At 40.6% G+C, this 72,089-nt stretch overlaps 1 long non-coding RNA gene across 2 annotated transcripts; it reads right to left on the reverse strand.

The window, feature by feature from the left end:
• Positions 1 to 1,107: 1,107 nt before the first annotated feature.
• LOC311433001 lies at positions 1,108 to 58,691 on the reverse strand. 2 transcript variants are annotated; one of them, XR_014690482.1, is made up of 3 exons: positions 58,544 to 58,691; positions 2,560 to 2,685; positions 1,108 to 1,642 (listed from the first exon to the last, which is right to left on the reverse strand). It is a non-coding gene; the product is annotated as an uncharacterized lncRNA (long non-coding RNA). The 2 variants fall into 2 exon arrangements; XR_014690483.1 differs by lacking the exon at positions 58,544 to 58,691 and adding an exon at positions 28,556 to 28,671.
• Positions 58,692 to 72,089: the final 13,398 nt, after the last annotated feature.

Below are 72,089 nucleotides of genomic sequence, written 5' to 3' on the forward strand. Positions count from 1 at the left end.
TTTGCAATTTTCTTCTAAGATTTACTTATGCTCCCTTGTGCTGAGCACAGTTAATAATTTTGAATAAAAAGTCCTCTACTTCTAACAACATGGCTCAAAGGAGTCTCAACAGACAACATACAAAACAACAGCACCACATCTCCTGAACTTCAAACAAACCTGAAGGAAAGCCCTAACCTCATATACCATAATGCATGAGACACCAGCCTGTCTCATGATTGCCACTTCTGAATATTCAACGCTTTGGGTCAGTGCAAAAACCAGTAGGGTTACAGCCATGGAGTACTAATTTGCTTAGTTCAGGTCTGCTTCTAGTGTTTGACCTAGGCTGTTTTGAAGATCAGTAACCCTAGATGAAATTGCTTTTTATTTTGAAGGGTTTGGAGAGGTTGCTCATGAAAAGACAGTTAAAGCAGTTACTATGACATGCTGGTAAGTAGGAGGCATCCTAGAAGCTTGGCCTCTTCCAGATTTTAAATCTAAGCATACATTATCAGGAACATGGTAAGGGTGTCTGCAAGCCAGCAGGCATCTGAGAAAACAGGAGTAGGAGATAAGTCCAGTAATGATGTGGCTTACAGCTTTGGTTTACGTCCATCTTATGGATGCTCAGCTGAACTAATAAGCCTGCCCATTGAATTCTCTATTTTGAAAGCTGCTGCCTAGTACTGTCCTCCAGATCCATTTTCTGGGAGGTGATAGAAGAGGGTTTAAGCCTCATCAGCCAAAGGATGGAGCTGACACCAAGTCTCCCACATTCTGGGCATGTGCTATAATCACTGAGCTACTATGTAGGAAAGCACAAACACTCCTTCAGGAATACTTTTTCATTAAATGAAGATCAATTCTGTCAGTATGTTTTAGATTTGCACTGAGCATATCTCCCAGATAAAGCACTTAGGAAGATGAATTCATAATTTGAGAAACACAGCTTTTCACCCTTGCCAGCTGATCTACAGTTAGGGCAAAGAAATAGATCAAATGACTCCCTCCAAGTTCTCAATTCTGTGACTGAGTAAAGTTAATTACACAACTGACCAACTGCATTCACATTGCCTTTATCAGATATACTTTGTTGGTTTTGCTTCAGAGTCCATTTAGGTTCAAAGTTTGAAACACCCCTTCATTGTTCTATGTGACACAAACAAACACACCCATCAGTACAATCCTAGTATTTGATAAACTTCAGAATATATTGGTATTTCCAGGGTAGGCAGTCCCTGTGAACACAATCTACAGGCAAAAGACTCGTTTCTGCTGTGTTACCTCATCAGAGTTAAACATGTTTTAATAGAAATTTTCAAACAGTCGGAATCATGTTGATAGCTGACTGCTAGTCAACCCCACGAAAAGAATGCTTCTGTAGAGTTGACCTCAAAGCTCCAGGGAGCCTGGGGATCACAATGCTTAGGTCTCACCAGGGACAAATTTTCTATTAAATAGTTTTGGTTTTGTTTGCTTGGTTTTGCATGGAAGACACCCACTTAATGCTAAAAAGACCCAACCTTTTCCCTGAAGACAAAACCCAAGTGTGGTGAATGAGTACAATACAGGCCAGGTCCATAATCTGTCACTCCATTCTCATCGTCAACTTAAAGGCAAGCCAATGCAGGAATAGGATTTCTCTACTCCACACCAGACCCTTTAAAAAAAAAAAAAAAAAGGTCAAATTCTTCATATACAAACAAATGATCTCTGGGAAAATAAATAAGTAAATATTTGCGTATTTTTTGTACCTTTCCCAGGGATTTACTCCTGCAGCCCAAGCTGCACATGTAGCTCTGAAAGTCCTGTGGTCAATACCATCACACATCCAAAAATACACGTTCAATCCCTGAGTCTCTGTATGTATGAAAACGTATGCACAGTTGCACAAATACCTGGACAAAATGTGTATCACATTTGTTTTTTTGCAAAACCTATTAAAAAAATTAAAGATTAAAAGACCACAATTCAGCAAGGCAGCAAAAGGCATGGAGAGTGCTGGGGGAGAGAGAGAATCCCTTGGTACTGCTAGACAACCACTATTAAGACAAAGGATTAGCAACAATGTCAAGTATTTCGTTGCTTATTCCCTTTACACAGACACTTGTTACTTAGAGGAAATTAAAAGAAAATCCTACACACCATAGAGTCTGTACAATATACCTGCGAACATCTAACATCAGACATACTGCTCCTATCCATAGTGGTAAAATGACTCTTTCAAAAGTCAAGAGCAGGTTGGTGATAGAGAGCTGATGTTTCCTGGTACTATGAAAAGATTTTGAGATATTAAATACATTTGTAGGTTTTGAAATTGGGTGGGAACTACAAATGGGAGCTTTCACATGACAACATATCTGGGCAGAGATAACACTGACACCCATTGTTCAGGGAACAGAGAAGAGCTGAAATAAACAATTTCCTTTAGAAATGCCTTTAAAATCTTTCCAAAAGCAAAGCATTCCTCTAAAGCCTCTGTTGCTTTATTTGTTTATGTCTGCCTTCTGTTTATTGCATCATTTCGCAGGATCTAGCCTTTGTCACCTTATCCTAGTTCATACTACAGAGGATTACCTGGTTTCTGTTTCTATCTTCTGTAGTTTCACAATGCAGTCAAGGCAGAGAAGTTGTTTCATCAGCATCAACATGATTTGTTACATCAAGTGTCCATAAAGATCAATATTCAGACTCCCAAAACTCCTGAAGCCAGGAAGATCAAAAGAGAGAATAGGAAAGGAAGAGTAAGTAGAAAGTAATTTTGCTCAAAATTAGGAAAATTTTCAAAAACACACAGACTTGGTCTACCTTTTACCTTGCAACTATTATATTAACTGATGGTTATTTTCTAAGCAAGACTGTTGTGAGATTTCTGCAATGTCTTGCAGTGGATGAGGTGGAAATGGCAATAAAAAAATATTCATTTGCATGTAAAAAATATTAGTAAAATGTAGCCTAAAAATAATGATTTTTTTTTCTATCAAAAGGCAGTAACATGCCCTCCCTATTAAATAAGACATCAAGTTTAATTCTTTTCAATCAGTTTAAAGAGAAACACCAAAGTCATTTTATTTCTGTAGTTGTAAAACTGATACAGAGACAAAATTTGAGCCCAGAAAATAAAATCCTATGGACAATATAATTTCCTAGAGGAAAGATTTTAATATAGTACATTTCCACTTATTTACATTTCCTCATGCTCTGCCGTAACATCTCTGTGCTCAATAGATATTTAAGCCTTAACTATACGCCCGTCAACAGTACAAAGGATCAGCTAGAATAATTTGAGGACAAAAATGTCAATGTAGTGTGTTTTCATCTCTCCCCAGGGCTGCTAAATGTTCACATACTTCTTCAGCAACTGTCTCAACTCCATAGCAACAACATTAAAAACTGGCTTCTAAATCCCAAAGTTCCCTCCCCCCCAGCAGGTTAATATTTGCTGATTAATGAAAAAAAATTGAGATGCCGTAAATATTTCCTAAAAATAAAATTTCTAAGCAGTCACCATAAGGTCTCTCAAAAGGATTTTTTTCCTGGCATTATTGCTTTATTAAGTTCTAGGGAAGGGGACTGGAAAATCTGGAAGTCAGTTAGACAGAGATACCTTTTCCTTGTCCTCCTTTAGAGTGTGGCAGCACGGTAGACTATTAAAAAAGCATTCCCTTTCATTTTGTGTTCTTCTTTCTAATACCAAGTCAAGAACAATGACAGTAGGTAAGGCTATTAAACTAAGGTCTGTGTTGGCAGAACAAGTCAAAAGAAACTGCATTTACATGTACAATATATGGAAATCAACTAGACATCCCAGCTACTCCTCAACCAAACAGCCCATAACCCAGGATGCATCTCCAACTTGAAAGCCTTCTCACCCTGCCCAACTGGAGAAGTTAGTTGTGCAGCTCAGCTCCTGGAGATCCAGGCTGCAATTCTCAAAATTAAGAGTTTACACTAATCTTCTTAAGGAAGACTTCAAGGAGATAAAACTGAATAGTAAAAGCAAATGTATTAATACCAGTAAACTTTAAATTATACACAACAGGTTAAAGTAATACTGCAGCTGTAAAATCAGGAGGCACCAAATAGGAAATGCCCAGAGTCTTTCCCTCTTTGTGCACACACCTTACAACCCATTCTGTAATTCCACAGAATCACAGAATCACTCATTCTTTCCCATTAGAATCCCCGCAATGCATCAGTCACAGGGTTACATGCAAAAGACAGGTTCAGTCCCAAAGCATCAATCTGCCATTTCCTCATGTTCAGGTACTTCATTTTATAGCCTCAATAATACTTCTTTATCATGCTGCTTGCTTACAAACACATTTAAATAGCCAGTCTGGTGGTATATTGGTAAGCGCAGTTTAGCACACCTACTTAAAGAAAGCAGACTTACGTATAGTGCTCCTTGGAGCAACCATATGTGACCCACTGTGTTTGATTTCAAATGCATAAAATATTGACTTGCATTGCTCTTCCAGCACCTGCTGCTGACTGAGCTGCATACCACAGGGACATAGGACTTATCCTCTCAACAGTAAGTAATGTATGATGACAAGTCAGTAGTCGCCAGCCAAAAAGGAGCGTGAGATGAGCAAGGGGACGAGGAAGGACAACCACTTCAGCCAGAAAAACAGGCAGAGCAAGAAAAAAAAAGAAAAAGAAAAAGAAAGAAGAAAAAATCAAACTCCTTTTTGGAACTCCACCCCCAAAAGGAGTGTGGAAGTACTGTAATTCCCTTTTCTTGAGTTAAACTTGAGTAATTCATAGACTGGGAGATGAGACCAGAGGAGGAAACAGTGATCTCCCAGTCTCAGTAGCACAGACCTTGCCTGAAGAAATTCCTGCCTGAATTCCTGGTGGACTGTTTTGCGATAAGGAGATCAGGACGTTAAGCCATTCCCTTTTTTTTTTTTTTTTTTTCCCTACCTGACATTGGTTCTACTCCTCTAATTCATACAGCAGCTGTTGATCCATTAAAGGAACAGGTGATTAAAAATTAAAAGAATACAAAGGTTGAGTGCTGAATATATGCAAACAAACAAAATGGTGTATACAAATAGTGACTATTTTCAGATTTCTTCCCCCTTTTTTGGATAGATTCGTCATCTCAATTCCTGGTCCAAAAAATACAAAATTATTCTTTTTAGAATTATATATATATTTAGTATGAATTATAAGTAATATATTCTTCACAAGGTTTTGAAAGTAACATTTGCTTTTCATTCCCATGGCTCACACTTGGTTATACTGGCAGAAAGTCAAGACTCACAAAGCAGCCTCCTGTCTAATCAAAATTAATATACAGTAATAATTGGAAGGGCACCGGAACAAAACACTGAACTGTGCCAATAAGAAGCAAATATCACACTGAGTGCAATGTGTATGTTTCAGAAAGGGCTGGGGGGGGGCGGGGGGCTTGGGGAGGGGGAAGCAGCTTTATTCACAGTATCTCAGAAGCAGGCTTCTTTTCTGAACAGGAGCAAGAAAAATGGCTGTAATGTCCTTCCTTCCCAGACTACTGACTCACTCGAGAGGGTGTCAGCAAGGCAGACAGTAAATACATATGGGGGCCTAGGGCAGCAAGAAAATACAAAAACTCTGTGCATGTGTGCACATGCAGTAGGGGTGCTCTAGGAAATTAAAATAATTTCCCCTACTGCTTTCAAGGTTGCATTGCACTGTGTGTCTGTGTGCATGGAGAATGCCAGACCGACAGCTCTGGATACTGAGCAGCTCTGTCTTTCCAAGGTGGGACGGCAGGGTCCACCTGCAGAGGTGCTCCATGGGCTCAGTGTTGGTCCATCTCAGGGTGGGCTGCCTGGCTGCAGGAAAGATGAACACTGCCAAGGTGCATTAGCCTTGATTTTGAGGGACTTCCACCTACAATTAAGTAAAGGATTAGCAACCTCTACTCAAAAAGGAGGAAATTCTTGCTGAAAAGATGGGAAGGTGCCTCCAAGCAGGCTGCATCCCAAATGACTGATAGCATTTTACATTAACCAAGCTTTATAAGAAAGCTTATGAGAATATCCTTATCCTACTCCCTTGTCAAGGTTGTCTCTCCTGTTCAGATGCTAAAAAAGTAAAAATTTTGTGAAGTGAGACAGCTAATGCAGGAAGGAGTAACTGCTGCACAGATGGGACCAAGGCATCCCTCCATAAGAAGTACAAACAAACAAAGCTCAAGAGGGAGACTATTAATAAACACAGCACTCTCTACAAAGGTGCCAAAACTGGCTTTGCCAAACAAGCTAACTATCCTAGTTTGAAGTTCTGGATGGAGACTTAGCATATATTTCAAAAATTGATTTGTCAAAAAGCCTGGTTGGTTCAATGGCCTATGTGAAATAAGACAGCATGAGAGATCTGGCAAAATGACCAGAGCTTTGCACAGAGCTCAGAATTGCCATGCACAGCTGAGGGTGTGGGAGCAGGACATATGAAAGAATGAAATTTGATGACAAAGTAGTAAAAATAGCAAAGTGCGTTAAGGACAGTTGTCCATATTACATGTCTTTTAGAGCATTTCTTAAAGGTCTTAAGGGCCATGATAGTTTTTACTGGGTAGCTGGAAGACAATACTGGGTACTTTCACTCCAAAACTCTTGCATAGTATTAAAATGTCTTATTTATTAACAAACAAACAAACAAAAATACATTTCAAAAGGACACACCAAAAAAACAACCAAACAAACGAACAAAAAAAAACTTTTACAAGGACTCTGCACATCTATTATGAAAAGATTAGCTCATCCCTTCCAAAACCACATCTACACTGGGACTAAAGAGCAACAAACCTAACACAGGACATTAATATAGCAGTTCCAGAAAGAGCTGTATTAGCACTTACTACCAGTGTAACACTGAGACCTTCAGTGTAGCATTAAAGAGAACAGAACTTATTAATCATGTAACATATGTACATATATGAACTCTTTCCTCCTGTCATCATTGATTTTGAGCCCCTGGCCAGTTTTTAATAAAGTTGTAATTCTCTCAAACATACTGAGTTTCTACACACTTTCTGACTGCAGATAATGCAGATAAATGAGACACCATTAATGCCCTGACCAAGGGAAAGGCTGACCAGTGAGCTCAACTTATTTCCCACTAGAGAATTCACACAAGAAAAATTATAAGCAGCCCAGCTGTGGAAAAGCTACAGGTTGATATTCTGCTAGACTGCAGAGACCCCAGCCACAGCTCAAAAATGAATGCCATAAAAAATTTAACTTCGTTAATTCAGTTTCTCAAAGATCAGTTTACTTCCAGGTAGGACAGCCCTACCAGAAGTAAGATCCTCATAACTGTGAAGTTTGTCAGCACACCCACCACATTGCCACCTGCCAATAAAAAGCCCTCTACTCTCAGAAATGCATCTGAATTTTCAACCAGCATCTACAGAATGATTGCCTGTGGAAAAGCCACCCCCTTTTGAAATCAGTAGCCACATGATATTCCAAAACAGACAAAACCCACCATAACACACAAAACACCCTTTTACCTCTGTGAAAACAGAAATGAGTCTATAGCATCCAGTGAAGTCAAAGGAAGCAAGCTGGTCTCTCAATATTACCCACAAAACTAACAACTTACTTCAGGTATAAGGAACCTTCTTCAATTAAACTACTGCATTTGTTTCCACAGAGATTTCACTGTACGGATGGTATGAAAACTGAAAGCAACCGTTTTTGACCTTATGTGAAACAAAAGGCTAGAATTCAAAATGTGAAGTTCATTTAATAACTATATTGATATAAATCATTTTCTAACCCTAGGTCTGTTCAATGTAATTACTCTGAGTACAAAAATGTTTCCTATTGATTCCTTTTTTCCTCCAAAAGCAAATTTTAAGGTCCCTTAAAATAATGTGTTATCATGAAAACTGGCTGCAATTTAAGCTATGAAAGTGCTACTTTAATATTATTATACTAATTATTTTGTAACCTTTAGTTAATTGCTTTCAGTCCTCCATTAATTTGATCTCTGATTTTCTAACAGATGTTCCACTGCAACAAAAATTATTATAAGCTTTTATATGTTCAAATGTTAAATGCTAACTGAGTTGGGCTGCATCTATTTGCAAACTGGACATCAATAAAAATTGCATTTTTCATTCTTAATTCCACTTCCCTTACACACACACACACACACGAACATTCATGTTGACTTGGCAAGATTAAAACTCTTCAAGATACTACAGTTAGTGCAAATAACAAGTTCACAGCAGGTATTTAGAGTACATGATGACACAATGACTATCAGAAAAAGCACTCCAAGTAATTGAAAGATACAAAAAGTGTCTCCTCCTTGGTTTTTCACTGTTTTTTTCATGGGTTAATTGGGACCAAAGATCCAACATGGCAGAGACACTAGGGACTACAGGCAAGACTCCACCTCACAGTCATCTTGGATGACCATTCAATTACATTATTATGCATCAAGGCAGGCCAAACCAAAATCAACCTTTATACAATAGCTCTATTTCCTCTTTACATTTTCTTAATCAAATAGTAAATAAACAAGGGGTGGCAGAAAATGTAGGGCAAGGAGTAATTACAACAGCAACAAATAGGTTTAGGCATCTGCAAATGCAAGACAAGACATACATACTCAATTCTCAATTACCATTCTAATTAAAACAGTAAGTGAGTATAACTGGACATGATGCACTAATTAAAGCACTTGCATGCTATGTTGACCTCAAACACATACACTGGCATTGTTCACAAATAATTGGGGCTTAATAATATATCGAAAGATTATTAAGGCTTTTAGATTAGCCTCATTACACTTAATGAGAGCAGCATGTAAGGGACAGCAGGATTGCAATGAAAATACATATGCTTTATCTGCACATCACACAGCCAGTGCTACAGAGCTGCCTTTCCCTTTTTTGGCATAATCCGCTGCTAAAGCCAAGTTATCTCCCTCCTTAGAGCATCTATCCATTCCCAAGGTTGTATGTTCGTACAACAGGACAAAGCCAACATCCACAAGAGAATTACGCTTCAGAGGTCAGCAAACACAGCTCAGGCCTATCTGATCCCGGTGTGATGCTCATAGCTGTACCACCTGCAACATGACAAACATTCATAATGAAGACTCAGGCACAGGTCCTGATGGTGAGTAGATGTATAAGCAGGAATGATAGACTGCATTCAAGAGCATTATCTGCTAGCTAACGTCCCTATGCAGTCATCAGAAACAAGAAGCTTCAGCCAATTTTCAAATTATTTACTACTCCTATATTTGAAACCACTTCCATAATAATTTGAGACTTGTACCTAGAGATATCAAACAGTCTGCCTGCCAATATTGTCCAAATGAACCTTTTCCACAGGAAAGTGTAAATTCTGGAAATAAACTCCCACCCCCAAACAACCAAAATCTCTTTTCATACAAGGGACATTTCAAAGTAAAGAACTTAACAAAGTTTCTAGCTTTGTAAGTCAGGGAAGCACTGTTATCACTTAAGCATTTTCAGTTCATATTGAAAATTTATAATTTATGCTTGTTAAAACAAGTATAAAAAAAAAAATGAATTTCAGGCTGATTAAAGACTTACTAGGGGAACATAAATGATATTTTTCTCCATGTAATAATTTAACAGCTACTTCTGCTTTGAATTTCTCATAGAAAAATATTCAATTTTTTTTTCAGCCTCTTTAAATTGATACTCAAAAGTTTCCCCAATTCAACGTCAGTCAATTTGAATAGCAGAAACCAGTATTAAAAAAATGTCTACCAGACACAGAAAACTTCAGGAAACATTCTAGAATGATGTGGTGCTGGATGATTTTTGGAACACAAGCAATCTCTCCCTGCCCCTAGAAATCTGAAACCCAAAGTAGGCATAGTAAATTCAAATATACATTCAAAATAAACAGAATAAGAAGGTAGGAAACAAGTCTCTTATAAGTGCAGGGTGTTGTTTTATCATTTGAATCCTGTTTAATTTTAGGATTAGAGGAATTAGAAGGAAAGTTAGGAGGAAAAGATTCCATACTAAGAGGAAACACAGCTTAAATATGCTTGATTTAAAGAACAAAAATACCAAAGAAGCAGTGAACATTTAAACTATGTTAGGTTGGGCATCTAAAACAAAGTCACCCAAATTTTCTTTCTGCTGCAAAATTTAAGGTGGGATACTCAGGCTCTGTGAAAGAATTACAATACATACCAAAACAAAGATAGAGAAAAGGGGGGAGCAAGAATCAGCTGTATTTTAAAGATATGGTACACAACCTCCAGAAATATATTGGGAAGACCAACAATTTGAGACCAAGCAATGCTACAAAACCCACTATAGTTCTCTCCTTTGGACAAACGGTGATAACAGAAAACAGTATGGATCTATGGCAGTTAGTTACAGAAAGACTAGGGAGCAGGGCAGAGTTGCAGGACAGAAAGAACACAGACAAACCAAAACCATGCATTTCGCAGTCTCATTGTTAGCTAACTTTAAATGATACTGCAAGATTCAAAATATCACAGAAGCTAGGAAGGGTCATACCTTGAATTACTATGAAATCAATAATACCCTGAACAGGTATCTTTAAAACTGTCATTATTCAATCATGGCCCATGCAGGTGTGACTCTCAAAGCACACTGAAACATGCCACGTGTTGTATGTTGGGAAGGCTCCTCACTCGGCTATGTAGTATCATGAAAGTCTCTCCCATTAGCATTAGAAGGCAAACTGCTAGAAATCAGAAAGGTCTCTGTCAGCTAACAGGATATATACTGATTTGTACTTCACAAGCTAAATCTGCTCTAGTGTCATAGAAGTGTACTTTTCCCCTCTCATGGGGAAGGAAATAAATGAAATAAATAATAAAACTAGCCAAAGAAAGTCTGATTGTTTTTATATGCTATGCACAAGAATCTTATAAAGCCAAAGGAAAAAAAAAAAAAACTGAACTCCCTGCTCCCTTCCCTTGCTCCCTCCGCCCCATCTGCATTTATCTGACAATTAGTTCTTGTGGGGTTGATCATTTCCCTTGTGGTTTCGAATGGCAACTCAAATTCCCTAAGCAATAAAGTTCACACTTTATTCAGTTTTTACTTTGGTAACAAAAGAATAGTCATCTCAGTTTTATATTTGCATTTAGTAGTCTTCATCTTTCTTGATCTTACTAAATGCATTATTAATAAGTCAGATATACTCTGACAACTTTTTTATTGTTATTGTCTCTTCATTCATGAAGGAACTTTATTCAGGGAATTAAAACCAACATCCATTAAGACAAACAAAAGCAAACCACACTAGTTACAACTGGGGCACATGACAATCAATACTGAATGGTGAGGGTCTCTGATCAGGAGTGGAGTTATATCTTCAGCAAGAAACACAGATTTGCTACTACTGAACTTGAAGTCTATCAGGTCATTAAGAAGAAGTTTGGCAGCTACGTGTAACAAACTCTGGCAATTCACACAGCAAGGAAGTGCACCACTTTCACTCCTGCTTATTCCTTCTGAACTCATCTATTAAGTTCCACTGATTACAGCTGATATCCCCAAAGAATGGCTGGAAATTCCTCCTTTTCCCTGAGACACCTAGTCAGCCCCTCTCAGGATCTTCAGAAGGCACTGAGTTTTCTCTGCTTCAAAGTAGATGGGATAACGAGAAGTCAAAGCTATATGAAAAAGAGAAAGTCCTCCTGTTCTGCTGTAGTACTAAAACGTAAGTAGCACAACAACCTGAGGTTAAGCACTGCAATCCCAGCATTGCTGACCTCTTCTCTCTGGAGTTGTTCTCTCAAGTTCCCTTATTTGGTATCTAAAAATTCTTGACTCAATCTATAAACACTCTGCTTGAGTACCTGTTTTGCTCTCACTGGAGGTCCCAAATTATACTTACAAACCACTCTCAAAAACTAATCTGAAACTAATGGCATTATTTGACAGAACAATTCATAGTCACTGCTGTTTACCCTTACACAATTAGCACAAAGTCGATTCTTAAACAGCCCATCAATCAAAGTATTCAGAGAAGTGTGCAGATCATCCCCCTCAATTATGATTATCTAGTGAAGTATTCTAGGGCTAACATCAAGAGAGAAAGAACAGAGAAAACAAAAAATCAGCTGAAATCAGTTATGGATGAACAAAATTTCAAAATAAAATCATGCCTGAAATTCAGGAGCTGTCATTAGAAACTGCTTAAAGAATTAGCCTGAAATAGTAAGCATCATTACAGAATATTGTAGCAGGTAGTAAATAGATCTTTCAACATCTGGTGGTAGCTGGTGAATTAAATTATTGGTCAACATCTTTTCTAGTATTAATTGATATAGTCTGATAGTAAAGTAAGCAGTTATCAATTTTCTGATCAACTCTCCTACAAAACAGCCTAATATAATCAACTCAGAAATGACATGAAATGACCCTTTGATAGTTCTGGTCCACTCCTTCAGACAAGAACTCAAAGCCTAACTCAGAGACAGCCTTTTTGATATCTGAGATTATTAAAATTCTTCTGTCACCTTTGATGATCACTTTTGTACTTTCTCATTTCAATGTATGGTCCCACCATTTGACAAAATCAGGATTGTTTTAAGATTTAGATCTTCCAGTTCAACGATGCAGACCAAACAACTTCCAACAACATTTGGAGAGTATCCAAACATTTGGTTACCAAACTGATTTATTTATTGTGGCTAACCCATTGCAAGTAGCTAACAAGCAGAAGGATCCTTTTTCCTTACTTCGGTTAAATAATTGATGAATTTTTAGTTAGGATATAGTAAATATTAAGTTAGCACAAATAGATTATTTGTGTCCTATCCCTAAAGCTTAATGGCTGCATTCTTTGCTGACAGTATTCCTGTAATCAATACATCTATGCAAATTTATGTTGACTGAAACAGGCCCAGTATTAGTGCAAAATAAACAGATGTAATAATTCTTTAGAATTTATACAGTTGGGGTACACGTGAAGTTCTCTCTAATCAGTGCAAAATAAAATTATTTTTCCCAATGTACTGCCATAATTGCTTATAAAACAAAAATATCTTTCTGTTAAAAACTATTTGTTAAGACTTACTCGTTTTAAGGAGTTTTATAGCCTGAAGACATAAGGAATAGAAAAGAGATAAATCAGTACAGTATTACTGAATTCTTCTCTTTGAACGTTCCTGCTTTGTATACATTTCTTAATTTATTTTGATCTCAGAGAAGATGGATGGGAATGTCACAAGCTATCTATAACAAGTATTTTAAGCCTTCTAACAGCTGCCTTCAAACCGGATTTCAAAGGATATTCACTAAACTCTGCTCAGTTCCAAAAGGATGATACCACAGGCTACTGAATTACCTACTGATCTCTCTTAGGTCAATGAGCTGCTGGTGCCAAGAATATCTCAAGACCGACCTGGTCCAACAAAGGGTCTTCAGTACGCACACACAAGACAACAAGCCTCTACTGAGGGAAAGCTCCACTTAGTGTCACAGTTTTTCTCAAACTAGAAGGAAGTTGCTGGTTTGTGCGTCTTAGAGCTATGTATCATCAACTCCAAAAAACAGTCCAGTCAATCCATAGAAAACTTAACTGATATTTTTTTAACTAGCTTTTTTTTTTTTTAATTAAAATAAGACAATTTTTTAATTAAAATAAGTCAAAGAATTTTCCCTTGGCAAAAACGTAGGATTATCCCCAATCCTAACAGTACCTCTGCACCAAAGACAGACAGAAAAGAATACAGGTACTGAAGCTTAAAGCTGCAACTTTCAAAACTTTTATAGTCTTATCTCAATTTAGACCATCTGTAAACTGATATAGTCCATATCTCCACCATACCTCCCCCCAGAATTAGTCTGTTTATATTTCTTTAAAACTTCCATTGTCTGAAACATTCTGAACATTTTCTTCACCAGCTACAATTTATACAACAAAATTGCTAACTGCTAAAGATGTACATAGGTATTCATCACATTTGCAGAATGCTAGTCACAGCATCAGTAAAGATTTTGCTTATTCACATCATGCATCTGAAATGCAGCAACATTAACATTTCACGTCTAATTGTCCTAGGATGCTTTGCTTTTATAGGTTGTATGAAATTATTTTAACAGTATGTTATGTAGCATTTGAGCTATAGAATTCAAGATCATTAGTGTCACGATTTTGCACAGTGACAGAAACAATTATGATTTTTGTGTTATCTTTTTGTGATGTAGGACCAGGTGACCAGGTAGAAATATTTTCTTTATGCACACAGAGGAAGCTTGTCTTACCTTTCAAAAAAACGCAAGTTAGTTTTAAGACAAATATTAAGGTAAATATCAATAACACAGTAGCCAAAAAAACCTTGTGCGTGCTTGTCTCATTGGGACATAATACAGCAGTTACGCATCTCCATCCTCCTCTAAAGTGAAGGAAAATTATTTTTTTGCCAATAAAACAGGAATTTACTACTATTGCTTCTGCAGAAGGGAATATTTCAACATATGCAGATCTCTACAAAAGAACAATGATAAATCTCTGTTACCTGTAAGCAGTAATTACTGCAACTTAACTTTTAAGATTCTCTTATAATAAAAACTGAGCAAAGAAGCATTATCATGCTCTACAGGGTTGTCCTGTTCTTTTCTTCACAAAAGCAATTTAGCCAAGTGCTTGGAAGCCAGCCACTGCTACGAAGACAACAAACAGTAAAATTAAGTTATCTGCAGCTCCCTGAGGTTATACCAGAATTGCATTTATGTTTGGCTCACACATCATAGGATAGCCATTACCTACAGGAGTGGTATATTTATTTCTAATAAAAGAGAGAGAAGGAAGGAACCATTCCTGTGTTGGAGAGCCCCAGTTGAGCTGGTAAGAGTGGCTGCAATTCAAACCAAATCATAGGATCCTCTTTTCATCATCTTGCTTCTCAAAATAGAGCACCAGCTGCAGGGCTGAGATGAGGTATAGAGAACAACATCCACTTTATATAGCACAATAAACAGTGGGAGTGAGGGGGGCAGGGGAGGGAGAGGGAAAGGAGGGAGGCTTCTGCTTACTGGGCAAGAGGGGCACACTGATCTCTCCCAACATCATTTTCAGCAAGATCCACAGCAGCTGAACTCTGAAACTTGAGTTATTTTTCTTATTTCTCCCATTTTCACTCCTATAAAAGGCTAGGGGGAGGGAGAGGGGGGAGGGAGGGAAAGGGGGAGAAATGACTTTTTTCTTCATTCTCCAGGTACCCCCATGATCTGAAACGTAACTCAGAGGTCTTGTCCCTGTTTCCACATCTCTTTAATACCTTCTCTCTCTGCAGCAGGTTGGAAGGGCCTGTGGCTGCCTGAAGCACTTTGCCTTGGATTCCTTTAATTTCCTCAGCTCATAAATGCTACTAGGTTACTTTTAGTCACCCATCCACAATCCCCTGTAGCATAAACCCAGAGGGAAAGCACCAAGAAGGATGCCACTGTTTGATGTTCCAGGCCAGGCAATGTGAGAGGACAGACTGCATTACCTGAGTCCATAAGAGCAGGCAAACAATATCCCAAGCTGGACTACCTCAGACAGTGTTAGCAGGAAAGGATTGTCTTGAAGTTATTCTAAGTAAGAAAAATATATGGAGAAACCGCAAAGAAGCAGAAGCTGTCAAAGAAGTAGAGCCAGTCTTTTTTGGTTTAAGAACATACAAGACGTTTTTCCTTTTGATTTCCCATTACCTGTCATGCGGCATCTTCAATTCACTTCCATTTTAGATTTACCAATCAGTCTTTCATTCTCCACTCTCACCCCCATCTCCCTCACCCTTTAAGTTCAACGGCATATATTATTTCTCCTCAGAAGTTTCTCCTCTACTAATTATATCATTTATTGTTATCTCCTTCAGAAGAAATGTTAACAGCAGCAGCACTGCTGTTAGCATGCTGGTTATACATCACAAGTTTTTCCCATTTAACAATGTGCTACAAGCTCAACAGTGCATGGACTGTCTGCCACTTTGTCTTATTAGTTGGCCAAATACTTTAGATATTCCTTGGGCACTACTCCCAAACACCATAAAAATAAATGCCATCAACAGGGCGCACTCAGACATTGTATTCATTCGGCCTCCAAAGTGCTGGCACTACTGTGTCTCTGAGAAAACATCCCTATTTGCTTGCATCATACTCAACTAATGGAGATTCATTTGATGAAGAATGACGTTGAATGATAGAACCAAAACTACTAGAGAATTCAGTTGTTACTAAACATCTCTAAGCAAATTGTTTAACTTCCCAGAAGCATTTTCCTTCAGAATTCTTACCACAGAAGTCCTGAAATGAAAACTGCCTTGAAAAAAGAGTTGCCACAAAATGTTTAAACAACCTCAGAATATGATGACTCACTTCATTAAGCAAAAGATTTCAACTCAATCCAAGCTGGGTTTGTGTGGGGAAGAAACGAAGAAGGATGGGTAGTGCAGGACCACAAGACACAAAGAGAGCATTCTTTCATCAAAAAAAAAAAAAAAGAAAACTCAACACCTTATCTTAGGAAAATATTTCTTCCAATTCAACTTAAAGAAAACATATCAATTCAAATAGCAAACTGAAGTGGCTATTATTTGCACAGTAGATGTTACCAGTATTTGACTGACTCACTGTCACTTCTGTGTGACTACCTGGCCTTATGTCCACTCATTTTCTTCACTGACACCTTCTCTGGAAAAATCCCTGGATAACAGCCCCAGAGAGGACTGGTTTTGCTCCTGAAACAATCTAGGTCTCCATAAATAAATAAATCTTTTACATCAGTTAGATGCTGTCCTGGATATCCTGCTTATCTATTATCCTCTAAACACCAAAGGCTTTGCAAAGGAGATGACAGAAGTTCACAGCTAGGGCTTATCTCTACAGTCAGTTTCAGATGCCAGTACAAGGTCTTAACTTTAATCTTCAAAGCAATTAACAGATGAGCCTCTGCTATACTGAAGACCAAATTGCTATCTATAAATTTCCTAAACAGGTCTGCTTCTCTGGGAAGATGCTGATCACAGAGCCCAGACCAAGCTACATGAGAGCTGGGGAACAGCATTTCCTGTCACAGGAAACCAGCTACGAAACAAGTCTCCATATGAGAATTCAGTGCTTTACTCTCCTTTTTGAACTGATTTAAGCCTTTTCCTAAAGAGGAAAAAAAAAAAAAAAAAACGTAGAAAGAAAGAATGCCTCCACCTTAGGAGTAGCACAGACACCAGCAGCAGCACTTCAGTCACATCAAAATATTTTCCCTACCCTGTCCCCAAATTAATCAGAAAAAAAATTACATTCAAATTTTTCATTCAAAAGGGAGAATAGACATTAAAGTATTTGGAAAAGTTTTAGCTATTGCTATAATTCCATAAAGGTACAAGCTGAAATCTTAGCTAGCCAGGACTCTACACCGTGTACTAACATGAGGAATTGTCTTTGTATCAGCCTTGCAATCTGCAGTTTGGAAAGTACTGTGCTGAGAAATAAGCACATTGTAACTGGATTTCCTCTAAACAGAGCCAGACTACCTCAACAGGAATAATTCATCCTACACTGGCACTCTACCTCCAGTTTAAAAACATCATCTTGCTTATGCAAACCCATGTATATAACACAGATCATTAAACAAGAAAAATATGCCCTTGAATGGGAGGCTCTGTTCTTTGTAATGCCTAGTCCAAGGGAGAAGTTCACATGCCTCATGGCGCACATGGAAGAGTTAGACACTTGCAGTCGATGAAAAATACAGCTGAAATTGTGGGCACTAGAAGATAGCAGATAATGTGTGTATGCAAATGGGTGAATGTCTGAAATTGAACTCCTGAACTCCCAAGCAGGAGCCTGCTGCTTGCAAGCTGCAATCAGTAACGGGCTGCTTGGAATTTCATAACACCTGGACGTAGTGGAAGCAGCACATCCTGAATCCTCCAACTGTGAGAGACATGACACAGACCCACCAGTTTATAGGCTCATTATTCACTCTGCTTCAGCACGTAGACTATTTGGACTGGAGAACCTGGAGGCTTGGTTACCAGAAAGAAGAGCTGATGCTAAGAGATGTGGGTATCTGAGAGAAGGAGGCCCAAGTAGAAGGAAAAGATCTTGGCTGGAGGAGACATCTGGGAAGCAGGGGAATATCTGGGAGATGAGGTAAAGACATGGAGACAAATGCCAGGGGATGCCCAGTGCCCTTGGTCAGTGGTGCCTGAGACCAGAAGCTACAAGCAGTGCCACAATAGAAAACAGCAGGATTTTCTGCCCAGCCTCCCCACACCAGCAGGAACCTTCCTGCAGGGAAGGAAAGATAAGACCACAGGAACATTGTGGGGAAGCTGCAACAGCAATAGAGAATGAGAAGACAGGAGGAGGGGGAGGGAGGGGGGCGAGAACACAAACAACAAGAAAAACACCAAGTCTTGCTGAAGTTTTTACAAAGGTAATATTCTCTAATTTCCCAAGGATTCTGGCTGAACCTTAGAGCAAGCTATGAGATGGAGAAGGAAGCAAGGAGGGGGAAGTGCTGCTGTTAATTTGACATTCATTTTAAGGAGCTAAATGGGAACCAGAAGTAGTGCAGATGGCATTTCAATTCCCTCTTCTTTTGAAGAAAATTTATTTTTAATACAGCAACTTTTTGTTTCCATTAAGGCATTTTTAGCTGTGAAATAAGGACAGTTAAGAGCAGTAGTTAAAACCCCAGCTTTTAGGTGACATTTCTGAAAACAGTTTATTTAATAGAGTGATGGCCATATGAAACACACAGTTTTTTCAAGCCACAATAAGGTGCTGGGCAGTGAGGATGCAGGGGGCAGTTGGCAGGCACCCTAGGGAGGAACACAAAGTGACACAAAAGAGATGACACTATTACTTTGCGTGAGGGTGTGAGTGGGGGAAATTTGTCTATGTTAAATTACATCTTTTACTTCATTCTGGATGAACATTAGCTCTAAGTTTCCCCTGCATTCCAAGCACCTGCCCATTTTTCAGACACCTGATTAAAAGTCTGACAGCCATCAAGGCTGCAAATCTGGGAATTTAGACTGCATTTCAAGCATTGACTCATCTCATGCAGTAAATAGCACAGGAAACTGAAAGAGGCATTGGGGGGGGGGGGGGGCATGGTGGCAGTTTTGGTTTTTCTCCATTTGAGTAGAAAAGGAGGCCAAGATTACTAGCAAGATTTTCTTCTGACTGGACAGGTCACAGTCAATATCCTGATCAAGGGATGGCAAGTAAGACTAGTGGGAGAAATTAGGCAAGAAACATTACCCCACATGGAAAAGGATAAAGTTCCAATAAAATAGGATGAGCCTCAAGACATGCTCAAGACAGGTTCAGTGTGTATCCATGATTGATTGGTCTAGCCCAGAAGGAGAGCAGTATCAAAACCTTCAGCTTCCTCAGAGCTGGGAAGATGTAGAAACCCTACCAACAGCCCAGCAGGTCCTGAAGAACACCACAGGCACAAGAAGCTGGTGCTGGGCTTCTTGCATCATTTTGCAACACTTCATTTCTGTCCACTTCCACATTCAGTATATCAATATTTTGACTAGCACCAGGTCTGTTCATTCATGACTGCTGCAACCTACAGCAGGAACAAACCAAAAACAGGATGAACTGGGGAACCCATAACTTAGAGAACCAACTCCGTGCCACCTTCTAATACAATGATTATTTCTATCTGCAAGCACAGAGACATAAATTTCAAGTTGCCTTCTCCCTTTCTCCAAATGAAAGAAGCCCCCAAGGATCAATGAAGCCCTTCAATAAACAAGTAAATAAACAAAGATTGAAACAAACATCATTTGACAGGTTGTTTTGCTGCCTGCCTCACAACCTTAAACAGCTGGTGGTAACACAGTTACCTATCACACTATGGCTATTAAAATGCTTGGTGAAACAACCAGCTTCTACCCTCCCATACCTGCACTGGGGTGGCAGGGGAGCAGACAAAAATGCAGCACCATCATCAACATGATTGATGTCAGTGGATGACAAGGATTAGAAAAATAATTTGGACAGCACTGTATCACTATGGGTTATTCCAGATTTGTTTGAGCTTTCTGATATTCATTAACTCCACTCAGCACATTAATTTTAATGCAAGTAGTATTTCATAAATGAGGTCTGCAATACCATAAGTTGCCATTCAGGATTATCAGTATCCGAGATCAAGAATTTACGTTGCCAATCCATACATGAAATTATTACAGTTGCTCTAAGTACATTGGTTTTTAATAGCTTTGTCTAAAGGCTGGGGTGGGGGCACAGGGAAGGGGATATTTTTAAACTTCGTAATTATACCTTTTCACAGAATCACAGAATCACAGAATTTTCTAGGTTGGAAGAGACCTCAAGATCATCGAGTCCAACCTCTGACCTAACGCTAACAGTCCCCACTAAACCATTTCCCTAAGATCTACATCTAAACGTCTTTTAAAGACCTCCAGGGATGGTGACTCCACCACTTCCCTGGGCAGCCTGTTCCAGTGCCTCACAACCCTTTCAGTGAAGAAGTTCTTCCTAACATCTAACCTAAAACTCCCCTGGCTCAACTTAAGCCCATTCCCCCTCGTCCTGTCACCAGGCACGTGGGAGAACAGGCCAACCCCCACCTCGCTACAGCCTCCCTTGAGGTACCTATAGAGAGCGATAAGGTCGCCCCTGAGCCTCCTCTTCTCCAGGCTGAACAAGCCCAGCTCCCTCAGCCGCTCCTCGCAGGACTTGTTCTCCAGACCCCTCACCAGCTTCGTTGCCCTTCTCTGGACCCGCTCAAGCACCTCCATGTCCTTCTTGTAGCGAGGGGCCCAAAACTGAACACAGTACTCGAGGTGCGGCCTCACCAGAGCTGAGTACAGGGGGACGATCACCTCCCTAGCCCTGCTGGTCACACTGTTCCTGATACAAGCCAGGATGCCGTTGGCTTTCTTGGCCACCTGAGCACACTGCTGGCTCATATTCAGCCGACTATCCACCATCACTCCCAGGTCCTTCTCTGCCTGGCAGCTCTCCAACCATTCCTCTCCCAGCCTGTAGCTCTGCTTGGGGTTATTTTTATTTGGTGGTGTGTCACTGCAGCTGACTTGTGACAGTCAACGCTGTGTACACATACTGAGCATTCACAATATTTCACTCTGCCAAGCTCACAGAGCTGCTGGCATTATAAGTGCTTGTAGTTAGAAGCCAGCCATGAGCTACAAGCTAGGTAAAATGGGTATGACACATCTCTGCAAACAATGCAGAAGGGAGACAGATAAAAAGCACAGGACCTGTAGGAGATACAGATTCTACTTTTCCTTGATTGTCTGCAGGATCTAATAAATCTTTTTCTTCCCTCTGTACTCCACATGTAGTACCTATATTTTGTCAGGCAGTCATACCCCAGTATCTCTCCACTATTTTTAAACATGGTTGTGAAAAATATCAGTCAGTGTCTAATCTAAAGAAGAAAAAAGAAGTGAATGAACAACCCACCATACAGTTGGAGAACTTCATTGCTGCTTGGCAGCCATGTATACAGATGGAATAAGAGCTTCTTTAAATCCTTGTTTACATGATCTAGCCAGAAGTCTGATATTCTGAACCTTTGAACACACATTATGGATAGCTTTCCTGTTATAGAAAAAGCTGTTTTAACTATAGGAGTGTGAAAGCTGACAAAAACCTCTTAATTAAAAACAAAAAAAAAACAAAAAAACAAAAAAAACAGTTTTCATTCCTGTGAATGCATGGAATTGTAATTATGAACAGAAAACTGCGCTGAACTTTCTGAAGTAATATATCAGAACCTCCAATTATTTCTTTAACATTTTATAGGGATCTTCATTATTTCATGACATATAAGCAGTACTGTATAATTATGTATTACTATTATTGATGCCAGTATATGGATATTCCATTATTTTCAAAGTCCTCTAGGGTAATTTCTGATTAGTACTGTTTGGAGTATGTCAATTTTTTATTCCTATTAAATGGTTTGACAGAAAAGCATGTAAAAGAATGTTCCTTTGTCTGTAGCAGCAGACTTGACTGTATACTTAAATTGAAACATACTTTTTATTTTTGTCTTTATAAATTCAACAATTTATCTTTGGGAAGTTTCACATTTCATTTTGATTTTTTTCCCTCAACTTATTATTAAAACACATAAAATTGTGTCATGAAAATTAAGTTCCACCAAAATAAAATTCTGATGTCCACGCAGGCAGGGCGAGCAGGCAGGGCAGAGAGCTCTTCCCTGCCCATACGAACACCTCCTTAACGACAGCTGTTAGCTAGGCGATAATGGTCTCCACCAGGCACAGTGCGCTCTTCAGGAAGTCAGGACACACCCAGACCGACTACCCATTAAAAAATGCAGCAGTTCAGGTCACCGGATGCGGGGAATGTCTGAGCCTGTTGCTGCCATCCGCGGGAGGCAAAGAAACTATGTGCGTGAGGTGTGAGCAGGTGAACGACCTGGTCCACATGGTGGCCGAGCTCAAGGAGGAGGTGGAGAGGTTGAGGGATATCAGGGAGTGTGAGCGGGAGACAGACTGTAGGAGTAACTCCCTGCAGGGCCTCAAGGAGAGGTACCGAGGTGAGACACCCCAAATGGGGGCGGATCCCCTGCCCTGTCACTGTTGGGCAGAGGGAGCGGACCTAGGAGTTGAGGAGGAATGGAAACAGGTTCCTGCTTGACACTGCAGGTGATGCCCTCCCCTTCCGGCCCCACCTTCCCAGGTGCCCTTATGCAACAGGTTTGAGGCCCTGGAGCTTGAGACACCAGTGGGCGAGGAAGAGGTAGCAAGTGTTCCCAGGAGGATGCCTAGGGCGAGGAGGTCGACTCCACGCCTCAGGACTGCCTCCACCAAGAAAGACAGAAGGGTTATTGTTGTGGGAGACTCTCTTCTCAGGGGAACAGAGGGCCCTATTTGTCAGCCTGACCCTACCCGTAGGGAAGTCTGCTGTCTCCCTGGGGCCAGGGTCAGGGACGTTGCCAGGAAGCTTCCCAACCTGGTACGCCCCTCTGACTATTATCCTCTTTTGATAGTCCAGGCAGGCAGTGATGACATTGAAGAGAGAAGCCTGAAGGCTATCAAACAAGACTTTAGGGGGCTGGGACGGTTAGTGGATGGAGCGGGAGTGCAGGTGGTGTTTTCGTCCATCCCTACAGTGGCAGGGAGGGGTACAGAGAGGACACGGAAAGCCCACCTGATAAACACGTGGCTCCGGGGCTGGTGCCAACACAGAAATCTTGGGTTTTTCGATCGTGGGGCACTTTACTCAGCACCCGGCCTGATGGCTGCAGATGGGTCCCTATCTTTTAGGGGAAAACAGATCCTGGGCCAGGAGCTGGCAGGGCTCATTGAGAGGGCTTTAAACTAGGTAAGAAAGGGGATGGGGCTGAAGCAAGGATTGTTGGAGGTGTGCCAGGGGGAACAATGGCAAGGCCGGGGGATAAGGCAATGGCCCAGCTGAAGTGCATCTACACCAATGCATGCAGCATGGGTAACAAACATGAGGAGCTGGAAGCCATCGTGCAGCAGGCAGGCTACGACTTAGTTGCCATCACGGAGACGTGGTGGGACCAGTCTCATGACTGGAGTGCTGCAATGCCTGGCTATAAGCTCTTCAGAAGGGACAGGCAGCACAGAAGGGGTGGTGGTGTGGCTCTCTATATTAGAGAATCTTTTGATGTTGTAGAACTCGAGGCTGGGAATGACAAGGTCGAGTCCCTTTGGGTTACGATCGGCAGGAAGGCCAACAAGGCTAGCGTCCTGGTTAGGGTCTGTTATAGACCGCCGAATCAGGATGAGGAGACAGATGAGGAGTTCTACAGGCAGCTGACAGAAGTTGCGAAATCGTCAGCTCTTGTACTCGTGGGGGACTTCAACTTCCCTGACATATCCTGGAAGCACAACACAGCCCAGAGAAAGCAGTCTAGGAGGTTTCTGGAGAGCGTGGAAGATAGCTTCCTGACACAGCTGGTTAGTGAGCCTACCAGGGGTGGCGCCCCGCTAGACCTTTTCTTTACAAACAGAGAAGGACTGGTGGAGGATGTGATTGTCAGGAGCTGTCTTGGGCAGAGTGACCACGAAATGGTGGAGTTCTCTATTCTTGGCGAGGCCAGGAAGGGGACCAGTAAAACCGCTGTATTGGACTTCCGGAGGGCTGGCTTTGTGCTGCTGAGGACACTGGTTGTTAGAGTCCCTTGGGAGGCGGTTCTGAAGGGCAGAGGGGTCCAGGAAGGCTGGGCGCTCGTCAAGAGGGAAATCTTAATGGCGCAGGAACAGTCTGTCCCCACGTGCCCAAAGACGAGCTGGCGGGGAAGAAGACCAGCCTGGCTCAACAGAGAATTGTGGCTTGAGCTTAGGAGAAAAAAGAGGGTTTATAATCTTTGGAAAAGTGGGCAGGCCACTAGGGAAGACTATAAGGGTGTTGCGAGGCTGTGCAGGGACAAAATTAGAAAGGCCAAAGCTCATCTGGAGCTCAATCTGGCTACTGCTGTTAAAGATAACAAAAAACGTTTTTATAAATATATCAACGCAAAAAGGAGGACTAAGGAGAATCTCCAGCCTTTACTGGAAGCTGGGGGAAACTTAGTTACAAGAGATGAGGAAAAGGCGGAGGTGCTTAATGCCTTCTTTGCCTCAGTCTTTAGCGGCAATACCGGTTGTTCTCTGGATACCCAGTACCCTGAGCTGGTGGAAGGGGATGGGGAGCAGGATGTGGCCCTCACTATCCATGAAGAACTGTTTGGTGACCTGGTACGGCACTTGGATGTGCACAAGTCGATGGGGCCAGATGGGATCCACCCAAGGGTACTGAGAGAACTGGCAGAGGAGCTGGCTAAGCCGCTTACCATCATTTATCAACAGTCCTGGCTATCGGGGGAGGTCCCAGTTGACTGGCGGCTAGCAAACGCGATGCCCATCTACAAGAAGGGCCGGAGGGCAGACCCGGGAAACTACAGGCCTGTCAGTTTGACCTCAGTGCCAGGGAAGCTCAAGGAGCAGATCCTCTTGAGAGTCATCACGCAGCACTTGCAGGGCAAGCAGGCGATCAGGCCCAGTCAGCATGGGTTTATGAAAGGCAGGTCCTGCTTGTCTAACCTGATCTCCTTCTGTGACAAAGTGACATGCTGGGTGGATGAGGGAAAGGCTGTGGATGTGGTCTACCTTGACTTCAGCAAGGCTTTTGACACCGTCTCCCACAGCATTCTCCTCAAGAAACTGGCTGCTCTTGGCTTGGACTGGCGCACGCTTCGTTGGGTTAGAAACTGGCTGGATAGCCGGGCCCAAAGAGTCGTGGTAAATGGAGTCAAATCCAGTTGGAGGCCAGTCACTAGTGGCGTTCCACAGGGCCCGGTGCTGGGGCCGGTCCTCTTTAATATCTTCATTGATGATCTGGACGAGGGCATTGAGTGCACCCTCAGTAAGTTTGCAGATGACACCAAATTAAGTGCGTGTGTCGATCTGCTCGAGGGAAGGAAGGCTCTGCAGGAGGATCTGGATAGGCTGCACTGATGGGCTGAGGCCAACTGTATGAAGTTCAACAAGGCCAAGTGCCCGGTCCTCCACCTGGGGTTCAATAACTCCAAGCAGAGAGAGCTACAGGCTGGGAGATGAGTGGTTAGAGAGCTGCCAGGCAGAGAAGGACCTGAGAGTGATGGTTGATAGTCAGCTGAATATGAGCCAGCAGTGTGCTCAGGTGGCCAAGAAAGCCAACAGCATCCTGGCTTGCATAAGTGTGGCCAGCAGGGCTAGGGAGGTGATCGTCCCCCTGTATTCGGCTCTGGTGAGGCCGCACCTCAAGTACTGTGTTCAGTTTTGGGCCCCTCGCTACAACAAGGACATGGAGATGCTTGAGCGGGTCCAGAGAAGGGCGAAAAAGCTGGTGAGGGGTCTGGAGAACAAGTCCTATGAGGAGCGGCTGAGGGAGCTGGGATCGTTCAGCCTGGAGAAAAGGAGGCTCAGGGGCGACCTTATCGCTCTCTACAGGTACTTCAAAGGAGGCTGTAGCGAGGTGGGGGTTGGTCTGTTCTCCCACGTGCCTGGTGACAAGATGAGGGGAAATGGGCTTAAGTTGCACCAGGGAAGTTTTAGGTTGGATGTTAGGAAGAACTTCTTTACCGAAAGGGTTGTTAAACATTGGAACAGGCTGCCCAGGGAATGGGCACCAGGGAAGTGGTGGAGTCACCATCCCTGGAAGTCTTCAAAAGACGTTTAGATGTAGAGCTTAGGGATATGGTTTAGTGGGGACTGTTAGTGTTAGGTCAGCGGTTGGACTCGATGATCTTGAGGTCTCTTCCAACCTAGAAATTCTGTGATTCTGTGATTCTGTGTATGCTTCAGGCAAGGTTAATACATAAATAAACCTGACAGCTGTATTCAGCAGCCAGCAGGCAAGCAAGGCCAAGACACAGGCACACCACACATGATTGAGACCACTCAGCAGATGCTTATCATATCTAGGCAGGAGCAGCTCTGCGGTAACTCACGGCCAAGCAGGAGGATGTCAGCTCCACATATGCTGGCACATTTCAAGAATCCCCTCTAGAAGTCTATGCTGCCAAACTTCTCTGATATATGTAGAAAGGGAAGGCGAACTCCCAGCTACCTTCCACTGAAAGTGTTCGTAACTAGGCATCAGCTAATTCACCTAATAAGCTTGGTGAAAAATGTATTTACAGGAACAGTGCAGTACATAGGCATGGGTAAATGACCATCTGTCTGTCCTCAAGTATAACCTCCTTTTCATTAAAGGTTTAAGGAACAAAGAGAGGGAAAAAACACAGAGTGCATCTGGATCTTTTAGCCCAAGTCTCCACTTGCTTTGTACAGCACTGCCTCAGCACAAACCAAAATCCCCCTTCTCCCTGGCCTGTTCTGCACAAATGAGGCACAAAAACCAGAGGTGGTTAATGAATATGCTGCAAATTTTCATGCAGAATCAGCACAATGTTGCTTGGCACAGGTGCACTTTAACAATGATAAATCTGGAAAGTTCACATTGATTAATTACTCTGATTTTCAAGTTCGCATGTCTTAGAAAAAGAAAAGGCAGATCAGGCTGTTGGAAGTATTGCTGCCTTTTTTTTTTTTTTTTTTTTTTTTAAGGAAACAAACAATAAAACCCTATTTCTCAGCATCTATTTTTAGCTGTAACATTTGGGGGCTTAAAAGCAGAATTGAATTATCCTAAAATACAGTTCTGAAGAAGGCAGAGGAGTGGATGACAGATATTGTGGAGGAAAGAAACACCTTCTCAGAAGCAAAAGGTCTTCTGGTATTTCCTTACAGGGCTCAGAATCAAATGGGCTCCACATCAGGTCTGATCCACCACTGGGTGCCCCACTGCAAAATGCTTTGCACCCTATTTGTTTTGATAGTTAAAACACAGCCATTTGGCATAGGAAGAATTACACCACGCAGCATGAGAAACTATTCTGCCCTACAAAGGCAACTATAGATCTATCAAAGTTACCTAAAATAAATATAAGAGGTCCTGCTTTCAACAGAGAACAACTTGACAAATTTCTAGGATTTTTAGTGTTATAAGAGGAAAAGTTATTTTTGCGTAGATATTTTCACCCATAGTCTAAGTGATATCAAGCAAGTTCAAAGTTGTAGCACACCCTTTCAGTTTCTACAACATAAGACTTTCTGGACTCAAGCAAATGATTCAAAACATTGCTGTCAGAACTGAATCCTGCAAATCAACATTAAGCAAATCCACATCCCACATCCTACATATCACAGGAGTCTACAATCTGACCTTTTGATTCAACTGTTACTAACTAAAATGTCATCTACATCCAGATCTGAAGTAATGCTGTCATCTTCTATATAATGAAGAAACACTTCCCTATTGCATAGAGTAAAATAGAGCAAAACATGACAAGAATGGCTCAATTACCACTCTCAAGTTCAAAACAAGCAATCCACCAGAGTAAGACACTGAATAAAAGCTAAAAAAAATGAAAACATTTTTAATTGCTTAAAGTTACAAACTTCAATCAAGTACCCTTAAGTAAGCATGATTTTTGCATCCTTTGAATCACCTAAACCAGACAACAGCCATCAATTCAGCTGTGCAAAACTGATGAATCTGTCAGTACCATTTTTATTAGCAAAGTTACCCAGCTAGCAATACTAGAGTATCCTTCTTGTAGCACACCAGGTCCACCCAGATATTTTAGAGGAAAATGTAGTTAGCTTTCCACACTACCAATACCAGAAGAGAAAAGGAGATAGATGACTACCTGATTTTACCAAATTACAGGAAAGAAATGCATAATATCTATGGAACTACATACATGCTAGTGCCCAAACATTGTCTCCTTTAATTAGCTTCTTTGAAGCAGACTGCTTCCAATAAGCTCAAGAAATTTGAGCTTGAATCACTGGAGACAATCTGGGTTCAGTTGTTAACCTCTTAGCCTTTAAACAAGGAAGCTTCTTTAAAATGTACAATGTTAACAAGTAATCTTGTCAACAGAGTAGCATCAAGACGTGATTTCTTTTTAATACCAAAAAGAACTAAAAAAAAAAAAAAAAAAACAAAAAAAAAAAAAACAACTATGTATTTTGTCACTGATTAACAAAGTCAGTTAGATTCTACCTCGATAAGACTAGAGCAAAGCTCTGAAGTGCCAATGTGCTGGAACAGTTCCTAAATTTGGATAGCATTGGCAATAATATTAAACAAGTGTAGATTATACACAGGCCTCAGTGATGTTGCTGGCCAGCACTTGGGGAGGGAGGTAAGACAGACAACCCATCCCCATGCCAGCTGATGTGATTAGGGCTGGTCAGCCTGCCCGTTCCTGCCGAGGCTGCATCTGTTCCTGAGAGCAGTTGCATTAACAGTCATATTCCTGCTTACCAGCTCCAAGCTCCTTTCTCATTGCGGTAAGCAAAGCCATGATAATTCTTAAACATCTACAGTTGCCTCAAATGAGGCTATAAAATGGGGGAAAAGTACCTGTCCCAGGGGTCAGGTGTAGTGGGTTTATGTGGCAAGGTTTTGGTAGTAGGGGACCGTAGAGGTGGCTTCTGCAAGAAGAATCCTCAAGCTGCCCCATATTAGATAAGGGCCCCGCTGCTGACCAGAGCCAAGCCAATAAGCGATGTTGTTTGCACCTCTGTGAGAGGATATTTAAGAAAGGGAAAAAAAAATAAAAAATGCTGATACACAGCAGTGGGGAGAGAGAGAGGAGTGAGGAACAGCCTTGCAGGCGCCAAGGTCAGTGAAGAAAGAGGGGGAGAGGTGCTCCAGGTGCCGGAGCAGAAGTCCCCTGTGGCCTGTGGTGAGGACCATGGTGAAGCAGGTTGTACCCCTGCAGCCCATGGTGTACCATGGTGGAGCAGGGATCCACGCTGCAGCCCGTGGAGGAGACCACGGTGGAGCAGGCGGACCTGCACTGAAGGAGGCTGCAGTTTGTGGAGGACCCCATCCAGAGCAGATTCTGGGCCAGACTTGTAGCCCGTGGAGAGGAGCCCATGCAGGAGCAGGTGACCTGGCAGGAGCTGCTGCTCATGGGGCACTCATGCTGGAGCAGTTTGCTCCTGAGGTGTGGACCCCATGGTATGTACCCATATCTGGAGCAGTTCTTGAAGAGCTGCTGCCCAGGCAGGATCAGTTCAGGAAGGATGGCATCCCATGGGAGGGACCCCATATTGGAGCAGGGGCAGAGTGACCATGAAGGAGTGGCAGAGACAAAGCGTCACAGACTGACAGCAGCCCCCGTTCCCCTGCGCCACTCATGGGGAGAAGGTGGAAGAGGACGGATGAGGGGAAGTGGTTTTGGTTTCTTTCCTTTGTTCCTCATTTCTCTAGCTTGTTAGTAATAGGCAATAAGTCTTACTATCTCCCTGCTCTGAGTCTGTTTTGCCAGTCATGATAATTGTTAATCTCCCTGTCCGTATTTCAACCCTTGAGCCCTTTGTATTGTGTTTTCTTCCCCTTTGAGAAGGGGAAGTGAGAGCATGGCCGTGGTGGAACTCAGCTGCCCACCCAAGAAAAACTACCCCATCAGGGGACTTCCGGAATCTGAAATAACCATATATCAATATAATAAATTCTACCAACTGTTGCCAGAAGAACGGCTGAAAACACGACAGACCATCTGTATGGTCAGATCATGCTCTCCCTTTATTACCCGAATAGCCTGACTTTTATAGCAAACTTAACAGGGGCGGATAGTGTCTCACACAAGATTATCGGTCAAAAGCACTCAGACAAACAACTGCAAGAAAACAACCCCCTTGTGATTAGCAGTCGCGTAGATTCCATCCTTGAAGACAGCTGCTGACAACAATATTTTTTAAATTCCTTATTCGGGCGATGTGAGAACACTGTCATGGGAACTTCTCATAGTCGTCCTGCCAGCTTGGTTTACTCAGCTGCAGCAAGTCATGGCCTCCTTGCTGTTTCAAAAATCCATCAACATATAACAGTTTCACAATTTGAATCAACTCCTCCATTAGAACAACACAAGAAAAAAGCAATCAGGAAACCCAAAAGGTTTTCAGATGTGACTCGGATGCAGTTAGATGGGTTTAAATTTCCCTTTGGGGAACTAGAATATTTTGCCTCTGCATAAGCTCAAAAGAAAGGTACCAGAAGCATCAAAGCAAAATTTTAATCTTAATGCAGAAAATGTTATGAAAAAAAAAAAAAAAAAAACCAGCATCAAGAAAATACCAACTATCTGACAATGCCAACATTGATTTTGTTCTATACTTGGCCATTTTCATTCAATACAATTAAACTGACTTATACTTTTCTATTCTGTGCTCAAAAATTTTCGCCTTTTTAGTCTCCCAGGATCCACTGAGTAAAATGAACTATTAAAATCAATGTTATGGTCACCTATTAGTCAGCTAATAACAGGCACATAGCAATTATACCAGGTAAGGAATGTAGCTCATAAAGGAGAAAGTAAAACCCTTCCTCTGATTAGATAGTAGAAGGTTTCAAAAATATTATTTTACAGATGCTGCAAAATAGAGCTTAACTATAAAAAACCACTAAATACCTTAATAAAAAACACTAAGTACCTTAATATTACTCATAGAGGAGAATCCATTAGCTGCATTATTTACGTACACAGCTGGAGATGGAAGAAATGTGGAAGGCGAATTCCTCTACTACTTTTTCTATTGGACAATTATTCACAGCTCTAATGTTTTTCTAACCGTATGGCAAAAGTATTCACCTCATTAATCCAGAAGGAAACTAACCCTTGCTGTTCTCAGTCAGCAAGTTCAGTTAGTTTATTGCAGTGTCAGAAAAGCATGAGCTGATGAACAGAGTATGCAAGACTACCATAGCAGAGCCCAAGAGAGGTGAAGGCTAGAAAAGGTGGAAAAGTAGAAGGAAAGGAGGAACTGCTGCCTTCATATCAATAGCCCCAACCCACTGCAGCATCTCTGCCATCCTGTGTAACCATATTTCAGGCAATTTCAGGCTCCACAAGGACAGAGTACCAAAGATGGCTTTATCTCCAAAAGGTCTAGGGGAACACAAAAATATTTGAGCCGTTCAACGACTAACAAAGACACTGCATAGGGACCAGAAAACAATATTTAAGAAAAGAACCATTGCTGAAGATTGAAATAGCCCTGTAATTCCTGACAGTAGTTGTCCTCAGGAACTGAGGCAATTGCACACAATAATTCAGGTGAAGATAATTAAGGAATTTTTGTCAGTTTGTTAGATGAGCTGTTTGTCAAAAGGTAATCCATACACAGCCTATAATGTAAGGAGACATTGAAACTTTACTAAGAAGCATGTCTTCCTCATACTTTGTGGGATTATGCAAGACCATTCTTTAGAAATGAGGAAATAGCTCACCTTGACATACAAGTGAGAAGGCACCACACAATAGTAAAAGCAAGAGAGAAAATGAAGACAAGTCAATTACAAGCAATTTAAATGGATTAGGAGAACCAGACCAGTACAATGTAATCACCAAATAAGACTTCCCTCAGTCAAGAGCTGTGACAGAAGACACTCAATCAGCACAATCTTAAAAGCAAGGAGAGGGGGTTGCAGCAAAACAGTTCTTCAAAGTAGCAGTGATCTACTCTGCTCTAGAAAGGAGGCAGATATTCATATATTCAAACAATAAAGGAGAAAGTAGTTCTCATGTTTTCTATGCTAGAATTATTTTCAATCTGTTTAATACATAATCTTGAACATATTTCCAAACATTCTGGTGGGGGGAAAGGGAGAGAAGGTTCCTGATAACCAACATCTTGCTAACAGTAAAGTAATACTAAAGTAATACTAACAGGTACTAATGATTAAAAAATGCTTTGTGAAGTAGGAAGAGGATTTATACATTGTTAAGGAAAATAGAGTTTTGGGGTTTATTAAATGCACAGTCTGACTTGTGTGGTTTTAAGAATGCCTGCTTCCTTCAGACAGCAGTTTAATACAAATACTAGCTCTGCATTCCAACCAGATTTTCCAAGCAGAAAGCACCCACATCTCAGTAGATGTGGGAAGGCAGAGTCTTTGCTAATCTATACAAATAACAAACAAGATTAAGAAAAAAAAAAAAAAAGAATTTTAATTCATTTTTAAAGATAAGTTTTAGCTACACAATAGGGAAATAAAAATCATTTAGATCTCCTTAAGGTTTGACATTAACTGTGTTTGGCACATCTTGGTCTTTCCTATATACGTTATCTGTCTTCCCCATAATCTGGAAAAATCATGCAAATAGGTGAATACTATTATGAGATCATTAACTTCCTCTTCTGACTTTTACTTCTAGATACAAGACTTCCATTCGGTGTTAATACAAGCTTTCACTTCAGTATTGTACAAGTGTCCACAACCACTGCCATGGCTGAAACACTACCATCTCAGAGTGAATGCCAAAGACCTCTAGGCAAAGCATATTCTCAAGAGCTTGAAAGATAGGAAAGATGTTTAGGTCTTTTATACACACATCTCTGTGACAGTTAAAGATGGCAGCAAGTTAGCTATCTCCATAGGGAAAGGTTGCCACCCCACCTGTACAGTCAGCAGGAGGGAATCTATTCTCACTTCTCCCACTTGAGCACAAAATCTGACAGCTTGCTTTACACCTGTGATGGGTTGGAGCTAGGCTGCCAGACTCTGTGCAGAACAGCCTGAGGCTCTCTCTCCAACTCTCCTGGGTAGTATGGACACCTGGGAGGTAACCTCAACTGCATATAGCTCTGCCAGCACAGTAGTAGTAGAGTTCACATGCTTATTGCACCCTGAAATTGTGATTGATAGTACTGCAAACAATTTTTATTACTTTTATTTATTCAGCCTGATCCTTACTAAGCATGAAGCAAAAAAGTTATATAAAACATTCTACTTGAGACAGTCAAGAACAATTTATGGTAGGAAAACAGTTTTTAGTAGCTAGATCACAGACTCTGTTTCATAACGTTTTCACAGTTTAGCCTGTCTTAAAAAAAAAAAAAAAAAAAAAAAGAATTACACGTGTTTTCAAAAATATCCTTCTAGATTTAAGAGAGGTTGTCATGTTAGGTTTGCAGGCAGCTTGAGAAGAATAGTGAACCAGGGGCTAGTGTGACCCAGGGGACTAGTATACACTGAACCTCTATGCCAACTTCTTAAACTCTGGTTTATCATGGAAAGTTACGTGGCTGGCTGTGTTGACTAATACAGCAATTATATTCTAAAATATTCCACCAAGGAGATGAGCACAATCCAAGTCTGAACATGATGAAAGTGCTTTGTATCAAGTATCAGAAGAACACTACTAGAATTATGAACTTCTTCCTCCTCTAATGGGACAAGTGGCAAATGCTCAGCATGTCCCTGCTTACATACGAAATGTAGTTCTGTGTTTTCGGGCTATCATTTTCCTCCACAAACTGACAGTGTGCAGTAGCTATGATGAAGCATGAAGCATCAAAACCTTATTTTTGTTATCTATTTGGCACAAAAACTACTGCATGGACATTACAGTGCTTCTGGCCACACTTACATCCAGAAATGCCCTTTCTGTAGGTTACTACTCTATAAGTGCTCACACTGCAACATCCAAAGTTAAACATGAAATACTTTATCAGAAGTTACTACTGTGGGATTTTGAGTCATTCCTCCCACTATTTCATTATTACAGAAACCATAGGCAGAATTTTGGTGGAAAAATCGGTGGAATGTTAGCTGACATGGTGCATGTATGCCTTTTGAAGTTGCCTCCATCTCCTGTTCCTTTGGGAATCACCAGGTGGCATTGTGACACAGGTTTACAAGATGTATTCACCTACACCTGAACACTGCTCTGGCAGTAAAGCTGCACTGCTGTCCTGGTATGTGAGGTTATTTCTTTGGAGGATGTTGTGGCAGGGAGAAGAAAACCTCCTTCCCACTTTAATTTCTCTAACAGGGATCAACTTTGCAGGTAAAATTGTTCTTCGAAATGGCTTAATTTCCTGCAGTGTCTCTATACACTTTGACATTACTTCAATAAAGGCTGAAAATCCCATTCAGACTTTTCTTCTTCATTCATTTAGACTCAAATACTGAATAAAACTAGTGAAAAACAGCATCTAAGATGGGTCTGACTACTAAGCATCAGTGAACTGTCAGACTGCCTTATGTAAGATTCAGGTATGGAAGAACTACTCATTGAGCCAAATTGAATTAAAAACATTGTAGAGTGATGTTCCATGTTTTTCCAAGAGCAATGCATTGCCTACACCAAAGCTGTGGGCTTTGTTGGCCAATCTATTAAGACCCAGGAACAAGTTTTAGATGACTTCTGACCCTAAAGTTTCTAGCAGACAGCAAGTGACAGAATGGAAGGTGACTAGTTCTAGCAGAGGTATATAGATGTGAGTTTCTGTATGGAGTTAGAGGGAAGCATTGTGAAATACTGCTAACCCAAATATATATGAACTTTCTTGACAGCATCCACTAAACACCTGAGCCAACTAGAAAGCCTTAGTGAACTGCAGTAGACTGGATCATGAATAGCACATTCAACATTGAAATAACCATCTCCTTCCAAATGAAAATAGAATACTCTTCCTTCAAGAACAAATATCAAACATAATAAGACTGCTTGCGTAGCAGTCGGACTTGTCTTCCAAGTCATCCCATTTGACTTCTGCCATATGAAATAGCTTCCAGTTCTTTTAGTGGTAACAGTCAATAATCTAAAGCTAAATCGAATTACAAGCAATCTCACTGGTGTGTTGACTGACAACATATGACTGACTTATTCCTCTGATGTGCCATACTGGAAGCCAAAAATCAAACTGTGCTTTATTCTTACTGGGGATTTTTTTTTTTTTTTTTACATCTATTTTAGAGAAGCTTCCTCAAATTATTTCTTTGATTAGAATTATATTCATTACCTAAGACTAATCATTTATATGTCATTCACAAGAACCAGAATAGTGTCACATAGAATTAGACAAAATGAAAACAGATTATTTGAAATCCAAACACATCAAGAAAGTCACTAAATGGAAAACATCTAACATGACTTCAATTTTTACTAAAGGCATAAAAATGGATGTGCACAGCATCAAGTATTGTATCATCAGTTAATTTATCACAAAGCACTTCAAATAATTCTATAAACAACAGATGAGATTTAAGGGGCAATACCTTGAAGAAGGCCATGTATCTTTATAAGTCCATCTTCTCTTGTAAAATTTTGTCTTTAATGGGATTCAGCATGGTAGGAATGGAGACTCTCTCTTTAAAGAGTTGAATTTTTTGAAGTAGGAGATTTTGAGTGCACTTATATATCAATATTTGTGTTCAATCATACCTCAATTTACTCTCTGATTTAACCAAAACAAAAGTAAAGTATTCATGCCACTCAACCAAATATAAATTATTTTGTCTCTTCAAAGGAAATTACTTAAGATCAATAGGGAGCATCTGCTTGATTAACATGCCACTTTCTAAAAAGAAAAAAAAAAAATAAAGAAAAGTGACTTGATTATCTTCCCACCTTATTAGCATGGGTACAGCTCCATTTTGCGTTGAACAAAGCAAAGTAAGGATGACAGCTTGGTTTAGAATATCAGTTAAAAGAGGGAATTACTTTATCTTTAGACAGTGCTCTTTACTTCTAGTTTTTTTTTTAGTGAGGGTAAATAGTTTTAAGTATTTTTGAGGTGTGATGTCCACACTTCTCAAAGAATAAACAATGGCAGACAGGTAAAACTATGCACCTGCAACTTGTCTTTTGATCATTACATTTTAAGGAATGGTTATAAATTACATAAAAATAAACCCTCTATATGTATAATAGGAATATTCTTCTAGTTTTCTATAGTGAGTTGCCTATTCCAGATATAGGATCCAGGTAAGTTGTTGGATGGCTGGCACTGTAAGAAATAACCGTTGCCCAAAGGACTTTTACGATCATAAGACACAGTAATCAACAAAGCACGTTCAGATTTCTTGCTTCCTTTCAACAGACCTGAAATGTTTTTTCTGAAATAGCATCCAAAAGGCCTAAAAGTCTTCATTCACGTTGGCAAGTGCCTACAATTTGAACAATCCCTCCAGAGGGCAAGGAAACAGCTGATCTGGGACAAGGTGCTGTTCAGTTCGAGCAGCAGCAAAGCTTGAATCTTTCTTGAATCTTTGAGAGAGAAGAGGAATTATAACAATCTTTAGGTCTCAAGCTTTCCCTGGTGCTGTACTGGTTAAGCCTGAACTCATGTGCTCACGCTGCAGGAAGAGACTCAGTCCCTGGAAAGGGAACGCTTTCCAATATAGCCCCTTTAGGGATTCCTAGATCCTGAAGTCATTTTCCCGACTTCCCTCCCACCTCTCAAACTGAAAATATTCCTTTTATCATTACATATTGAATTTAATAAATGAAAAATCCATCAGGAAAAATAAGTGATGAGCTTCTGTCCACACGTTGGGGAAGTTGTTGCCAATTTCAATTTGGCAGGAGCCTTCCAGGCAGGTAGCGCTGGGACCACAGCTGGCTTGAGGGCAGACAGACGTATTTAATACCAACAGAACACTGAGCACCAAGGTATTTAGCCTCCAAGCAGACTGGGCCTTCATTTTTATCTTTTGTTGTACCTGCTGAGAGAAAATATTGACAAGAGTCTTCCAGACAGCCAGCCAAACCAAAAAGTTTCATTTGGGGTTCTCTTGAAGCTGAGTTTGTAAGTGATTTCTTTTGTCACAAAAGATTACAGGCTTTATTTTGGACCTAGAAAGATGTTGTGGAAAAATTCAGGGAAGATTCAGGAAAAGGACTGAAAGTTTAGTGTTTGTTTGTTGTTTACACCTAGTGCAAGAAGTCTGTCCATTTAACTGAGAACAGTAACAGCAATAACCTCCAAGACAAAACAGAAACCTACAGTGGAAGGATCTCAATCTGGCAGACAAGTACAGAGCAAGATTCACAAGCCAGAAACAGAACTGAACTATTTCAGATGAGGAATAAAGCCCAAATGTTAAGTGAAGAACATTTGCTATTGGGGCAGTTTACTAAGGTTTATGAACATTTTAAACCATCACTCCTGGAAATTAACCCACAAATCACTGCTAGCCTTTAAAAGCTCCCTCCATTCCATCCAGTATTAAATTTCTAGGCTTTATAGAAATTCCTATGGCCTGAGCTACACAAGGAAACAGTCTCAAATACTTTACACTTCTCTTTTCCCTATAAAATTTTGGGTTATAGAATGTAGTTAAATAGACTTCAGGATATCTCAAGCCTGGCATAGGTTTTCTTTTATCATAGCAAATAAAATTTCAGTAAACCAAAGCATCGTTCTAAGGCCCTAACTAGAGAAAGCTATGGATAGCAAACATGTATGCAAGCATGCCTCTAATTATTTGTGAACTGGTTACCTATTGTGAAAGGCTACAGCGTTCCTGCAAATGCTGACTGGAGATTTTTGCCCATGTACATCATCACAATGCTTGACATGAGGGTCCACCCACACATTTCAGATTACAATAGCACTGCTGCTGGTTTTGCCTGAGCTCAACATGACTGTACATCTCTCCCCCTTTTGGCACTGGCTTATTGTGCTTGATTGTTGTGTATTTCTATACCCACTGTTGTGTGCTACTATCTTCCCCTCCTCCAGCTTCTGGTAAAGGGCTGAGACAATACACATTCACTGACAAAGAACTAAAAATTATCATCTTGAAAACGGTGTTCATGACATTTTCACTGGCATGTTACAACCCCAATGGAAAGCACACTGTTCTGGTAAATACAGAAGGAAAGGACATCTTAACAGTTGCTTTTTTTTATTTTTTATTTTTCACCTCAAGCAGTGCTCTGGTATTTGCACTTAGCATCAAGCACTGGCAATTAACCTGAATGAAGATACCTTCCCTTTGGTAACAGAGAAGGCAAGAAACACTTCACATCAATGGAACCAAACATTTGGAGAATAGCTTTTAATCAAGATCGATGCCTATAATGAGAAAAGGGCTTAAAAACTAGCAAAGCAATAATGCACATATTAGCTTTTTGATTGAACACGCTGATAACCTCTGAAAAAACAATTACACCAGCCAACCTGTAACAAACATAATGGGACTACCACCCTCAGAAGGCGGTTGATTCAGTCAGTCCCAAATCTTCACACCAAAATACTTGCATTCCCCAGCTACATCATTGATCTTATCCAATGCATTTCTTATCCAAAACATTGCTAAGAATTTTTCCTCCACCTTCTTTAAGGTATAATTGACTTGTCTAAACAGCATACTTTTATGGTAGGCATTTATTTTTTTAGGCAAGAGAATAACTACTGTTATTCTCTTGTTCTCATTTTTAATGTATAATTCCAGGGTTATCCCTTCTGGGAAACTTTTTAATAAGACACAAAATTTCAGAGGAAGAGAAAGCAGTAACATGAGCAGCCTACCCCTATCCCTACTGCAGTACTGTATTCAGTATATGGCGTAGACGTTTAATGCCCTCTGGATTTAATGATTTATTTTATAATTTCCTACTAATGAGTATCAAGGGATATAGTTATGTTGGGATATAATGCTAATTAACAGAGCTACATAGAAAAAACAGGTGAACTTGATCTCAGTCTCAACTCAGTTCTCTCCCTAAACATAATTCAGGTCTCAGATCTGTGACATTTTTGTGCTTTTGCAGGAGACCCCAATTTCTCCTCTTCATTCCTTGGTCAACTAAGATTCTTACTGATGGAAGTCTCTTTTGAACTGGAAAGAAAGAAAACTGCACAGTTTTTCCACAGCTAGCCCATCCTTTTCAGGCTTATACCATGAAGTCAAGCAAGTCAAGCAGTCAAGCAGAAGGGCAACTAGGTGTTCCAATGATCTAATGATCCCCTACCAAAATTTTCTATGAGGCTGTTTTTGTTTTGATTTTCTAAGGGCAATACATACAGTTGGAAAGTACACAACTACTTTATTACATACTGTGACAATTGTTACTGTTTTGTTATTCCTGTCTGCATCATTTGACTAATCAGCACCAGAGACACATGCTCCATGTAACTCAACACCAACAACAGATTCCAGCAGCAGGACATCAGACATTCACACATGACTGAGGGATTTATGTGGGGCTTTACAATTTGGGAAGCAGATAGCAATCCAAGCCTTAATTTATTCTCAGAACTTGCTCTTTTATGCATCAGCCCCTTCCCCTCCCTCTACTTTTTCATTTCCCATAGCTAGCAGGCAGTCCTAGCAGTACTTCCGTTTCTGCCTTTAAACTGGACTTTCCCCTCCACAGGCATGCACAGACTGAGGGCTTTTTTCTAATGGAAAAATTATGTTTCTCTTGATATGTTTGTCATGGTATGACATGAAGTGCTCATGCAGACATTCAGATGAGCAAAAGGCAGGTAGAGGCAAGCCTTCCATCACTACAGTGATGATCTAGCTCAAAGGCAACTGGTTTGCTCCTAGGCAAGCAGTTTTCAAGGAGCAGATGTTTCACCCTGAGCACCATCACTATCATATTTCACATTCACTGTTTTCATAAGATGTTTGGAAAATTAGTTAAGAAAGATTAAGAATGTAATAAGAGCAGAGAAGAAATACACCTGCAAAGAGCAGCTCAGTACAGGCAGATGTCCTACCAGCTTCCACATCCTCAAACCCTTCAAGAGCAGCAGCAGCAGCTGTTCTACATGTTCAGATTTTGTGGGGAGCAGGCAGAAGACGAATCAAACTTAGACTGCTCAGTGCCAGAACAGATCTGTGGAAAGACATGCCTGGCACCAAGCTGTAGCTCAAACCTGATTCAGCACCCACACCATGATCAATGCACATGAGCTCGGTTTTGACACCATGAAAGGTCCCCTTCTTGCCACCTCAGTCAGCTGCCTGACCAGACACTGAAGTTGATGTCAAACAAAAGCAGTAAATTCTCAGGTTCTTTACACTGCTTTGACTTTTTACTGAGAAACAGCTAAACAGGCAAATATAGCAGGAAGTGTCATAAGATCAGTGATCTCAGACCAGAAAAACAGCATTTTATTTTAAAAATATGCTTGTAATCACCTAGTTTTAGAGAAGCGCATACCTACACAGTATGTTTCATGACTGTGTCATGTACCAGTAATCTAAGGAATCTTATTAGACGTTGTATAATACATTTTAATTAAATGCAGAAGTCAACTGGTTAGCAGTATAGCAAAGCTATACTCAGTCTTACAAGAAATACATGTACATCAAAGGTCAAAAATATCTGATAATATTCATTACCTCTTTAGAAGTTTGGGGGAATTCTGCTCACTGCCGGAGGTATAAACTGTTCATCAAGTTTATTACTAAAAGCTCTACATGAATTTTGCTGGAATTGGCAAGAAATGGCAGAAGTACAAAAATAAAGATGAAGATGGGTTCTGTTGACTTCTCAGTATTTATTGGATGAAGAGGTAAATATTGACAAAGATTAAGAACAATTAGAGGAAGGTTAGTGAGTCAATACATGCCTTGAAGGAAGAGAACACTTGATATTTATTAAAGTCAGGGTAAGTTATCCAGAGAAGATTTTTTTTCTTTACTTTTTATGTGACAAGAAGAGTGCTGGCTTACAAAGGACATTCATTGCTATCTAGCAGCTAAATTGCCTTTAACCAACATTTTCTATGCTTCATGGAAGAAAAAAAATCTCCCTCTGAATTCTTACAGAACATTAGCTCCTTCTTGCCTCTGAGCCAAATAGTATGAGTTCTTATGTCTGTATTTTTGCTGGCACTACAACTATCACAAATACTGAAGAATTCTTAATATTTAAGCACATATTAATGCCCATCTGTAATTAAAAAAGCATTTTGGCACACCTCTACAGGCAAAAATAATATTTTCATTCTTTGCTGCAAGAAGATTTGTTAGTTATGATTCAAAACAAGGAGATAGTAAATAACAATGATAAAAATGATAAAATGATAAAAATGATATTGTGAGGAAAAACATGCTCCTCTCCATTGCCTTCAACCAAAATCTTCAAGCATTAGATTCACCTTTGGGCCTAAGTTATCGTATTGTCAAGCCTTTACTCAGAAAGAGTTTTGTTTATCCTTTATGATTAAAAACTAATTTTATGAAGTTAAAACATGGCGAGTTACTAGCAGTGGCCAAAACCAGAAGAATAGGTTTCACAGAAGTTTTGCATTTAACAGTTTTAACACTACACTGCAAACATGATTTAAAACAGGAAAACAGAATTTATAAACATTTGAATATTTGATAACATTTTGTTTTAATAATTTTCACATGTATTTGAGATGACTAAAAACAAAGTAGTTAGTTAAATAGTGAATACTGAAAAATTTCAAGATGATTTGTCATCAAGATAATGTTACACAAGCCAGGTACCAATCAGTATCTTTGTTAAGCAGAATTAAAAATCCTGTGTCTTATTTAACAACGAAGTCCCCTACTCTCAAATGGAAATCAGTGGAAGATGACACCAACATTTGACCTACACTTGGTTTCCAAATTTTGTCTAGACTTTGGTCAAGAACATCATTCACTACAAGCACCCTCAAAAAGCTGCTTATAGAGAGGATTCTTGACCCACTTCTGAGGGGACAATGGTACAATAATGAAATGCTGTAAAATGCAAACAATGGAAACATGAGTTTCTAGTAAAGGTAAGGTTCCAACCTCAACTTTCAACAGCTTCCTAAAAACGAAGAGCAACAGATATCTACTTTAAAAAAATAATACAAGAAAAGTATAAAAACCAAGTCTTCCTCTGACTAGAAGTTTAACCTCAAAAAAAGTTTGAGGCTCTCTTGAAATTATTTTTGCATTATCTTCAGAATAGATTCCCCAGAAGAATATAGAATTTCTGTATGCACAGGCTGGGTATAAGCACTCTTCCTGTACTGACGAAATTGTTTGGGGTAGAAAAGACAGCTTGACTATCCCAGAATGTAATGGCTAACTTTGTGTCAGATTTTAGTTTGTTGGTTGTGGGTTTTGTGTATGTTTGTTTTTTTCCTCTCTTTAAATGAGAACAGCTTCTAACCAGGTGCCTGCCTCTTCTCTTAAACTGACTGTTTTGTGCTGGGTTTTCCAGTGACAGAACTGAAAACAAACTTGTCCCCATCAAACATCCACTGTACACAGATTGGATGATACAACACCCTGAATATCAGATATGTCTATTAAACACTGTAAAATAATTTCCTGCAAACATATAATTGTACATACCTCAAGTTGCTTTGGAATAAAGTTTGAGTGATGCTAATATGTCCAAAACAAGACAAGGTGATACTTCACAGTTTCACAACATACCCTTTTAAGTTCCTTTCCCCAGGCTGAAAGGCCCAAGGATGACTTCTAGGACAGAATACAAACTTTACATATCAAAGGTGATTTAACTACGGATGAACAGAACCCTGTGTTCAGAGCTATATAACTAATGATTACAAATTGTACCTGTATCTCCAATACTATATTCTCAAAGTATTGTTAAATAACAACATACTGTACTAGTGCCTAAACCTATGATTGTTACCTAAACAATTTCAGTGTGGTTGTGTTTTCAATCTCTTTGAAACTGTATTTGGCCTGTGAAGTACCCTGGCTCTATTACTGATACGTATTTTGAGAAAATGTCACTGTTAAGATAATCACTTAACATAACATAATTTTTATAGTATTGTAGTTAATCAAACCCCTAATTAAATTCTTTGAATTGCCCACAAAATACTGCTTAAGAGCAAACAAGGAGCTCACAAGGAAACATGCTAGATGAAAAATTCAGGATGTGTTCCAAACACAGCAACTGAAGCAAATGCTTGCTGAATATACTTTTTCAGAAAAACACTGATTGCTCAATGAATTTGCTCTTACAATGGTCATATCACAGTTAAGGTTGTTAAAATAGCTCTACAAAACCATTATGCAAGCTGCAACAAAACAAGAGCTAACTGAAGTTGCAGAAGTTCAACTACTGAAGCGTGGGTTATAAGACTTTTATAAGACTTCCCAACGCTGCTGATATCAGAATAGGTTCATCTGTAATAACCCTCTTGTCCACGATCCCAGCAGGGATCTACCCTTCTCTTTTCCTTTACAGACACCACACTACCCCGACATGCTACATACCTCATTTTATCCTCCATGCAACAGCAGTCCTACTATGGCCCTCTAACAGGAAAGTCTCATGCAGTCCTGTTTTGTCAGTCTGCCTACCTACCCCAGGCAACACAACTGCCAGTTCCCAGCTTCTCTGGTCTTAGTTCAGTCACCAAACCACAGGCCAAGCTATAAAGCCTGAGCTGCTTCCAATATATTTCCTCCTCCTTGCTGGTCTCTGCCCAAATCCTGCATATGGAATATGCAGCTAGCAGTTAGCCCTCAGCAATCAGCTGTGTGCCACCTGCTCCTTTAACCCCCCAACCGTCTTCCCTGGATTAAGAAACTTGGTGCATCCACAACCAAGTCAGGGAAGAAAAGATAGCTGGAGACATCACACAGGCTTAAAAACCAACCACTACAGCTCATGAAGGCAGGCAAGGCTTTCAAGTCCTGGTACTACTACTAAGTTTCTCCTTCAGATAACTGCCCACTCCATGCCAGAGATCCCCTGAAACTTGAAGTGAAACACACAGGACAAGCTAGGACTTCAATATCCCAAAAAGATGGAGATTTACCAGCTGAGTACACAGTCCCACTAAAACAGAATACAGCCATAATCAGCAACAAGATTTAATTCAGTTAAGTAATTATTCTACCTGTGACCTATAGTATTAACTCTGATAGATGGAGTCCCATAAAACAAAGTCATTAATGATGCCTTAGAGATGAATGTCTACAAAGTGAATGGCAGCTGTAAAACGATCAGTACATAATTGTTGCAGTCTATATTGCAGTACCTTCTTTGCCCTGTCATCTTCTCTCAGGACTCCTTTCCCCCGACATCAAAGATTTACTTCTCCCAATAATTAAATTAGATAAATTTGAGCCTAACTGAAACTAATTTTGTATAATATCCCAAACCATTTGCATAAGGCTTCTAAAATTCTCCAAGCTATTCCTCTAGGCTGTGGGGTAGCTAATTATCTACCTCTCCAAGCAGCCTTCAAGGCATCACAGATCATATGTTTAGGAGACAGAACAATTTCATTCCTTTGCAAAAAAAAAAAAAAAAAAAAAAAAAAAGTGCCCATTACAGTCCTAATGTATCATGAAAATTCCACATTTCCACAGAGTTTAAATAATTCATCCTCCATGGAATGTATTTGATCATATAATAACAGGCAGACATAATCATTATGCCCTGAATATCATCATTTAGGAAATCCATTTCTGAACTTCTGGGATATGCAAATCCAATTGATTCTTGAACTGTGAGGCTCTCAAAATGAACTGAGATTTTTGTTACCATACATGTAATCACCATCCCTTTAGGTTGGGCTGTGCCAATTTACCTTGCAACCTCTCATACAAATTTGATTCCATCTCAGCCCAGTAAGGCACCTTTTTCCACAACCAGGTTTGCAAATGCTAAAACACATTGCAGAAGTACTCTGATTCTGGCCATTGTTCAGAAAGAGTAAAGGATTACAAAGAAAAAAGCTGAATACAAAATTGTTATTCGCAGGCAGTCTTTTTGCACATCCTTGAAGTAGAGTTAGCTGCTCAACAAGATCAATCCATGTCTTATTCCCTCAGCCATCATCTCTTGCAAACACAAACTTCTGAAACCACCAGTTGAGCCAACTCCAGTCAGACTGCAAATGGGTGAGCTCTCTTCTGCTTACACGTACACAACCTGGTAGAGCTCACCAAAATCCAAGACATCCAGATCTCTTTCCGCTCTTCCATGGGGGAGAATTTCAGCAAAAGAATGAAAGCAAAGTGGTGTGTTACTAAAGCAAGACAGACACAACAGCAATTCCTGTACGCAGTTTGTTTCAGGCATCCAAATACAAAATTATTTGTACAAGTTTAAGACTACAGTTCTTACTTTATTTGACAACTTAAGTTTTCTTTAACATCCAGGTGCTAATCTTGTGTTTGAATGTAGATTCCAGGAACAACTCCTATGAAATTCGGCATAGAATACCTCAGAACATATCAAAGAAGCCTCATTTCAGAGGTGGCCAAGGGTTGGGGAGATCAGGTCAATAACCCTTCAAGACTTACCAACAGAAACACAATAGTAGCACTTGTCATTGATGTAGATGAGTCAGTTACACTTCAGAATACAACAGATGCTTAAGGTTAATCCAAGTATACTTTTTTTTTTTTTTTTTTTTTTTTGTTGGTTTGTTTGTTTTAAAAAACAATGTTCATCTTGAAGGGAGAGAGAGCATTCACCACCAACACAGTAGAAGGATAGTTTCATGCAGCAATGTTAGATGTTTTACCCTTCGCTTTGGTGCCTGCAATACCACGAGAAAAAGAGCTCGGGAGAAACCTATTCATAACATGAGACATAAGGGATTCACATCATGAAGCCATGGTGCCAATTTCTCTCCCTGCCTCTTGTTAACAAGAGATTAAACCACAAATGATTCACCAAGGAACATCTAACACATTACATTTACAGCCAGAACAAAAGCATTTTCAGTTCCCTAGAGGGATCAGCTATAACTCCTCAATTAAGCTACAATCCTAGTCTCACATCCCATCTGCCTAAATGACTTATGGGGACTGGCACAAGTCAATACCTAACTCTCTGGTGTCATATTGAACTGTCTTCCCTAAACCTGGCATTCAGCCTTAGCCACAGCTTCTGAAGTATGAGTCTTAGGAGTAATGGTTTCTAGAGACCCAAGCAGTCTACTACAATGGGAAAGAATAGTATAAATTATTTTCCTGAAGTTTTGAAATCCTTGAGTGCCTTTGCACTCAAGCACAAACACTTTGCACCCTTGAGTATACATGTGGAGAAAGTAGTAGCTGATGCTTTAGTATACCCTTCATCCTGTTTATGGCTAGAACATAAAAGCTGTTATTTTCATACAAAGAAAGAGCAAAAGTTCTCGCTCTTTTTTCTAAAGCCAACCTAGTTTATTTTTAAACAAGAAAGTATTTCCTCCCGAAACTTGAACAATTCAGTTTAATGTTTCAACTCTCTCCGTCTGTCTCCATCACAGTACTTTCCCTTCTATTACCCGCAAATCGTCTGTGGCCACAAGTAACCTGAAATACCAAGGGAAGAGACTCCCCTTTCTCCTCCTGCATTTTCCTATAAATAGGGAACTCAAACATAAAGTAAAGAACAACTTTACTTGTTGCCAGAAAGGTCTCTGATGAACAAATTAGAGAATTCAAATTACTGAAGTGCCAATAAGGATGAATTCCAGATGCAGACAATAAAAAGAAAGACTAACCAGAACATCACCCTAAAACCTAGTAGAACAGTTTGGAAAGGCACTTCCTAGTCAGTCCTGTGTAAGTTATAACATTCCTTAAAAACATGGCTTCCCAGCAAACAGTTCTTCCAGTATCCATGGAAAAAAAAAATGTTCCTCCTTACCACCCTGGGCTGGCAGTACACATTATCCAACTTCCACACGCAGTGATTATAAGAGCTGTGTAAATTCCCCAGGGTCAAATTATGGGTTTATGAAGGGCAGGTCCTGCTTGACAATTCTGATCTCCTTCTATAACAAAGTAACGCGCTTAGTGGATGAGGTCTACCTTGATTTCAGTAAGGCTTTTGACACTGTTTATTACAGCATTCTCCTCAAGAAACTGACTGCTCATGGCTTGGACTGGCATATGCTTCTTTGAGTTAGAAACTGGCTGGACAGCTGGGCCCAAAGAGTCGTGGTGAATGGAGTCAAATCCAGTTGGAGGCCGGTCACTAGTGGAGTCCTCCAGGGCTCAGTAGTAGGGCCAGTTCTCTTTAATATCTTTATTGATGATCTGGATGAGGGGATCGAGTGCACCCTCAGTGAGTTTGCAGATGACACCAAGTTAGGTGTGTGTGTTGATCTGCTCGAGGGTAGGAAGGCTCTGCAGGAGGATCTGGGTAGGTGTGTTGGGTCTGTCTGAGCTGGAGTCACCTTTTCCCTGCAGCTGTGCTCTGCACTCGTAGCTGGAACAGCACTGATATCACTCCAGTGTTGTGTCTATTGCTGTGTAGTGCTGGCACAGCATCAGGACTCCTTCCAAGCCCCCAAGAGCCGTCAGGCTGGGGGTGGGCAAATGATGGGGAGGGGACATTGCTGGGGCAGCTAACCTAAACCAACCAAAGGGATATTCCATAACACCTGATGTCCCACTCAGCAATAAAAAGGGGGGCTCTCGTGGGGGAGGGGGCTGTTCCTCCTGAACAACCACTACGCGTTTTGAGGCCCTGCTTCCCAGGACGTGGCCAAACATCGCTCGTTGATGGGAAGTAGAGAATAATTTTTTTTCCCTCTCTCTGTGCTTCCGCACGGACTTATTGTTTCTTTTGTTTCTTTTTTCCTCCCCATTGCCTTTCCCTTTAATTAAACCTTTCTCATCTCAAACCTCGAGTTCTCTGTGTTGTATTTTCTCCCCCTTCCTCTTTGAGGAGAGGGGGAGTGAGAGAGCAGTTGTGGTGGAGCTCGGCTGCCCACCTGAGTAAAACCACCATGGTAGGCTGGACTGATGGGCTGAGGCCAACTGTATGAAGTTCAACAAGGCCAAGTAGCAGGTTCTGCACTAGGGGCACAACAACCCCAAGCAGAGCTACAGGCTGGGAGATGAGTGGTTGGAAAGCTGCCAGGCAGAGAAGGACCTGGGAGTATTGGTTGATAGTCAGCTGAATAGGAGCCAGCAGTGTGCTCAGGTGGCCAAGAAGGCCAACAGCATCCTGGACAGCAGGTCTAGGAAAGTGATTGTCCCCCTGTACTCAGCTCTGGTGAGGCTGCACCTTGAGTACTGTGTTCAGTTTTGGGCCCCTCGCTACAACAAGGACATGGAGGTGCTCGAGATAGTCCAGAGAAGGGCAACGAAGCTGGGGAGGGGTCTGGAGAACAAGTCTTATGAGGAGTGGCTGAGGGAGCTGGGGTTGTTCAGCCTGGAAAACAGAAGGCTCAGGTGCAACCTTATTGGGCTCTACAGGTACCTTAAAGGAAGCTGTAGTGCGGTGGGGATTGGTCTGTTCTCCCATGTGCCTGGTGACAGGCAAGGGGGAATGGGCTAGAGTTGCACCATGGGAGGTTTAGGTTGGATATTAGGAAGAACTTCTTTACCAAAAGGGTTGTCAGGCATTGGAACAGGCTGCCCAGGGAAGTGGTTGAGTCACCATCCCTGAAGGTCTTAAAGACGTTTCAATGTAGAGCTTAGTGATATGGTTTAGTGGAGGACTTGTTAGTGTTAGGTCAGAGGTTGGACTCGATGATCTTGGAGGTCTCTTCCAACCTAGATGATTCTGTGATTCTATCAATTATTATTTGTTTGCTTAATCAACCCAGCATGCTATAGGTATAACCCCCCCAAAAAAATCCTTGTTCAAACTCACTGTTGCTAATCAAAATACCCACCTACTGACTGGAATGGGCTTTTGAAAAGTAAGTTGTTAAATAAAATGTGTACATACATTCATATTTCTTTGAATTACTTTGATCTGAAAAGTAGGTTGTAGAGCTCTTATTCTCACGCTTTTTAATGAGGTTTCTAATACTGTGTGAAAAAGAGCAAAAGCTACAAATACTATAAATACTGGAAATTCTTCAGTACTCATAAATTCCATTTTATATATAAGATACCGATTTAATGAACTTTACAACACAATATTTCACCTGATAGCATGTCCAGGAATCACCTATAATACAAATAGGTGAAATGTCAAACGAAGCAGGTGACAAATAATCACTACAGCCAAGTCTATACGTAAAGAAAATTAAATGAAAAGATAAGACAAAAAATGCTAATATCATGCTTCCATGTCTATGGGCTTAATGATAGCAAAATACTGAAATACCAATTTGATTGACATGAGAGAACTAGAATATGAGAGCAATCATAAAATATGAATCTTTTATCAGGAAATAAGGAAATATTTAGAATATCAGATTTCAGGTAGTCAGTTGCCAAGTAGAAAGCTTATTTAGAAACAGTAGAATAAAGACAGTAATTAAACATTTGCAATACACTTGCAACATTTGCAAGTATATTTTCTGAACTGTTGTAACAAAAAAAGATGCATAATTTACTTGCACTGATTTTTTTTTTTTGCAATGCGGATGTCAGATTCTTGCCACACTGAATTTATTCACTATCCTTTTTTTAAACCTAGACTTACATATTTTCCATGGAGATAAGTTATTTAAATACCACCCCAAGATGCAAAGTTGGCTCTGACTGCAAAGACTTTTTCCAAGTGTGAAATAATTAACATATTCATGAGGGAGTAAAATAACTGCAGACTTCAGGTGAAACAGTAGCATAAGCATCACCAGAGCTAAGTTGCAACAAGAAGTGCTAAATCCTGTGAATGTGATCGCTATAGCACTAAGACTTCTAACAAAACAGGAAAGTGTTTATGTAAGTCCCCAGGAGCTTTAGAACCAAGAGAAAAGTCTCTGATTTCTTATCGAGGCCACTGGCCTGTAGGAGCTACTGTGAGGGTGAAGAACCGAGGAACAAAGGAAGAAAAAGGAAGGGGAAAGTTTCCAGACAGAAACTCATATTCTGGCAAATGAGAGAAAAAGGTTGTTTGCAAACTGCACAGAAATTTATTGATTTGCTGCAATTTCTTCCAACTTTCAATTTCTTCATACCTTTTAAAATAGACTATGGAACCCCTGCACCACAGACATCTGTGAATTTTGCAATCTGGAAAGACAGTGGTAGCTGTATTGCATTTTCCACACTATAGGCATGGCATGCAGATTAACAGTGCAGGAAAGAACAGCAGAAGCAATCACCACATTAGGACCTACATGATCCATCCCAATTCTTTTAGCTACTCCACACACACACATTTAAAAAAGCTATTGCAGCTGCTGTCTGTCAGTCTTGCTACTGTATAACATCCTGGCTCTTCAACAGGAAAATTTCAGTACTGCAATTTTGTTGGTCTAGAGCAGAAAATTCAGTGATTATTCTCTTCTCTCTGCAAATACTTTCACACCTTTAATTTTGCTGTTACTGTTAGTCTTCCTTTATTCATGACTCTGTATGTAATGAAGTCTTACTTGTTTGCCTGCATTTTTTTATTTCCATTTAAAAATAATATAAAAAAATAGTCTTCATTAACAGAACAACAATAGTACCAAATTTGTATCAACTTATTACAGAAAATTCAGTTAAAATTAAAGAATAAATATTTTTTTAATCAAATTGACTGCAGTTTTCCAGGGAGCACAGGATATCAGCAACTATTTAAAAGGTGCTTCAATCACCATTCTCAGGACAGTTTTGATCTCAGCCTACTGAACTCTCCTGATTAGTTTCAAACCACCTGAAAATCATGTGTGCCCCAAATAGAAAAAAACTTGGCACATAAAAGAAGCTCAGCACATGCTTTGTGTGTCCCCTGTGACATTCACTGCCTTGTGTTCTGCCCATCTTAACATGGTGCAACTGAAGACAGATCTACATGTATCAATGGCAATTTTCTCCACATCACGAGGGTCAGACTCCTTTGCAGTTCTTGGATGTGAATTTGCACATCATCTAACATTTACTGTGTTTGTTCTCATTAGTCCTTGTCTCCCTCCAGTGGAGAAAGTATCAGATCTCCTAGTACTTTAAACAAGATTTACAGCTACCACCTGACTAAGCCATACAGCTGTGACTTCCTCCAAGTTCCTGTTCCCCCAGTAAATGAGCTCCCAGGAATATTCGTTTTTTCCTTTAAGCTTTCCTTTAAGCTTCATATAATTTTAACAATAATTCCTTTCCATCTCCATCTCACTGCTATTCAAGGTTAGTCCTATAGGATAGTCTTCTCCTTACGTAGTCCCAACTTCAAGCCATCAGCAAATTTCGTTAGCACATTTTTGTTTTTGTCCTACTTTTGGGTAATTAGTTTAAATAATAAGTGAGATCTATGTGAAAACCAGTTCCTGAGGGACTCCACTAATAACCTCCCCTCCAGCCTTACAGTTTCTTTCAACACAGTTTATACTCTCCTTGAGTAAGTGTTTGTACTAACTAACCTCTCCTGTAGCTCAGACAATACTTTCCCACATAACACCAGATGCTGCCAATTCTGGGACAGGTAAAAGCGTTCCTTCACTCACAAGACAAGTAATGTAGCTATGAAAGAGACAGAGGGTCCCACCACAAGAGGTGTTGTCAGGGAGAAAATTAAAAAGCCTCCATACCCAGCCCTGGGGGAAACCTTATCTGAAAGGTTACATACAACTTGTCCATTTAACCAAAAGAGGGAAAAACACAAAGGAAGACAGTTTATTAAACAAAAAAAAAAAAAACAACACTCTTAAGAGCCACCAGAGCAGCTTGCTTTTATAGCTTGACAAAATAAACACATCTCAGTAGTAAATACCATAATTTGAGAAGGAAGAGAACCATTTAAGCAAAAGAATGATAAGAATGAACATATTCAGTCCTTTATATCATGAAATGAACAACACTTGGGAATACTGGTATAGAAACATTTTATTTAGAATAGATTCATTTGTAAGGCGTACAACATAGTTGCTGCCAGTAGCTGAAAGTAGTAGGCTCACCACTCTAGTAAGGTTTTTTCATTATTCACACTGTTTCTTACCAAAGATCCTCAGTGCTAACTTCATCTCCAGTGCACGTCAGAAGAATGAGAGTGTCACTTAGTGTTTTACTGCAAGTAAGACCATGAAGGAGGAGGAGAGAAAAGGGTGGAGGAGACTTAAGTGGGGCATGAGGGGACATTCTGGAATGTCAAAGTCTGTTATATTGTCTATATACCTATATTATTTAAAGCTAAAAGAGCTCAGCAGTAGTGTGAAGAACCAGCTTGTTTACAGTAATTTAAACAGGTGCAGCACTCAGTTTTCTCATTATTTGGGGGGTGGGGGTGGAGCATGAAGGTGGCTCTCCTGTTATTTCTAATCCCTGCCCATTACCCCAAGAACTTTATTCTGAAGTCTGAAGAACAGACTTCACAAGTCCCCTCTGCTGGAATAGAAATGAAACAAGCAGACTTTGGAACAAATATTCTGCAGACAAATTCTCATTGCTCAGGATTCACTTGAAATCATGTCTACCAAAACAATGGTTTGTGTTAAAAAAAGTAATACAAGCCCACTCCTTCTTTTGGGAGAGATAACCTGACCCATTCACTGGTTAGCACAACTTGCTCAGGACAGCAGCCAGCCATGCTGAAATCCCTGCATTACCTGATTTAGCAGAAGCTTAGTGCTCAAGGAAGCATCATTACTATCAAGCAACAGTCATTCAGTCTCAGGAAATATTTAGTTCTTTACAATGAAGCATAAAGCAGATGACTGGCTGAACATCCAACAGAGCACTCACCTCAATTGTTGGTAGTAAGAGCTCAAATGGGTGCCCTAGTAAAGGCTGGAAGAGTGCATTAAGTAACTGGGATATTGACTACTCTGCCTCTCTCATTGTCACTTTCACCATGACACATTTTTCAACCAAAGTTTTGCTCGAATTGGAATACTATTAAAAGATACCACTTTCCAATATAAGTTACAGTTCAATTACCTACAGTACAGATACCACAACTATTGTTGACCAAATCTGGAAAAACAAACAAACAAACAAACAAACAACAGTTACAACACTAAAGTAAAACTGCCATTTAAATCTTGGCAACATTCTGTTGTTTTAATAGTAGTGAGTACCTAAAACCATTTTGTATACTACAGAAATAAGTCAGAGATGTCAGATAAGTCAGACATTACTTACAATGCTATTTAGTCTGCATGTGACTAAAAGACAAGTGATAGTTCTGCCTTAAACTAGGATTCCAGTCTTGACCATAATAGCATTACTTTGAATAAAACAAAGCTTTCACAAACTGCAAGAGAAACCCCCATCTCTAGCTAAATTCAGACATGCAAACCTACAGTAAATTAGCATTTGATAGGTAGGTCAGATTTATTTAAGAAAATATTTGAGCTTATCAACACTTTGCAGAAAGTGGTAGACATTAAGAGTTCTGGAGCTAACATCTCACTAACATAGGCTTCCCATCATAGCCTAATTTTCTTCCAAGAAACAAAATGAAAGGATCTAGACTATATTTGCCATGGTATAAATGGATACTTCCACAGACAAACACTGGCAGCTTGGTTATTGTGCGAGAGGCTTTCAAGTTGCTCCCTGGTTTGGCAGCACCAAAGCAACAACACTGAAAAACACTGGAAGAATTGCTGGTCATGTGCCACAAAAAATATTTGCCCAAACACAGAAAACATTAAGCTGCTTGACATAAACAAGCAACAATTCCTAGTAAAGAAAGGTTTGCTTTCTTCTCACAACTGGAAGATGTTTATCCACAAACCCACCAGTTATCTCTCCCAAAGCTAAATGAGGAAATTATCTGGAGAGATGGAGCTGGACAAATCTGAAAACTTGTGCTTTTTTTAAATACACAAGGTCAAGGGGGCTCAGTTCAATACATGGAAGGGACAAAGCCAGTAAAACTATTCCATTTAAATTTGCATCAATGCTAGTAAAACTGTTTCCTGCATTAGAAGTCTGAGGGAATTGTCAAGGATCACTATACAAAACCCTGATGATTGTTAATAAGGACACTTATGAGAGAATTAAATACACTACTGCTGTGCAGGAGCCAAGCAGTTCAACTACTTTTGCTCTAGATTTATGACACACTTGGACAAGCAACACTATTTCTTCCCCTATCTTTCTAGTGCAATTAATCAACCTACCAAAGAAATGAAAACAAGTCATACTTACACTGCTTTTTCCACTCAGGAAAAAAAAATGATTGGGAAGGGACACAAAACAGAAATGCTACTGCAATGTCAGATTGTAATTCCTTCAAAATATTATTAAAAAAAATGCGGTCTGTGTATTTGTCACTCACTATAAAACACTCCCAGCTGACGTGATGAACAAAGCTTACAAAAACCAGTAAGGAATCAGTAAGGAACCGGTAAAGAATCAGTAAAGAACCACTTGCAACAACATTCAAGAGAAATGGATTGATGAAGTTCTATTTGCTTCATCTCCAAGATCAACTTAATTGCTCTTGGTGTCATGGAACACAAGCAAGAGAGTTTATGGTTGGAAAAAGCTTTCTGCTTGGGAGAAGGCTATACACTAGATTTGGTTTGGTTCAAGGTTGTGTTTATTTTTTTTTCTTCCTGATTATATACTTGTTGGGCAGCTAATCTCCACCACAACCAGTCTCCAACTGCCCCTCCCCTCCAAGAGAAAAAAAAAAAATACAATGGAAAGGGCTCAGGGGTTGAGGTAAGGACAGGGAAATTCTGTCCATGGACATCCTCTCCCTCCTTAAATCTGCTCTCACAGAGGTGCAAACACCACTCCCTGGATCAGCTCTGGCCAGCAGTGGGTCTCTTTTGGAACCAGCTAGAACTGGCTATGATTTAACATGGGGCAGCTGCTGGGCTCTACTCACAGAGGGCATACCCCTGCAGGCCTCCCAATACCAAAACCTTTCCACATAAACCCAAAATAATGCTTTCTGATAGAACATACAAGAAATCAGGGTTGTTTTTTTTTTTTTTTTTTTTTTTTTTGGTACTGGGGCAGCAATACAAAAAAAAAAAAGAAAAAAAGTAAAAGCTTGTGTTGGGTCCCATGTGCTTCCATATTCCCAGAGTTTATAAAATTCAGATAATTAAATATACCAATCTCCCAAGTGAATATTAATTAGCCAACAAATCCAGAGCACTGAGAACAAGAAGTAGTGTATTTAGTGGACTGGCACATTCAAAAAAAAATTTTAGGCTTATAGAAAAAAATGCATTAACATTTAGAATTCAAAATATTAAGCCTTTCTGCCAATGCAGCATTTCAGAACTATTGGAAGAAACAAAAACCATAGGTTGTTAGCACACTCATTATAGAAGACTGACTCTCAAGGTCAGAAATGAAGTGCAGAAGCTGTTAAAATAGTGAGAATAGTCAAATGAAGTCTGGAATAGTAATTGGTAAACTTTTCTGGGTTTTTACAGGAGAGCAAGTTTATCAGTTTTCTAACCAGGATAACAAATGATTCAAGAGAAGTATAATTCAGCTTTATTCAATTCCAAAGTAAACAAACTAAGCTATAATAAATACTATTCACTGATCATTGTGTGCCTGAATAGCTACAAACAGATTAGTTCCTTCAACCATTTCACTATTTAAAGCACAGAATTGCAGAAGGGTTGAAGTTGGAAAGGACCTCTGGAGATCATCTAGTCCAACCCCACTGGCTTTCAAGGCACCTCATTGTCCACTTATTGGTTATAGGGGAGGGTGCTAAAGGTCCTGTTCAAGTCAAAGCAAATACTACTCTACCCTTGTCCATCAAGGCAGCCATTTCATCTTAAAGGCTACCAGGTTGGTCAGGAATTATTTTTGCTTTGTAGATCTATGCTGACTACTCCCAATCACCTACTCCTCCTTAATGTAAGGAGTATGTGTACAGAAACAACTGGAGAAAACTAGTTTATAAGTTACAAGTCAAAACCCATTGATTTTTATTTATTTATTTATTTATTAAATGCGGACTACTTTTAGAGTGCACATTTTCTGGTAAAAGTACCTCGGAATAGTTATCTTGAGGTAATATATCCAAAGCCATCTCAGAGATCTAGAATTGTACTTTCTTCCAGAAAGTAATCTACAGTCTCGTATACTTCAAAAAAAAAAAAAAAAAAAAAAAAAAAGCCAACAAAATCACTCCTGAAAGCGAGATTAAGATGCTTTTCACAACTTATCATTTAATGTTAGAAGGGGCCAAACACTTAATTCAAGTCAATTAACAGTCATAAGTCTAACACTTTCTTTTTTTTTTTTTTCTTTTTTAAAAAAAAAAAAAAAAAAGAAAAAGCCTGCTATTCAAATAATTTCACAACAGAAATGTTTTGGCCTGTTAATTTGAAGGTCCAAAGTGGACTGTGACCAAACAAGCAACCTGTAATTAAAATTTAACAGTTCCTTATACCTCACAGCCAAACAATTACCTGATTCATTATTTCAGACTCACATTTGACTCCCTTGTCCTACTCCAAAACCATTCCCTGTTACATTTGTCCCACAGCGGTATTACATCTGCACACCAAGATCCATTTTTGCAGATGCCAAGTCAATTCTTTTCCTTTTCCAGGATAGCCTTTCATAAATCAGGTGTCATTAAAATTACGCACATTGCAAAAAGAATGTGGGGAGGGAAATCCCTTCACAAGCAATTTGCCAAAGTTCTGATATCAGTTGAGTTGAACGTCCAATCTCAATTTAAAGACACCACATCCTTAGATTAAGTTGCTCAGCACCAAGTAAAACAGTACACAACATGAAAACTTCAAAAGCAATTTCATTCACTAGTAACCAATCCATCGCTACCAGCCATTCCTGTACAGACAGACCTCTACATGCCTCTTCAGAGAAATCATTTCACAAGAGTTTTATGACTCACAACATTGAAGGCCTTACTAAGGTCCATAAATAGTCCAAATAATGTGCTGTGTTTTTTTTTTTATTATTATTATTATTATTTTAAACAACATTTTTCTGTCACAGGAAGAAAAGTGTCATTATGAATTTTAGTAATGTCAGCAACAACATTGTGTGACGAATAGGAGCCTGATTGTAGAATGTTCAAAGAAAACCAGGTTGATTTGATCTTTCTATGTCAGGTGTTGGATTTTTTTTTCCTCTATCCAGCACACACAGTGGGTAACTGACACAATGAAACCACCAGCTTCAAGGAGTCCAATACATTTCAAGTTGTTTTTGTGTCAAAGGGCTGCATTTATACAAGCTGTGCTGGCCAGAAATTGTGAAGCCAGAATTGTATTTTGAGCCCAGTGGAAACTTCTAAATGAATTTTTTTTTTAAATTGAGTGACTCTTCATTGCAATGGAATATTCACAAAGCTTCATTAAGTACCCTTTTTTTCCCCTGCAACTGCTGTAGTCTGTTCACATAAGCAACATTTTCATCTCCATATCATCTGTCTTAAGTACACAAATCAAGTGGGGCTGTTTGCCTGGAGATGCCTGTTCATATCATGGAGCCCTCCAGCTTTGATCAGCAACAATTGCCATCACACTGAGCACGATGGAAACTACCCAGCATGCAAGCTGTGCTGCTTATATTTAGAGCCTACTGTAGTTAATAAGGTTGGAAGAAGGGAAAGGGACAGAGGAGCAAAACAATTTGGCCTTGTTTAGATGATCCACCAGGGCCACAACCAAATGCAAAAGTTCACATTTCCTTGCTGACATTTCTTCTAGACCAGGAGAAAGCAAACTCCCAAAGCCTACTTTACCCTGCATTTCTTAATTTAAGTGATAAAAAGAAAATTGACTAAGCTTGGTTAATGACAGACTTTTCTCTTTTTTCCTCCTCCAAAAAGGTACTTCACCTATCCAAATCTCTCTTGTGTAGAATTACCAGTGTAGTTCTGTCAGGTTACGTGGGAGAGGAAAAAGGTTGACAGTTGCAAAAAAAAAAAGGCTGTCTAGCCATGCCCAGTATAAAACCAGGAAGACACTTTTGCATAGGATTTTCTGAAGAAAAGTAACTACACATACACTGATTAACAGATGTGCAGTTAAGTTGAGCATATTTAATGTCACAGAAATCCCACAGATGCAAATACAGATGATTTGCAAATCTGGAAATCCACCACAGGTGTCCAAAGTCCTCAGATTCTATTATCCACCACTTCCAGTTAGAAGACAAAATACCCAGAAGTATGATAACCCTGAATAAGGTTATAGATCAAAATATTTCTCCCTGACAGCTAGCCTTCAGTTTTATGGAATGAAGTTACTCTGAAAAGTTATACCCATGGCAGAACACTATAGAGAATTCACTGTGGAGTAGAGGGATTCTGCAGATTAATAGCTTATTAATACTAATAATAAGCTTTGGGGGTTTCCTTCTTGTTTATGTCCTTCTAAAAAGATGTTTCTCAAACCATCTTTGTTAAAATACCAAAAATACTGCACAATAACCACATAAATTGTTACTTATAGCCTAGCAGGACAGAAATGCACAATACAACTAGGTAATAATTAGAGGCCATACCTCGTCTGAAGTGGCTTCAGGACAGGTTATCCATTTGCTCCACAAAACATTGTCAGAAAGCTGCAAGAACCAGAGGCCCTAAAGCCAAGAGCTGGTTAACTCTCACACCCAAATGACTTGTAGAAAAATCATGTTCCATGATAATTAGTTTGTTTTCATTTCAGCAAATTTTGTCTCTGTAACTGTTTCCTCACAGCTGTGAAACTTCTCCTTCCTCCAAATGAAAGATGATCTGTAAGGACAAAACAATAGTGAAACCCTGAAGACAGCTGGAGAAAACAAAATTTCAATTTTTGCAGTTGCCACAGGAATGAAGACAGGACACTGGTTTATGCATCAAAAAACACCACCTGTCTGCATTCCATTGTTTCATCCACTCATTTTACAACTTAACCAGTTGGTGATTCTGAACAATTACCGAACTTCCTTCAAGAAAAACACATTGTTTCAAATCACAATGTGATCTCTTACATGTCCCCCTTCCCTCTTGCCCAGAAACTGTTCTTTAACACATTTGGAGGATGGCATGTTTTATGATGGTGTCAGAAAACCCCCAACTTTCACAGAAAAATAACATTCATCTGTTTCCCCAACAAATACATGCTTTTTTTGTTTTTGTCCATATTGCAGAGATGACAGATCTATGCAAGAATGGATTAGGTCATTTTCTGTGTCATAGGATAGAGATACTAATTTGTTCATCAGCTGCTGAGGGATCACTTTCAACCTTCCTCAAGGCATTTAAGAGAGCTCCAATGGATATTCAGATATGCATTTCAAAATATCTGCATTAAAAACATGTTTTTACCAAATCAGCAAATCTTACATACACTTGCTTGGGGAGAAAAGCAACAAGAACATGCTGCTTTGGGTCTTGGGGCATGTGTTTGTATTCATACTGCCCTTGCAGTATAAATCTGCTGCAGTTCTTGAAAGCTTTGTAAGAAGACAAAGAGCAGAAGCCCAATACCACGTATCTTAAAATGTCCTTTTCTAGCATGAAGACTGGTTAGCCAGGAGACTCTGGGGCTATAAGAGCCTTGTAATGTGCCTATGCATAGCTGTTCAAGTGCTGCAAAACAAAACAGTGTTTAGCTGAATGGTTTATATTAAACTAAGAAAAGTAAAGTTTTTCCAGGAACCAAGCAATCTAGTCACCCAAAATTAAGCTGCTTATTTTACACAATTCCATACATTCAAGTATTATATTTTAGTGCCTTTTATAAACAGTGGTGACAGGAAGAACTTTTGCTGCTATTCTCTTTTTATTCTAGGGTGACTTCGCTATAAAGAAAGCTACAGTGGATTACCTTGTGTTGATAGCCCATTTGCTGCAAACTAGAAGGTTAAATAGGAAACTGTAACCCACAGAATCTAAAAGTGTTCAATTGGTACATAGGTATGGAGATTGAGGTTACCAAGGTTTTAAAGAGACGTTTAACTTGAAATCTCCCCTTTTATAGAACAAAAATTCAAAGAGAACGTGATATTACAAAACAAATCACATCTGTAGCCTGTGGGAGAAGCACAGTTATGGTTACACCCATTCTCATACACACAACAAGTCGTGAACATCCACATTTGCTTGTGTGCATAAACATACTCAACCACACTGCTGCACAGGGTTTTGCAGGGTAAGTACAAAAGCGATGCCATACCTTCCCTGACTACGCCTGCCAGAGATTCACCTCCTTTCCAAATACAGCTAGAAGCTATGTATCTGTGGTCCATACACCACAAAACTCACACTAATAAGCCCTAATCAATAAGAGGCACTTTGCTGTGGCATGCTTCCGAGGCAGAAACGAGCTCGTAGCTTTTACTTGTTCATCCAAAGAGCAGAAGTTTGTTCCCGAGTCAGACGCAAGCAAGATCAAAATCCAGATGCGCTGAATTTTGTAATGATCGTTATTCTGTCACAACACAGTAATTTGACAAATGCTAACATTTCATGGAAACCCTGATCTTTTGACAGAAGACAGAGGCAGGGCTGGAAATCCGCCTACTTCATGGCAGTTTACCTGGCTCTTCGTCGGCAAGGAGCTGGAAGTGAGGACTTGCCGGCTTCCCACCCACCTGAGCTCCCAGCCCACAGACTGGAAAGACTCCTGCTCACCAGGGAATGCCAGGAGCCCGCAAAGCTGCTGCATGAAGCCAATATAATCCTTTTAGTTTCATTAGCATCTCCCACTGATCAACAGTAGCTAGACTGTCAACCCCCATCAGCCTCATGCAACAGTAGTCAGGGATCCTGGGGAGCACGTGGAGTTTCTAAGCAAAATATTGTACAATTTAAACTGCACATTCTGGGGAATCAGGGTCTGTTTTTTAATCCCAGTTTAAAATTCTCACTGTTTGGGGATGAAGATTGTGAATATAAATTTGGTTTTGAGACCAGCTCTGCCAGAACCAACTGAATCACTATTCGTATGCTTCATGATTTCTGGCAAAATACAGTGCTGCTTTCCTGTAGGTTATTAGTCTGAATCTAGAGACTTGCCAGCACAGAGGTACGCTATAATGTTTCCTCTCCAAATGTGTCCTTCCTTGTAGGAAGGACAAACTAGTTACGAGCTGTATACACACTCAGGGTCTCACCAAAAAACATTTCAACCAGCAGAAGAACCCTTGTATAGTAAACAAACTTTTCCTAGAAACAATAGTTAGATATGATCCACTAGTGTTTAAGTAGTACATACCAAACAGATCTGTACCTGCATTGGATGAGCCATGGGAACCCAGCTGTAGCTCATTATAAACACACCCTCCCCCCCCCCCCCCCCCCCCCCATACTGCATGAGATGCAGGCTCTGTGGCAACGGGGCACCCCCGCACCCCCTTACTGCTTCTTTGCACAGCATCAAACTTCATGCTGCTTTAATCTGGACTGGATTTTCCAGTAATAACAGATGTCAGTGTCCCAAATCATAGTAACTTAGTAATCCATAAATCTTTAGGAATAACATTTCAATCATTTTCATAAGTTTTAGACTTTTGTAGTACTGAAAGTTACACTATGAAACCACTATTAGAGAAAAGCACCTAGGGCGCTCTTGCATTTAACAGGGAACAAGGACAACAAGGTCTCTTCTCTGCAGCTGGAACACACTGCATCCTCAGCTGAGCTAATCACACATTAAAATCTACTCCATCTCACCTGCTATGGCTCCTCTGCAAGGTAACCTCAAGTATCTCATGACTCCAGCTCTCACCACACCAACTTCCTCATGTTATATATGGAGTGGTAATTCATGTCGAGAAAATGGTTGATATTAATAAAGAAGGGGGAGATTTGGGAATGTGGCCATGGGGGTTGGAAAGTCCCATGATTGAGATAACATTAGACTCTTAACGACGAGGCCATCAGGAATATAAAAGAGTTTAGAGGGAACAAAGAAGGGTGATTCAGGAGACTCCATGCAGTCTCCCTCCAGTTTCTTGTTCTGCAGCTGGTCTCTTGTTCTCTGGCCATTAAGGCATGGATGTTTCTGGGTGTTTGCTGTTGTTGTTACATTCGAAGGTGTTAGACCAATGAAAAGTTGTTTTGAAAAGAACTGCTGTGGAGAGAAGTGTATAAGAGGGGAGCCTGCCCTCCAGAGAAGAAAAAAAAAAAAAAAAAAAAAGGCAACACGATGAAGTTACATCAATAAAGAAGCAGGAAAAAGAAGTGAAGAGGAACAGGCTGGCAGAACAGAGACCAGGATGGGAACAGGCACTTTGATTGCCTCATGAAGATAGGTTCGGCCAAACTCAGCAAACTGCTCAGAGAAGCTCGTACAGAAAGTTGCTGGAAAAGTTACCTCTGCTTGAGGGTAGAAAAGCTCTGCAGGAGGATCTGGATAGGCTGCACCGATGGGCTGAGGTCAACTGCATGAAGTTTAACAAGGCCAAGTGCCGGGTCCTGCACCTGGGGCGCAATAACCCCAAGCAGAGCTATAGGCTGGGAAAGGAATGGTTGGAGAGCTGCCAGGCAGAGAAGGACCTGGGAGTGATGGTGGATAGTCGGCTGAATATGAGCCAGCAGTGTGCTCAGGTGGCCAAGAAGGCCAACAGCATCCTGGCTTGTATCAGGAACAGTGTGACCAGCAGGGCTAGGGAGGTGATCGTCCCCCTGTACTCAGCTCTGGTGAGGCCGCACCTCGAGTACTGTGTTCAGTTTTGGGCCCCTCGCTACAAGAAGGACATCGAGGTGCTTGAGCGGGTGCAGAGAAGGGCGACGAAGCTGGTGAGGGGCCTGGAGAACAAGTCCTACGAGGAGCGGCTGAGGGAGCTGGGCTTGTTCAGCCTGGAGAAGAGGAGGCTCAGGGGCGACCTTATCGCTCTCTATAGGTACCTCAAGGGAGGCTGTAGCGAGGTGGGTGTTGGCCTGTTCTCCCACATGCCTGGTGACAGGACGAGGGGGAATGGGCTTAAGTTGAGCCAGGGGAGTTTTAGGTTAGATGTTAGGAAGAACTTCTTCACTGAAAGGGTTGTGAGGCATTGGAACAGGCTGCCCAGGGAAGTGGTGGAGTCACCATCCCTGGAAGTCTTCAAAAGACGTTTAGATGTAGAGCTTAGGGATATGGTTTAGTGGGGACTGCTAGCGTTAGGTCAGAGGTTGGACTCGATGATCTTGAGGTCTCTTCCAACCTAGAAATTCTGTGATTCTGTGATTCTGTGAAATAGGCGCACTGGAACTGGAGAGAAGCTGGAGTTGAGAGAAGCGGACCTGTGCACACAACTGCCCCTCGCTGATACGCAGCTGCGCATTATGGGGAATCATACGTCCTTAGGAACAAAGACTGTCCTGGTAACCTTACAGCTTATTCTTCTTATTGATTATGAGCCTGAAATACGGGACCAAACTGAGGTCAAGGTGTGGGACTCTGCAACTAGAAATGACAAGGTTGCAGTGGGATTGCTCGGCACCTGGTGAGCAATCTCTGAGGCCTTAAAGAGACATGTGGGACCACAGTCAGACACGTGTGGTTTGCCAGACAGTGAGGGAGCTGTGGGCTCCTTTACTGATCTGACTGCTACGCCATGGGCCCCTCTGCTGCTACAGCCATCGAAGGCTTTTGCTGTTACGCCCCCTGTTGACCTGGACGTGCCTTTTGACCCAGGCCTATTGGCCTTGAAAAGGAGACAACTTAAAGCAAGACATTGTTCAAAAGGAATGGAAAATTGAGACTGTTAAGTTATGGAACTTAAAGGATTGTTTGTTACCTATCCTGATTGTATGTATGTATAGGCATACTCGGGTTATTATGTAAAGCAATGTTCTGTATACATGTATTTAGAATGTTTGGTGTGTGTGTGCATGTTGGTGGAGTGTAGACTCCCCGCACGCCCAGCGCTGTTTACTTGCCTTTTATACCTTTTATAGCTTTTATACCTTTTAGAAATATTTGTTTTATAAATATTACAAAATTCAGATTGAGTTGAGACCTCATTTATAACACTCACATACCCTACAAACCTACAGGGATCATCTCTGAGAGACCTCCAAGTCACCTGCCACCAAACCTGAAAGCATAGGTAAGAAGCCTTGCCTGGCAGCTTTCAGCTATACAGCCACATGTATTTCAGCTACAGGAGATGTCAGCCTGGGACAACTAACCATTAAATCTTTGCCAATTAACTTTTAATCAACTTAAAACATTATATGCAAACTATCTACAGAGAGGTACATGAGTTTATGAGTTTTAAGGTATCCTACATACAGAGCTGCATGTTTTGCTCCACAGAAGTCAGCAGTGCTGCCAACAAGCTGCTGCTCACAAGGCTCCAAGCTGCAGCTGAGCCTGGTTCAGAGCCCTGTCCCCCTATGCCTTGGCAAACCCCAGCAGCCACCACCAGCCCCAGCACTGTGACCATGTCCCTGCCATTTATTTTGGCAACATAGAATCTCTGCTGGCATCATCAACACTGAACACAGCATAGTTTTGTCTTTTTAACTCTCCTAAATGAACTGCAATTAGACTTAAATGTTTGGCCTGGGAAGTTAGCTTAGCTACTGCGAAGGTGAAGTCCTACCCTTCCACTTCCCAAATTCTTTCCTCTGCAAAAATACAACTTTTGATGCAGTCTCTCTGCAAGTATAATCTCTAGAAAATGATTTTTCTGTTGTCAAATGAGCCACTATAAATGGGAAACAAATAATTTTAGTATTTTTAGTCATAAGCCTTATCTTAAAGGATGCTTGTGTTTCTTCATCCCTGTCCCTTCCCTGTTTTCTCTCACTGTGAGGAATTAAAAATAACACCAGCTCTACTTCTGCCATACTGGCAAGTCTCACAATTTAACTGAAAAAAAAAAAGTTATGTCTATCTACGGCTGATAGCATCTTATAACACATTGACACTAATGTTTAATAGGGTTCAACAAACACAAGTCAAAGATCAAGTGGTTAAAGTGAAAATTATAAAGAATTTGTATGCTTTTGCATCAGGCATGGCATACTGACAGCTCCTTAAATGAAAAAACAAAAGCATAATGCTACCCTTTTACTTCAGTCTAATGAGTGATAAACAGGCCATCACAAGCAGTTCTCATCACTGAAGTTTCCAGTGGGGGGAGGAGACGGGGGCAATAAATAAATAAATAAATAAATAAATAAATAAATAAATAAATAAAAATTCAAGCACAACTGAAACCCATGGAACAATGCAGCAAGTGCACAGGTTTCCAAGCTTCATCATCAAGCTGGGGTGATTAAGACTTTCCTTTTTACAGGTCATTCTTTCATTCTTTGTGCATTTTATACCCCCAAATTACATGTAGCTCCATCTATCAACTGCCAAAGGAATGAGTCTTTTTACAGAAAAATGTGAGGAGTAAGGTGTTTCATTCCAGATTTTTCTGGAATGTGGCTCTTACCATGGAAGCCTTCTCATAACATGGAAAATTATATTTTGATATGTGCTGTATATAAAATACATAAAGACAGCACATTGTTGACACTGTGTGCCTAGAACCTTACTGTGAAACTGCCTGAGATCTCTGCAGAGCTGTCAGACCCAGAGTCTTCTAATGCACAGTTACCAAACACCAGCAAAAACAGATCTCCCTGGCTACATTCAAAGGGAATTAAGGAGTTCTGTCAACTTCTATAGATTCAAAAACAAACAAACAGACAAAAAAATAACCACAAACACTGGAACAGGAACCCACTCAAGTTTTGCTTAGCTGAAGAAATAATTGAGATGCATTCAGAGATAAATAATTCTAGCCAAGACATTAAAAAATAGGTTTTTACAGATAAGCATCTACATCCATATTTAGGAATCTATTCTGTAGAGCCACTGTCATAAAAATTAAATGCTTTGCAAGACACCTGAAGTAAGCTTCAGCATTGCAGTAGCATCCCCTCAAATAAACCCTGACCAGGCAACTGAAAGATGCAGGTCTGGATTTAATGGTCTAATTTTAGGCATCCAGAATTAAAAACAGAAAGGTACAATCAAACACTACCATATGAAACTGCCTTTTTTTTTTTTTTTTTAAAGTTTATGTATATAGAAAATTACACAGTTAATTGAAATAATCACTAAGTGCAGCGACCTAATTCTTGCTCACAGACTGAGCAAGGATCAGCAGTATTTTAAATGGAAAAAAAAAAAAAAAAGGAAGTTCTGATTTTCTAACAGCAATGAGCAATCACTGAAAGGTTCAGACTTACGTTTTCCAAATATCATTTGCTTCTGCTTGGATTGCAAAAAACAGTGAGAACAAACAAAAAAGATCAAAGATAGAGTCCACATTTCAGAAAAAAAATGGAAATAGCAACAGAAATCTCAAAAGACACAGAAATAAAACAATGGAGAGAAACAGGGAGGTAACTTGGAACACATCTACAATTCAGGCTTTTTTGCATTTCAGCAGAAACATCTTATTTCTGTTTTTTTTGTTTGTTTGTTTGTTTGTTTGTTTTTTCCCTCAGTACCATTACTCCAGCCCAGTGAATGAAATGAGCCTGGATTCAGAGCAGCTCACAACAAGTGTGTCAAAAATCCAGACAAGAAAACACATGAAAACTGTTTTGAGGGCATGGTCATCAGGAAATATAGCTATAAAGATAATTTTTTGTTCATTTTTAAACCAGAAATTAATTCAGCTGTTGCCACTCAGGAGAAAGCACTGCAAAATTAGCTCCCTTCCCTTCTCCCTCCCCCAGTTTACTGGTGATCACAGCAGGCCCAAAGCTCCACCAGGTTGCTTCAGCTGCTTTGACAGTGAACTGGAACAGCCATGTAGTCACCACTGTGGCAGCAAGTTTCCCAAGGAGAGCCAGCCTTGAGCCTCATGACACCAAGGCTGAGGGGGGACAACATGCACTGGGAAAAGACATGAGGACACGCTGTCCTGGCAGGTCACCAGTTGGTGACCACTGAAAGCCCCCTGCCTGCTACAGGCACCAGCTGAAGCCACCTGTTCAAATTTTAAATTAAGCCAATTAATTCAGGCTTGGGTGAACAGGGGTAGGTGTTCACATCAGCCACAACCTTAAAAATAGAAGCTTGTGGTAGATGGAAAAAACAAAAGCAGCTTGAGGTTAATAAAATCCATACAGCCTTGAAGTCACAAGGCAAAACTCCCACCTGGGGAGGGGAAAGGCTGAAGTTGCAGTAGACACAGGACTTAGAGGCCCTGGCCTATGTCAGTCAATCAAATTAAGTTACAGGTGACTGCAGCAAAGGAACTCAGGATCTGGGTAGTGCTCAGTGCTGGGGGTACAGCTGCAGCCTGTTCCAAGGCCCTCAGAAGGAAGGCTTTCTCTGCTGCACCATAACGCATCCAAATGCCCTTCAGGTCTCCCAGCCCAGCACCAGGGGAGCCAGACTGAGCAAAAGCAGTGAGCGTATGTATTTTATTTCAGCTATGGAAGAATGCAGTGGTAGTGACTCACACAGATCCTTCTCCCTTTGAGTGACTACTGGAAAGAACAAGCAGTGGTTCAGCAGCCAGAGGCATAGGGCTGTTGATTAAAGCCATGAGTTTTTAATCAGTGTCCTGAAGGCCCACCAGCCTGTCTGTGCTGCTCCAGTTACTGAAGGACAGAGCTGTGAAACTGTCCTGCAGCTGTGTAGCACGTGCTTGGCAGTGCAGTAGGAGAAGGGTTAAATACACAGGGGAAAATGCACAGAAAGCTAAATACCTGGCTCCAGAAGCCTTCAGATTGTTCTGCAGTCACACAGCAAATGGTCACCTTTTTCCTTTAGAGATGACAGACAATTAACAGAATTAACAGATGCTTAAGGTGATGGCTTCAAATCTCTACATCATTTCTTTGTCTGAACTGTTTCATGGCCTGCTTTTTAATTGCCACATCCAATGGGGGCAGGAAGGTGGATCAAAAACCTCTAAGCTGTATGAGATGGTAAAGCCTGTGCAGTTCTTATTGTTCTGCTATTTATTTCCACAGTGGAAGACTACTTTGTGGCAACCCACTCCACCACACACAGTGACTCATTTCTTTAATAGAGTCCTTTGGAGAGAAATGACTCCCTGCACTTTCAGTACTTCATTCACTGCAGGTTCATCAAGTACCCCAGGAAAGCTGGAAGCCTGATTGCCAGCTGAAGCAGGGGCCTAATCCTGCCCCAGAGAACTACGTGGTACATCCTTCAGGCTCTGCTGGAAACTGTTCAAGCCAGGGAGAACCTGGCCACACCAAGGAATTAGGTTCTTGCAGGTGACCACAGATAATTCTTGGTGACTTGCTTTTATTTGACAGCAGGATAAACAACTCCCCCCTCCCCCCCCCCCCCCCCCCCGGGAAACACATATTGCTTCTAAGCAAGCTGGAATCAGCAAGATGCAGAAAATGTTATATAGGCTTCAGTATCCCAAACTGCTTCTCCACAGCCTCTGGGTAGGGAGAATAATTTCCCCCTTGTTATAAATGAGGTCTCAACTCAATCTGAATTTTGTAATATTTATAAAACAAATTTTTATAAAAGGTATAAAAGGCAAGTAAACAGCACTGGGTGTGCGGGGAGTCTATGCTCCACCAACATGTACACACAAACATCAAACATTCTAAATATACAGAACATTGCTTTGCATACTAAACGCAAACATGCCTATATATACGTACAATCAGGAAAGGTAACAAACAATCCTTTAAGTTCCATAACTTACTAAAATTGAGTACGCCTATACATATTCACGATCAGAAAAGGTAACAAACAATCCTTTAAGTTCCATGACTTAACAGTCTCCATTTTCCATTCCTGTTCTTGATTACTAACAAGTCTCCATTTTCCATTCCTTTTGAACAATATGTCTCGCTTTAAGTTGTCAAGCAACTCAGTCTTCAGGCCTTATGTATCCCGTTCTTCCCAGATCGAAGAAAGGTATATCCATCTCCTTTTCAAGGCCAATGGGCCTGGGTCAAAAGGCACGTTCAGGTCAACAGGGGGCGTAACAGCAAAAGCTTTCTATGGCTGTAGCAGCAGAGGGGCCCATGGCATAGCAGTCAGATCAGTAAAGGAGCCCACAGCTCCCTCACTGTCTGGCAAACCACACGTCTGACTGTGGTCCCACATGGCTCTTTAAGGCCTCAGAGATTGCTCACCAGGTGCCGAGCAATCCCACTGCAACCTTGTCGTTTTCTAGTTGCGGAGTCCCACACCTTGACCTCAGTTTGGTCCCGTATTTCAGGCTCATAATCAATAAGAAGAATAAGCTGTAAGGTTACCAGGACAGTCTTTGTTCCTAAGGACGTATGATTCCCCATAATGCGCAGCTGCGTATCAGCGAGGGGCAGTTGTGTGCACAGGTCCGCTTCTCTCAACTCCAGCTTCTCTCCAGTTCCAGTGCGCCTATTTCCAGCAACTTTCTGTACGAGCTTCTCTGAGCAGTTTGCTGAGTTTGGCCGAACCTATCTTCATGAGGCGATCAGTGTGTCTGTTCCCATCCTGGTCTCTGTTCTGCTAGCCTGTCCCTATTCATTCATTTTTTTCTACTTCTTTATTGATGACAACTTCATTATATCATGTTGCCCTTTCATCTTGAGGACAGGCTCCCCTCTTATACCCTTATTCCCACAGCAGTCCTTTTCAAAACAACTTTTCATTGGTCAAACAACTTTGCATATAACAGCCACAGCAAACACCCAGCGACTTCCTGTGGTGGTTTTACCATGCTGGGCAGCTAAACCCCACAACCGCTCTCTCACTCCCCCTCCTTTAGATGAGGAGGGGGAGAAGTAAAGCAAAGAACAACTCATGGGTTGAGATAAGGATAATTTAATTAAAGGGAAATAATAATAACAATTAAATAAAGACTACCACGAACTAAACAATTTAACTAAGGGGAATAAAAAGGGAAAGGGGAAAAGGGAAAAATAAAAAGAAGGGAGGAAAACAAACAAACAAAATAAATGAAGGCTATGTGGAAGTGCAGAGGAAAGAAATTACTCTCTACTTCCCACAAATGAGCGATGATTGACCACGTCCTTGAAGCAAGGCCTCAACGCATGCAGCCGGTGTTCGAGAGGAGAACTGACGTTTTTCCAACAAGAGCCCACCCCTCCCCTCTTCTTCCTGTTTCCACCTTTTATTGCTGAGTGTGACATCACATGGTATGGAATATCCCTTTGATTGGTTTAGGTCAGCTGCCCTAGTGATGTTTCTCTCCTCACTTTTTGCCCACCCCCTAGGAGGGTTAGAGAAAGGCCCAGTGCTGTGCCACTGTTGCTCAGCAGTAGACACAACACTGGTGTGATAACAAGGCTGTTCCAGCTACAAGTACAGAGTACGGCACTGTATGGGCTGCTGCCGGGAAAGTTAACATTCCAGCCAGACCCAGTACACTTCCATGTCTTAATGGCTAGAGAACAAGCAACCCCAGACCGCATGGAGTCTCCTGAATCACCCTTCTTTGTTCACTCTAAACTCTTTACATTCCTGATGGCCTCATCGTTAAGAGTCTGATGTTCTCATCAACCATGGGGCTTGCCGACCCCCATGGCCACACTCCCACATCTCCCCCTTCTTTATTAATATCAACCATCTTCTTGACACGAATTATTAGTCCATATTCACACAGCCCCCAAATTCAAATTACTGAAAATCCATCTTTTTACATTTTCTATGGGAATCTAAACATACATGCAGTTTTCTTTACAAGTGCTTCTATTCCAGAGTAGAAAGAATATCTGTGGCCAGGCTTACAGGGGGATTTACGGTCCTAAAGCAAGACTTAATTGGAGAACAGATACATTCTTTCAAAATTGCTCTTCTAGCTAAACAAAGGTCTCTGCTCAGCTCTTCCTAGATTACACTATACTGTGAAATGCCAGTCACATTTTACACAATCCAGTCATGAGATAAAATAATTGATCAGTTCAGGGAGCAGAATATCAGAATTCCCAGGCAAATATCCTAGCCACTAGGACATAGGCTACCTCCTCCCGTTGTCCTGTTTGATCTCATGGATCTTTTCTCTTTGCAAGCACCTCCCAGAAAACACACACACAAAAAAGAAGCAGAAAGGGAAGAACCAGTGACCGCCATTCTCAGCAATATGAGTAGCTTTCAGCTTTCTCATACAATAAAATAATAATAATAAAAAAAATATTTCACTCCCTGAAAATACACAAATTCCAAGTACAGGCAACAGGGACCAGCACCTACTCCATTCATCATACTTGAAAAGAAGCATGTCTTGCTGTCAAAGCAGCTCTTCATCCAATCTCACTGGTTTTATCTGAGGGGAGGATAATTCTAGTCCTACTCTCACGCACTTCAAATGAGTCAATATACATCTCACTCTGAGTTGTTGCATCCTCTGTACCTACCTTAAAGACAAATTCCTCTATGAGCAATAACCCTTACCATCATAATTTCCTTCTGCTTTCTCTAACCTTGTATTTCCAGTCTCATCTCAGAGCAGAAGGAAGGACTCATATTCCTGTATTTTTCTCTCAAAGGTTAAATGCATGGTAAAGCGTAGCTGCAGTTCCACAGCACCACAGGGGGGAAAACAACAACAACAAATGAAAATAAGAGCTGGGAATAGGAGGAAATCCCTTAATCTAGTTTAGCTTGTTTCATCTTTTCTCCTGCTGCCCATGAAAAAAGTGATCATTTGGGGGGGGGGGGGGGGGGGGGGGAGGGAAATAGTTCAATAATCCCAGTTTATTCCTGGAACAAAGAATGAGTCCCTAAGCTATTTCTTGACAATTGGGTGCCATTAGAGTACAGCCAGCCAACCCGTGACTAATTTAAGGAAACTGTGGCAATTATCAGCCAGCAGGCATGAAGGCAAGATGGGCTCATCACTATAGAAAGACCATGCAGAGAAAACGTCCATCACTTCAGGCACAAAGATGGGGGAAAGAAGATGACTTTACAGAGCTGACAGTTGCCTCTCTTATACCTGGCCTCTAGGGAGACTGCGCACTCCCCATCCTGTCACCTCTGTTTTAGGAGCCTGAATCCATACCTGGAGTTACAAGACAGAGAATGTGCTCTGGCTCTTCAGCTTAAGCCTCGACCCTCGGGAGGTTTGGAGAATTTTTGTGCAAATGGTGAAAATAATGATCAAAAAAATACAAGAA

This window comes from Aythya ferina, assembly GCF_964211825.1.
Source record: "Aythya ferina genome assembly, chromosome: 2".
Classification (NCBI taxonomy): domain Eukaryota; kingdom Metazoa; phylum Chordata; class Aves; order Anseriformes; family Anatidae; genus Aythya; species Aythya ferina.